General features: G+C 36.2%; 1 pseudogene; it reads left to right on the top strand.

Moving 5' to 3' along the window:
• The first annotated feature begins 28,688 nt into the window (after nt 1-28,688).
• On the top strand, nt 28,689-28,965 carry LOC104852779 (annotated as a pseudogene).
• Nucleotides 28,966-68,600: the final 39,635 nt, after the last annotated feature.

The raw sequence follows: 68,600 nt of genomic DNA, 5'->3' as shown, positions 1-68,600 counted from the left end.
TCTCTCTCTGCCTTCCTGCCTCCTGCTCGCCTCCCTACAGTAAAGATCTCCTGCTGGACCTCTCGGTGCGTGAGTGGCATAATTGGGCAAGGGGCACCCAAAGGGGGCTCGAGACCCCTTTCATATATATTTATACTACACAAGTGTTACAATATATACAAAATTAACTCTTGATTTTAATATTCCATTTTATCAGTAGAATTACAATATAAATTTAGATTTATCTGTGCTTGGTATTATCTGTCTTTTCTGCAAAATGAGAAAGGTCCATACAGTCAGAATTATGAAATGCGGTTACTAGTTGTTCAGACAATTCAGAAAGAAACATAGGACAAAAGACTACATGCATGATGGAAATGCATAAAAGTGATTCCAGCAGTCAAGCTGAGGAGTTGGACATAAACAAGTGGTCCCAAACACTCAGACTCCTGAGGTGTGGTGACACAGGTGTGTGTGACTGAGGTGTGTGTGATACAAAGTTGATCTACAAAATCAAATATTTTTTTAAAAGACATCTAAGTGACCCCTCTCCCTCCAAAACTTTGCATTAAAAAATGAAAGAAAGAAGTAACAGTGGGGTGTGGTGGTGCACGCCTGTGATCCCAGCACTTGGGAGGCTGAAGCAGGAGGATCAAAAAAGAAGCAACAATTAGGAGAGTTCTAAACCATTTTTAGAGGCATTCGGTGATAAAGGCTCCTATTGTCCAAACTGTGTGGGGCTCCTGAAATTCCTCCCTTTCATCTGGGCATCCCGTTGTAAAATCTAGTCTGTTAAAGAAAAAAAATGTGAGAGGAAGCAACAAACTTAGGAGAGTTCTAAACCATTTTTAGAGGCATTCGGTGATAAAGGCTCCTATTGTCCAAACTGTGTGGGGCTCCTGAAATTCCTCCCTTTCATCTGGGCATCCCGTTGTAAAATCTAGTCTGTTAAAGAAGCCCTGACCTTCACATCAGATCAGGTTTCTCGTCCTCCTCCATGCCCTAGGGGATGTTTGGTCACCCAGGCCCAACTGCATCAAGAATCTTCCTGCCACAGTTTAATCAGACCACTCTTATCCCCAGTGTTTGTTTTTTCTAGTGTTCTATGTGCAGACCCCTGCCTGATCCTTGGCCATAAATCCTCATTTCCTCCATTTCCCACACTTGCTAAGATTTGACCCTGTCCCTCTCCCCGCCTTCAGAACCTCTTATTTACTTGGCCTAGAATTATGTATCATATCAAATTTCTAATCAAGCTTTTAAGGTTGAAGAAAAAAATTCAAAGCAAAGTTTAAACATCTCAAAAATAGCTTTCTCAGGTAGTTTGCATAGAATATGCTTTCCCAAACGAAGTTGAGAAAGATGCAATTCAGGGAACAGTTGGGCCCACATAGAACAGCAAAACCAGGGGAGGTAAGCACAGATGAGTAAGCACAGATGAAGCTTGGGGAGGGCAGAAGGCACAAATGACCAAGGAATGTAGCTTTTGATATGATTAAATGTGCTTATATATACTTTTAAAAATCCTTAAAGGCCAATATAATAGCATAAGTGGCCTCTTTTACAGCAGTCAGCAGTCCTATGTCTGCAGAACTCTGAGTAGATGTCTTTGAACTCTTTCACAGGGAAAGATAAGAGAAAGTTATTTTTGACAGAAAGAATGCTATAAGGAATAACATACTTTCTGTATAAAATCAATCTTGGGTCAATATGGAGGGTGGTCCATATTTTTTGGAACAGAGAACTCAGTTTGGGTCAGGAAGGAACAGAATCAGGTGTATTGGTCAATGCTTGCTAGAGTCAAATGTAGAAGAATGAAAAATGTCTGTGGGTGAACTAGAGACAGGAGGAACCCAGCCACAGGCCTGGGTCCCACAGCGATGTCACCCAGGAGTCCAGCCAGAGGCCCAGAGCACACAGCAATGTCTCATGCCTGTCCGTATCTAGGATCTGCACTTAGAGTCCCAAAGGCCAATGGTGGAAGCTAGAAAGTCTGCAGGGTGAAGGAGCTGTGCCAGAAGACTGAGGGATCTGCCCTGGAGCCAGGAAGTGATGCTCAAATCAAAGACAAAGAACAGAGATCCGTGAAGAGAACAGCAGCCATCCCAGGCCACAGGGAGGACCCATTCTCTCTGAGGATGAGAGCAGAGGTTGAATCAGGAAAACCAGCTGCAACACAGTTTCTCCAGGGAAATCAGTATCATGCAATCTTCTGTTCTTTTATGCCATTCCAATAACAATCCTCAGGTGGGTCTTCCACTGCCAAAACCAAGCTAATTCACTTCAGCTGGATGTTTCCACTCAAGTTGACCATTAGTTAATCTCCCACAGGAGAGAAATTTGGAACCAAACTATATAGAATTGTAAACTTCTTTCTTAAAGTCAGAAAAAGATAATGATGTGACCAGAGTAGAACTTTCAAAATCCTAATGAAATGATGAAACTGATTATAACAAAAATTAACACTATGAATATGATGAATCTAATCATCTAAATATAAGTAAAGGTAGGAAACCATAGTGATACAAAAATAATGAAAAAGATTTTTTAAAATAGTAGATTCTAAGAGACAATTGAAATAAACTCTTGGGTTGATATAGTGAAGAGAAAGTCATCATATCAGTTAGGCTTCATCACTTTGACCCAATACCTGAAGAGAAAAAAGCTTAGAGGAAAAAGATTTAGTCTAGCTCAAGTTTCAAAGGTTTTGTTTCATGCTCGCCTAGTTTCCCAGGCAGAAACATCTTGGCGGAAGAAGGAACAGCTGAGGAAAGTCATTGGCCCAATGACAGTCAGGAATCAGAGATAGAGCCAGAGAGGAAAGCGGCAGGGATCTGTTATAGTCCCCAAAATCCATTACCTCTCAATACAGCCATTACATTGTGACTTCATCAATAAATTAATCTGCTGATGAGGTTAAAGCTTTCACTGTCCAATCATCTCTGAAAACACCCACAGACATATCCAGAAGTGTGCTTTACTAATTCCCTAAGCATTTATAAAGCCAGCCATGTTGACTATCAAGAGTAATCATAGTTATGAATAAAAGCTCAGAGTCTGGCCTGAACCTGTGATGTCCCTGTACTGCACCGCAGCCTCTGGAGAAAAGTGACTCCTTCCAAATCCAGAGGCCCAACCTACCAAAGCAGGAAGCTTATTTTTTTAAAAAAATATTTCATTCTTTTAATTAGAAGGGAAAGAAGAACTATGGGGATTAGTAAATTATCTTATGTTTTAATTCTAAAGGAAAGAAATCAGTAGGAAATTCCCATTAAACTATTTCTATTCATGTCACATAGTTTTAAGTTTATTTTGCCATTGAATTGGGAATCAGAGAAGATATTAGAGGACATTTCCAGTGACTCAATTATATAGATATGTGATTTCAATATTAGTTTAATAAAAATAAGTGTGTCATTTTTCTAATAGGCAGATTAAACAAAATTAACTACTTGATCACATGGAGTAAAAGCTAAGTTTCAACACTAAAAGGAACAGAGACATATTTAAGACATTTTCCCATAAATGAAGGTGCAAAGAAGATACAAATTTTAAAAATAAATAGAAAACAAAGTACATAGGGAATGTAGCACACACCTATAATGGTAGAAACCTAGTAAGCTGAGGCAGGGAAATACAATCTTGAGTTCAGTCTGGGTAATTTTGAGATTTATTGAGACCCTCTCCCAAAATAAAAAAGTTCAGGGCATGCAGCTTAATGCAAAGACCCTTTGAGGGAGAGGGAAACAGAGAGAGAAGGTAGGGAGGAAATGAGGGAAGGGTGAGGGAAGAAGGGAAGGACAAAGGAAAAAAGGAAGGGAGGGAGGGAGGGAAGGAAGAAAAAAGAGAGGGTGCAGAGAGAGAGACAGAGAGAGAGAAAGAAAACACAAAAAGCATAGAGAGGAAAGGGGCAATGCTGTGTTATAAACTTCTCTTCTATCTTCCAATGGTGACAACACCACTGTAATTTGGTGACATCCCAGGGCACACCATAATGTAGATACATTAAAAATGAGCACAGAGAATCTGAAGATATTATAATATTACTTAAATGCATGGAAGCCAGGATCCCTCAAGCCAGGATACTCAAAATGTATTCCTTCAAGAAGTTCTGGACTAGGAGTTCAATACAGGAAAACTTTCAGGCCCATCTTGCCAAACTTCTGTACAAAACATGCATAAATACTGGGACTAGTGAGAGTTCATGGTCTTGACTGCCTTCCAGGGTATCATTAAATCAGGTGTGCTAAACCTAGAAGCTGTTCCCCCACCTCAAAGCTTTAGGGACAGGAATAAGATGGCAAATACAGTTTTCACTTCTCCCACACCTAAATACAACAGTAAACTCAAGAATCCACCAATAGAGAACTAAGAAAGGCACAAAGGGATAACCTGGCTTGCAGCCCAATGTTGGAGGAACAACAGCAAAGCAAGGTGTGCTCTGATCCCTACCTGCCAGAAAATAGTGACCCAGGCTTCCATGTCCTGACCCCAACCTAGCACTGAAGGAAGCTCAGGTGGGCTTCTCCTTTCCAAATTAGACAGGATCCTTACCCATATCAGCAGGTAGCACCATTTCCAAGGGGCTCCATGAGGAGGCCTGATAACACAGAGCAAGTAGAACTTTACTGTTTCTTTTCTTAATGGCTGTCTCTCAGTTGTCCAGGCTGCCATATACTCTAAGAAGAGAATCACGGTTTGAACAATTGAGCTCCTGTGTGTGTGTGTGTGTGTGTGTGTGTGTGTGTGTGTGTGTGTGGTTTGCACAAGGTTGATGCCAAACCAAGATGTCGCTGTTCTCTACAAAATTTTCAACGTCCCTACTCCACCAACTGACACCAGTCAGTGCTGGCAAAGGATCCAGATAATTGGGGCAAGTTCATTTACCATGGCCAGCATCCCAGCGTTCTTGCACCAGCTTGTCACACCAGGTAGCCTGGCCAGGCAAATGCTGCATGCTCCTCTGGGAGCAACTGCTGGGACCCACTGCGAGCCCCAGCAGATTAGAGGAATTGAGCAAAGTAGCACATGACATTTCTGCAAATTAAAGTGACTCTGTAACACAGTGCATGGGAGACAAAAACAAAGTCTTGAGAGCAGTTGCAGAAAAGTGACATATTACTCATAGGGGAACATAGTGCTGATGACAGTAGAATTCTCATCTGAAATGACAGGTGGCAGAAGGAAGCAACACAGCATCATACATTTACCAAAAGAAAAAGGGATGGCACCTGAAAACTGTATGATTTTTGAAACTGTTTCTTAGGGATGTAGAGGAAAACAAATCATTCTCAGACAAAAGAAAATAGAATTTGTTACTAAAGACCCACAATTTAAAAATAGCTAAAGGAAATTCTTCAAACAGAAAGGACATGGTACCATGGAATTGGAGCCCATAAAAGGGAAGAAAGAAAAATGCAACAGAAGAAATGTCTCTCAAAATGAAAGTCAAAAATATTACCAGCTCTATAAAACTATAGACTCAAGCATCCAAAGCACTCAACAAGAATGTAAACAGGATAAGCACCAATAAAACCACAGTGAAGAACCTCATAAACTGCTAAATCATTGATGAAAAAATACTAAAAAGCAGCAGAGAAAAAGACACATTTCTACAAAGGAATGAAGATAAGAGTAAACGCAAAATTCTTTCCAAATGCAATGCAAGTGAGAAGCAATGGAATGAATTCTCAAAAGTGCCCAAAACAATAACTGCAAACATACCTTTCGATACTGCACAAAAATCTTTCAAAATGAAGACCATTTCAGATCAACAAAAGCTGACTGAATTTATTGCCCATAAGCCTGTACTACATGCAATATTAAGAATGTTTTCTACAAAAAAGGAAATGATACCAGATGCAAATTTGAATCTCTACAAAGGAATGAAATATTCTGGAAATAGTAAATATATAAGAAAATAAAAGAAACATACATAAAAACATATTTATTTAAAGCAAAATAAAATTATACTATATTGTTGACAAAAGTAATTGTAAGGTATGACAATGCACACAAAAGTGGGGAGAAAAAATACAGTGCACAACTGTATAGTCATACTGTGCAAAATACTATGTCATAAACCTTAGAAAAAAACACCTAAATTATAATGCAAAACAAAGTATAGCTCTTAAAAGTAGTGATTAAATTGGACTATTAAATTTTCTCACTCAAAAGAAGAAAATGGGAAAAGGCGAAAAACAGACTAATAATAATAATAAACTATATTAAGGCAATTGGTTTAAGCCCCCAAGAAAACATCAATTATTTTAAAAATGTAAATAGCCCCAAACAACCCTTCAAAAAGAAAGATTTATCAAGGGAATTAAAAAGCAAGACCCAGTTCCAAGTAGTCCAAAATATTTACGTTTATGACACTGATAATTTAAAAGTAAAAAATAGAAGTCATACCTTTCAATTATTAATCAGGAGAAACCTGGACTGGTTATATTAGTATTGGGCGAAGTAAACTTTAACACAAATTCGTCTCTCTGAAATGATCTGTATCTTCAGTGCAATAACCATCAGAATTTTAGCAGGATTTCTTATGGCAATTTACAAGTTTTCTAAAAAGTTGTTTGGGAAACCGAGGGAACTAGCACAGATAAAATAATTTTGAAAAAAGGATAACGAGATTAAAGGGTTCATACCAGCAGATTTCTAGAATCAGTGAACTTTGTGGATGTCAAGGCAGTGAGGAACTGGAGAGGGTGGATGAACAGATCAGAGGTCAGGAAACAGCTCTGTAAAAAGCCAGGCAGTGAATGTTGGAAGCATTCAGTCTCTGCCAAACTATTAAAGCTATATGGCTGTATTCCAATTAAAGTGTACTTAACTAATTGATGGGCTAGATTTGGCCTATGAGTACTAATATGCCAACTACTAGTAGAAATCAATAAAAGGAAATTGAAGGTTCTACACAAGTATCATTATCTGACTTTCAATAAAAGTAATTTAGGCCAGAGCATATTCCTTTAGGAAAAGGATACTAGAACAATTGGATATCCATCTGCAAAAGTAAACAATCAGCTTCATACTCATCTCAAACCATGAGCAAAATTTAGCTCAGATTAATCTTATAGCTAAATATAAAACTGAAAATCGTGTCTTGGAACAGGAAAAAAAATCTGCAAATTTGAGTTACATGAACAATTTGACATATAGCATCAATGTTAATATACATAAGTTTTTAAAAATTATAAATTGGAAAACATTAAATTTAAGAACTCAGTAGATGATAAGCAAAACATAAAAAGACAAACTACAGGTTGTGTGAAGATCATATTTTTATAAAGAATTTGAATTAAGACTATATGAGTTCAATGAACTCAATAAGAAAACCGTTTTTTTTAAAAAAAGCAAATGATTTCACTAAAGAAGGTAAAAGAATGACAAATAAGCAGGTAAAAAGATCCTTAACACCTTTCTTTTATCATTAAGAACCACAATGAACTATTATCACCCACATATAAGAAGAACTTTTTAAAAATTCACAAAACAGGTTTTGGTGTGGACACAGAGCAATGGGCTTTTATATATATAGCTGGTTGAATGAAAATGACTTAGCTACTTTGGAGAACATGTCAGTTTCTCACAAATTTTAATATATACTTACCTATATATGATACACTTAAATGTTAGCCAAATGCAATAAGAACCCATATTCACTCAAAAACTCTTGTGTGAACATTTATTTTGGATTTGTTAGTAATAGAAAAACTGGAACAAACCTAAATAATCCCCAAAATGTAGAATAAGAAAAACTGAGACTTAAATGTAATGAGTAAAAATGATATGATAATTGTATAAAAGGTATAATAACTGTGTTAACAAGAGAATAAAGGAAATTTGAAGTTGTCTGTCTTTTAATTTTCTTCTATACTTCTTGATTTTTGTTGCACAAAAAGTATATGTTGCACTAAAGTCAGAGTCATTCCTTCCTTTTTCTTTTCTTCTTTAAGTTTAGGTTTAGCCCTTAAATTTAGGGCTTGGTATAGTTTGTATGTTGAAATTCTCTCAAGTGCCCTGTCCACTGGGTGGTGCTCTTGGCGGGGTGGGACTGGTGGACCTTTTAGAGATACAGCCTGGTAGGTGGGCCTTAGGTCTGTGGGGATGTGTCCTCAAATGTGATTGTGGGACCTTAGTCTCTTTCTTGTCTTCTTTTGCTCTCTGGCTCATGAGGTGAGCAGTTTGTCACACTGCGCAGTCCTGCCAGGATATTCTGCCTTGCCAGAGGCCCAAAGGCTTGGGGCATTTGAATGTGGACTGGAAACTTCAGAAACATGAGCCAGAATAAACTTTTCTGATTATAAATTAATTATCTTGGATATTTTGTTATAGTAACGAAAAACTGATAAGCAGAAGGCCCGTCTAGAATGAATGCAGTATTTAATAGGCATAAGGAAGAGCTCTGGGTCCTTTATCAGAGGACTAGTTGTTTCAAAACTTCCTTGTTGACTAATGATTCTTTACCCCATTGGATTGCATTGGTTGCCTATTAAAACAATTTTTATTACTTGTCTATCTAATATATATATGTATAGGTGAACATGCACACATGTTCTGAATTTACTTCAAGATTCTTTATTCTTGATAGTCATGATAAAAACTCTCAGTGAACCAGGAAACTCTGAATATGAATTTTGATTTATGTGTCCTTTCACCAATATGCTATCTTTACTACTATAGATTTAGACTAAGTTTTGGTGTCATAGTACTATAATTTTTAAAAACTTTTCCAAGATTTTTGGCTATTCTAAATCCATTATATTTCAAAACACAGTTTCCACTTGGCCTAACAATTTCTGGAAAAAAAAATCTGCTGTGGCTTTCATTGGTATCAAGATTTCAATAACTGAGAAGGGAAAATAGTTGATACACTGACAGTATTGAGTCTTCCAAGGACCTGTTGAGATCTTTTCCTTAGTAGTGCTTTAAAATTTTTAGTAGAGAGACTGCATTTTTTTTCAAATGTATTCTTATTGGATGATTTTTATACTGTTTACCATGTATGTTTTAAAAATTTCATTCTCTAATTCTTTTTGGCCTATAGAAATACAATTGATTTTTATTTTGTCAATAAATTGCACTACAATATTAATTCACATGTCGCCTAATTATTTAATAGATTCCTTGAAATTTAGAAGATAAGATCATGCCTCCAAATGAAGAAAGTTTTATGTTTTCCTCCCCGTTCTTCATGTTTATTTTGCTTGTCATATTGTAATGACTTCCTGGACAATGTCTAATAGAAATGTCTACAATGTATATTCTTGCCTCGGTCCAGGTCTTAGGCTGAATGTTTGAAATGTTTCACCATCCCATACAATATTCATTCACAGGAGGGTTTCCTAGAATCTTTCCATTGCTCTGAAGATGTTTCCATACATTTCTAGTGTGTTCAAATTTGCCATAAGTGTTGATTGTTACTGTATTACAGGTATTGATAAAATGGATTTTTCCATTTAATTTGTAATGTGGTAAATTTATTTTTCATGTATAAAACCAACTTTGAATTCCTAGATAAACTTCATTTGTTCCTAGTTGTTACCATTTCTACATGTTTTAATTTCTATTTGCACTTGATGTTGAATTCTTATATGTATATGTTCAAGAGGATACAAGTCTGTAGCTTTCTTGTGACACATTTGCTTGGGCTTGGTATCAAGGTTACAGTGATTTTATAAAATAAGGTGGGCAGTTGTTCTTGCCTTCTGTTTTGAAGGAGTTTGTGTAGGACTTGTGTTTTTCTTAAATACGTAATAGCAACTTTTAAATTCATTGACTTTTTCCTGTAATATTTATACTCTTTATTTCACTGATATTATTTTTTCTTTTTCTAATTTGAAGCTTAATTAGCATTTATTCTATTAGCTTCTTAAAATGGAAGATTAGTTTGCTGATTTTGGAACTTTGTTCTTTTCTAATATAAGGATTCAGTTTCCTGATGACTTCTTAATCTCCACCATTTCATTGTGATATGTACTGCATTTTCTCACATACTTCTATATCTATGCAAGTTTGTTGTCTTTGTGTTCAGTTTCTACATGTGCATGTGATCTCTGTACCTTTCTTATTTTTCCTATAATTTCAGGTAATTGAAAATTTTTTCGTGTGTTCTCATTAACTCCACTGTTGATTCAATATGATTTTGAACTCCGTTCATGGAGATTGCTTATAGATTTTCAGCATCCCTCATTAATTTGTCACAGAATACATTCAAAAAATATTCTAGTCCTTCAAAGAATTTGGAGAACCTTGTGATAGATATTTTGAGTAATAACTCTCGCATACTTTTTCTCTCATATTGTCATTGTTATAGATGTTATAAATCTCATTTTCCTTACAATTATTGTTCATTTAGATTGACAATAGTTTGTAAAGAATTAAAAGATATTTAAAAGAGAAAATGATACTTATCTAATACCATTTCCATTCATTCTACACAAATTTATTTAGAATTTCTTATATGGAAGTTCTGCTTAAGGTATTGCTTTCAGATTTCTTTTCCTGTCAGAGGCATGTTTATTTTACTTTAAGTTTTGGAAAATGGTTTACTGGATAAAAGATTCTATGCTGACATACTGTCTAAAGTTATGTCAAAAATCCCTCCCTGAAAGTTCCATCTTCATTGCATCTGGATTTATTAACTAATCTGTGCCTTGCTTTTCTTGTGTACTTTTCTTTCCTTTTTTCATTTAATATCAACTACCTTGTAATTTAAGTAATTTCTCTTTCATCTGTGCTTCCCATGTCTTCCTCTTCCACCCATGCTCTAAAGAAGTGAATCACAAGTCCACCTCACCTCAGAAGATCTTGACAATTTTGCAATTTACTTCATTAAATTATATAGTTATTTCATCAATTTGGACTTAGAAATAAAGATTTGCTAGGTTATCTGGCCTGTCTTCTCTGACAAGAGGCACTAGCAATGTTTTTTGAACCTTTATACCCTCAGAGGAAACAGAAGATGCTTCTTCATTAACCAAGGCAGTAGCTGTGGCCGCGGCTTCAAGGAAGCCCTCCATAGGCCTCTAAGCATTGAAGCAACTCCAGCAACAGCAGCTTCAGAAATATCCACAAAGCCACAGACTCTGTGGTCAGTTCAATGATAGGCAGCCAGCAGCCCCTGGAGCAAATACTCCCTGGAGGTTCTGTAGTGAACAACTTCCTAGTCCATCCCTTCAGCCTAGGATTATTTCTTGCTTTCTCAAATTCCTGCTGTGCCAGCTATGTGCTAATACCCTCCTCCATCTGGCAACTTACTACTGCAATATTGGACCCCCACATGAGTATTTGTTTCTTAAAACACGATTCTGGAAGGAGTTGGCTATGTGAAATTATACAATGGGAAGTGACAATGACATCATCTCCAGAATACAAGGAGATCTCTTTGTCTAGGCTGTGCACTGATAAAATTGTCACTTAAAGTGTCTCCTACGGTCATCTGGGATGGGAGCCTAATGAGAATAAATCTTTGCTGCCTTTGACCATGAGGATGGGGATTTTCACCATATATCTAGGAGCATAGAGCCTCAGATTTGCAAGATGAGAAGGATTTTTGAGATTGGGCATCCAACGATATGAACATAAATAGCAATACTGAACTGTATGCTTAAAAATAGTTAAGATAATACATTTTATGTTAAGGATTAAATAAAAACTGTGGAATTCTGGCTGCACTCAGCTATTCTAAAGATTAGCAAAGAGAGAATAACAATCTCAGAGCTTTCAAATCAAGGTACAATTAGGAATTAGGGAATTGCTCTAAAAAGGCTAAAGGATACCTTATCAGCAGGGCTACATAACTTGAAATCATGCCCAGAATTTAATAATGTAAGTTGCATAATTATAGTGTTATTTGAATTTGAAGGATATCCAGGATTCTGATATAAAAATTACGGTATTGATTGAGATGAAATGAGTGTCTGAGAATGTGAAAAAGACATTTGAGTTATTTTGATGAATCTGAGACTTTCCCTTCTGAGATTTCCTTTTCTTCCTTTCCCCTGAGATTACCTTACTTCCTGCTGGGGGAAAGAGTTATCTGATTCTCAAGGGAATGGTGAATTCTCCAAAGTATCTCTACCATCATTTATATGCCAGAAACAAGATGGGATCATTTATCATTATGGGCACCATGGCTGGTACAACAATCAGAAGGCTCTGACCCAGGGGTCCTAGTAGAATAAAATTGCTTCTGGCATTCCTAGTGATGACATAAATGGTCATGGTCACCTTACAGAAATATTGTTTAATCTATGTAATCCAAAAAAAAATGTAAGGCTAAGGACCCAAAATCTGACTTGAGTACAAAATAAGAAGTTGCACCTTCTTTTACACATTACACAATATCATTTGAAAGAAGATCCCAGCTTTCCTTGGGGAAAACCTTGCTTCACTTACCATATGTATGCCTCATAAATTTTGTTTTGTGCCTTCCTTCTTTACCAAGGTGAAACAACCTTGCACAAAGAGAAAGGAAGATGCCTCAGTGTTCTGGAGATTACTATATACAGGCTCTAAAATCCAATCCAAATGCCTTAGAATCCAAATTTTCACTGTATTTCATTGCTCAGAGTAAGGATTTAAGGAACTCGGGAAATAATTAAGTTTGTTTCACATTTATCTCATAGTGAACTCAGGGAGTATATTAGTTTTGTCACTAATTATTGAACAAAGCTAAAAGAGATATTATCAACCACAGGGAGACTGCCCATTCAGCTTTCTGAGCCATGGAATGGATGTCATCACAGTAAAAAGGGCCAAGTAGAAGCCCTTGGAAATAACCCCATAGACCAAAATAGCAAACCAGTGTTACATGCAGGGGTGTGCCAGATATTAGTATCACAGTGAAATACTTGAACATTGCAGGAGTCATGACTTATATCAAATCAAAAATTTAAGATTAATTTAATGTAAAATATTTTCAGAAAATGACAAAATTTGAGAGAATTCTTGGAATTCTCCTAGTTTGTGATGACTCCAATTGCAGCTTCTTCCCTAGCTGTGTTCTTTATCCTTGAATAATTCAGTGCAAATTAAAATAGTGCATATACTATTTATCTGGCAGTTTTTTCTCTAAACCAGATGGTTCCATAGAGAAGCCTTGATGAGATTTCAAAAATCACCTCCTTTTTTTAGGTCAGCATCCAATGCGTAGGAAGTAGAATTGTCTTGATATGTCACAGAATGTCGTACTAGGCAATTGCAGTAAGGACATTATAAGGATTGAACCTGGTGAGCAAGAAGTATGAAGAGAAATTCATTAGGCATTTTAATAAGACAAACTTGTGCCAAGAGAGTACACCAGATCCTGAAAGACGTTTCACATGCAGGTAGTTCAGCCTTTTGTTGCAACTCATCTTGTTCATTACTGCCATTATTTTGATACCTATTTACAGAATCACATATGTTTCATATACTGGTTAATAAGGGAAACTGATCTGGAGCTGGTTTACTAATGATTCGTCATGGTATGCTGACTGTAGTATTATAGATCTCTTGTTGATGGTACAGAAAGGAAATTCTTGATGTAGAAAGAACTCATAATGACAAATGATATCAAATTGTCAAATTTCCTGGACTGAAAGATAGTCATGGTTATTGTTTTCATCAGTTTGGGCTTCTTTCACACACACACACACACACACACACACACACAACTAACATTCACTTCTGACAATTTTCCAAGCTAGAAGTCTAAGATCAAGGTGCTAGAAGATTCAAAGTCTGTTGAGGGCTACTTCCTGACTCAGTGCCTAACATAGCATTGTTGTCAACACATGGGAAAAGAAGGCTGTATTGCTCTCTGGGGTCTCTTTAGGAAGAGCAGTAGTCCCAATAACAAACATTGTGCCTTCATGGCCTAATCCCCCAGAGATCTCACCTTCTCATACCATCACTATGATGGTTTGGGTTTCAACATGAGTTTTGGGGCACACAAATATTCAGTGCATTGCACGTATGGATATGTACTGATGCATAGTTAATATAAGAGTTTTTTCAAATTAGTAGAAATGAAAAGTAAAAGATGGAAAATTACATGACTTTCAATCCTGGAGAAGAGACTTGTCAATGACCCCTCCAAGTGGGAGTAGTGTATGAAGCTCTTTGTGTAGAAACTCACTAAGGGGTGCCAACTGAAGAGAAGGCTCTCAAAAATCAGATAGACAATGTAATGACCTGTGAATGTCACCCATCCCCTTATCCAGCATACTGTTTACTAATCTTTAGTGGGAAAAATGATCGTGAATGATCATGTTAGCAGGGAAGAATAGCCTGTGGCCTCAACAGTAAATCTTTCACCAATCTTTTTCATTGTTTTTTTGTTTTGTTTTGTTTTGTTTTTAGTACTGGGGATCGAACTTGGGTCCTTGTGCTTGCAAGGCAGGCGGTGGAACCACTGAGCTAAATCCCCGGCCCATCACCAGTCTCTTAACTGGTTAAAACTTTACTGATCTTCCAACCTGCCAGTAGCTGAAGCCATCTGAGCTACATTATGGCACCATTCCTAGAAGGAAGATCCAGTCACCTATGACAGGTTGATGACAGTTGCACTCTTTCTTCCCTGTATTCTGTATTTCTTGTATTCTGCACTTACTCTTTCTTTTCTTTCCTGTATTCTGTCCTTACCAGAGTACAGTTTTCTAATACAATTTTGCCTTTCCTGCACAGTTTTGCTATCGTAGGCTCACACAACCATCCAAGTCTGAAGAATGCTGGGGACTCACTGTCATGGTATTCCCACAATATATTACAGCTACTCAGGATGATTTTTCCCAAGCAAAAGAAGTGCAGCAATGGGATAACACCCATGAATTCACTTATTTTGCCACATTCAGGAGCTGCTTGCCTTATGGAAGTTTGGAATGGCCTATTGAAGACTATGTTAAAGTTCCAGCTGGAAACCATACTGTGTTAAGTTTGGAATGTTGTATAAAAGATTTAATAGTACTTTTTGAACTAACAATCAATATGTGGTACTGAGTTAATTTGCAATGCTGCATAGCAAATGACTATACACTTGATAAGTAAACACAACATTTATTTATTACCACAGTTTTTTTAGGTAAGAACTCTGGCCACAACTTAACTGTTCTCCATAAGGTTGCAACCAAGGTGAGGGTTGAGTCTGGGATCTTATCTGAAACTCATGCTCATTGCTTTGTTGGCAGTGTTTCTTTACACCTGTAGTCCTCATGGTAATGTGCTTCTGTATGCCAACAAGTGAAAACAAATCCGCCCTCAAGACCTGTCCAAGTACCGTGACCTGATACATACAATTTAAAGGAGGAAAGGTTTAATTTGTCTCACATTTTGGGAGGATCCAGTCCATAGCTAGCTGGTGTCAAGTCAGAAACACCATGCTGAAAGGGAATGGTGGATGATTTGTGGCAGCCAGGAGAAAGAAAAGAAGAGCCAAGAAAAAGTATCCAACCTTCCAAGTCATGCCTCCAGATACCTACCTCCAATCAGGTTTACTTCCTTCAGCATATTCATATACTGAACTTATCAGTGGATGAATCTACTGGAGAAAATTGGGTCCCAACTACCCAATTGCCTTCCAAAAGCTCTACCTCTGCTCATATGAGACTTTGAGGGGGCATGTTAGATTTGAACTATAACACTTTATATAAAGGACCCATCCTCCAAAAAATCTAAGTTCACCCATGGATTTTTTTTTTTTTTTTTTTTTTTTTTTTTAATAGTTGAGACTGACCTGGCACTCACTATGTGGCCAAGGCTGGTCTCGAACCACCCATAGATTCTTGATTAACTTCAAATCTTTTATTAGGTACTTAAATTATGTAAGCAAAAGTTTTTTGCCTTCCTCATATAATATAACCTAATCATGGCTTTGGCATTGTTATAGTCACATGTCCATCCACACTCTTAAAGAGAAGGGCTATTTTAGATCTATGACTGTTAAGGTGTCATCTACTCTGGATGATGTGGAGTTTCTGTGTCCTGGAGAGGAAAGGATGTCTAGGCAGATTTCTGCTTGAGGCAGAGACTGTGGCTCCTAATCAGCATGGGGGAACAGACATTATGATTTTTGGAGATTTTTTACCAGCAACAAATTGTCAAAGACAGAAAATTGTAACCCTAGAGCCTGAAGAAGATAAAATGCAGAAAAAAATATATTTGGATACTCGACAGTAAAATTACCTAACAATTTTCTTTTTTAAATTAAAAGAAAACTGGTGATAGATATTAATGCCTGTTTGTCTCTATATATACCTATTTCTATATTCTTCTTAACTAAATAATTTTGCTCAATCTTTCACAAATAGTACTCAAGGAGACCTTTTCTAATATGCTATGTACCCCAAGTGGTTGAGCGGGACAAGTTTACCTCAGCAGACTCCCTCAGCTGACACCTGAATAGTTCTCAGTTGTGTAACTGAGCTTCTATATTCATTTCTCATGCATTCTATGAAAAGGTTTTATTTTATAGCATCAGGAAGATCTTGACAATAAGCTCCTTTTTTAATTTGAAACCTACTGATGAGAAATCCAAAATTAGTGGATTTTGTGTTACTTGTGTAGGATCTTGAATATATCATTGTTTTGTTTTTGCTTTTTAAGACATTATTCATTTAGATCAGATTTAGGCTTAAAACAAAACTGAAGGGAAGGTGCACAGATTTCCCCAGATTTCCCTTCTTCTCACATATGCCCAGGTATGTCCACTATCACGTCTCCTACCAGAGAAGTAGCTCTGTACAACCAATGAAACTACAGTGAGACACAGTGTCATCCAAAGTCTACAGTCTACATTCAGGCTCACTCTTGGTATTGAACACTCTATACATTTGGACTAATATGTAATGACACATATGCTCCATGAAGTAGCATACCCAGTAGTTTCACTCTCTTAAAGAGTATTTGTGCTCACCTTTAGTACATCAGTTTTAACGTCAATTAAAAACATTTTCCTCAGAAAGTACCAGGCTGGGAATGAACACATTGTATCCATTTGGGAGTCAACAAAAGAAGAACAGGCAATTGGTAACAGAATCAGATTGCTTTTAGATGGTTTGTTGCATAGTGTTGTCACATCTAACCACATTTGCTATTCCTGCAGCCTCATTTCTAAGCATGTATTTCTCTGACTTCCTAGCAAACACAAATGATCTCTGACTCAGAGAACTTACCCTATTCTAGCCTATTCACTACTAGGAAGGTCATGCCGTCATTCAGAAGAGTTACATTTTTCCAATTATCTCAAAAACAATGGCTCATCCCAGAAGAGCAATTTTGGGAGGAACAAAATAAATCAAGTAATGTGAATCAGTCCTAGAAGTAAGAAAATGGGAGAGTTTGATGCAACACCCAGCATCCTCTCAGTCTCCATTTGGATCTTTCTTTCCCATGCCCTTAAAGTCCCATTCGTACTTTTTTTTTTTTTTTTTTTTACAGATTTCATCATACGAAGGCATCAAAGAAATAAGACTTCCTCTCCAATCACCTGATGTCGTCCCTACCCAGTAGGCACCCAAAGGCAACATTTGTGATCAGAAACAAATGGTTTTATCAATCATGAGTGAAGCCAGAGCCAACAAAAGATACAGGGATTGTTTGCCATCTTGAGGTGACTGACTTTCCTATAATAACTCAACTATTTGTGAGGCAAATCCGTTTCCCAACATCTTCTCAAAGGGTACTTACTCACACAAAACAATCATGGTTTCCATGGAGAGACACACATTTATAATAAAAGTCCCAAGCCTCTACCTGAGTATTTAAACATTTTCCAGGTGGAAAGTGGCCATGACATGCATACAGTCCTTACATGACATTTCCAATCCTCCCTCAGGATATATTGTGCAAAAGAGGTTGGCTGGCTGACTTTTCTCCAACAGCTCCAAAGGAGCTCCATGAAATTCTTGTGAGCCTACAGGCTAGCTGTTACACTAATCAACCTAAGCTTTGGATCCTGCCAGCTGGCCAAGGCAGCCTGCTGGCATATGGGCAATGTTAAACTGGTTCAAATCCTTCTCAGGCTTAGAGGGATGCAGACCACTAAAGCTCCATAAATTAGAGGCTGATCACACTCATTTGATTTGGGCCTTCGCCAGCCCAGCATTCTGGTCTATCCCATCTCCAGTTGGTTTGACTTGGTACATTTTCTAAAAGCAAGGGCCGGGTATCCAGCCCTGCCAAGCTGAATGCCATTTCCATTTGGGATGGAAATTAGCAATTCAAATGTAATACTACTCTAAATCTTTCAGAATCATTTGTAAAGATAACCTTTCTGTAAAGCTAGGTGATTCTAACTATAGTTTCATGCTTATTGTAATATTCAATGAATGTTAATGGACTTTTTAAAATCTATAATACTTTATATTAATGGTAGATGGATGGTCTATTTTAGACCTAACTGGTGAACACACCGACTCTTAAGCTGAGTAAAATATGACCAAGATGATTCAAGTAAAGAAGTCAATTATCACAAGACTATCTCTCAAGACCCAAACTGTACAGATTAGATACTTGTTTCATGAAGCTGATGTCAATAAGCCTATATGTGTGTGTTTAGTAATCACATGAGCAGATGGATTCTCTAACATTAGCTTCCACAGTCCATGAAAGGAAGGCTAGGATTTCTGTAAAATTGCTTAGCCATTATGATCTTTAATTTAAAAGAAGAGCCTCAGACACCACTATCTCTAGAAATTTTTGGATCTAAATGAGCTGAAATACCAAAGAGTGTATTGACCATTCTTGTTCCAAGACTTGAAATCAATAAACTCTCCAAATCTAATAGTTTTAGTAAGAGAACTGTTCAATCATTCACTCACAGAAACAAGGGTGCATGTAGTTAGAGTCCAGAGTGAATTAAAAGAAATTAAATCAACACTGTTCATTTTGCTGAGGACTGCCTGCAAAAATGAGAGAAATGAATTCAAGGTTGAAGACAATATCCAAACTTACTTACTAAGACATTCTGCCTTCCTATAGAACTCTAGTGCATACCAATAAAATACAATCCATATTGAGTCTCCAATGTTTTATCCACATTTATACTACCATGACACTGACTGTGGTTAAGGGGGATACAGGATTACTGGAACACCAGCAATAAAAACTGAAAACTGAAACTTAAAACTTAGTACTATTTAAATTAGCACCAAAATACATGAATTGTCCAGTGAAAGGATTAATGATTTTCAGGATCTGGGAAGACAGGAGGATGAACAGGTAGCGAACAGAAAATTTAGAGCAGTACAACAGTAGATATATGCAGTTATACATTTATCAAAATCTACAGAATGCACAGCTCTAAGAATTCATCTCAAAGTAAACAATGAACTTTGGGTGGTAATAATGTGTCAGTGTAGGTCTGCCCTGTAACAAATGCTCCCTTCTCATGACAAAAGTTTATATTGAGATAGGTTGTGTCTATGTAAAGGTGACAGGTATATGGAAATTCTCTATATTTTCCACTCAGTCTTACTGAAAACTCAAAACTGTTCTACACAATGTATTTTTTTAAAAAATCTTTACACACTTATATGGGTAAGTTAAAATAAAATGAGAAAACAAATGAAGTTAAAATGTAGAAACAGAAAAAGAAAAATCAATCCATAGGTCAGTTAAATACTGGATTCCATTCTATAATCTTCCTTCAAAGGAAAACTGCAAAGACATAAAACGGATGAGTGGATGACAGAGAGAGTGGAGTCTAGAGAATTACTGACTATAAAGAGGCATAGAAAAATTTTAGAGTAATACAGTTGTTCAAATTTCTACTATTATGTTGTTACATGGCTGTGCACATTTACCAAAACTCAGTAAGAATGTGAATTTTTACCCTGTGTAAATAATATCATCTATTTTATTTGAGTGATAAAAGAAACATAAAGCAGAGACTGAAAATCATCATTAGAATGCAGATGTACTGCTATCTCTTTAGCTTCTAGTGGTTCCACTAACCTCATATGTATGAATGTAATAATGCACACAAGGAAGAGGTACTTCACTGAAATTTAGAACTTGAAGGTCTTAGTGATCAAACATCCCCATTCCTTATCATTGTAAGGCATACTGGGCTTATTCTGGGGTATGGATCAGCTAATGACCTGACTGTTCCAGTAGCCTCTCAGCTGCTCTCCTTCCTAGCTTTTTTGTCTCAGTCCAGCAGTTGGTAAGTTGTACCAACTGTGATAACATACTTCCTTTCCCCCAAACTTCCCAGTGCCTTTTCATCTGTATTGGAGCAAAAAATAGAGGCCATATATTTTTTAAAAATGGTCTTTCATTATTATGCCCCCTTTTGTTTGTCGGACTTCATTTCCTACAACTCTCCTTCACTCCTTCTATTACAGGGTTCTTGGACTTATTGCTGTGCCTCTGTCTCTTTAAATCTGATTCCTCTCCTAGAATACTCCACCCCTGACAATACCATGACTCTCTAGCTCTCAGTTTCTCTGGGTCTTGATTCAAATGTTGCCTAAGTTAGATAGTGCTATTAAAATTGTAACACTTCATTCTGCATCATTTCTATCTCCTTAGAATTTATCAGCTTCTATATACTGTATATTTTACATAATATATATTGCTAGATCCTGCCCCCCAAAATATAAGCCCCTTGGGAGGGGAACAATGAATAAGAGATTCTCCAATATAGCACAACCATGGTTTAATGAAAGGCTGTAACCCACTGGCAGCCAGTTTCCCCACCACACCCGCACAGTATTAACTCTCAAATAAATAGTGAATGCATTTTGTTCTCATTTTGTATTCATTTCTATCATGGAAATTGTGCTGGATCTACCCTGATGCTATCTCACAGATGACTAGTTTATGGGGCTGCAGGTTTCTGCACACTGAGAAGCCACAGTTGAATCTCACCAACAATAGTGATAATCTGCCAGAGGTCCTGGGCTTCATACTGACTGAGTGAAATATTAGGTGTCTCCTTTGGGGATGGGTTAGAACACTCCTCTTGGGAAGGTAACTGCAGATATCCCATGCTAAGAAAAAGAAACCCCAAATTCAAATACCTCTTCCCATAGTGCAGAGTCCTTACGGGAAAGTATTTGCACCAGCCAAAAGTGACCTTTCCCAACTCCTTCTGCACATCCAGGGAGTACCATATGCATGGTCACTGCCAAAGAAGCAGAAGTGTGTGGATCCCCAGCAAGCCAAGGCTTGAAAAGTTGGTATGCACATTATTTATTCTCCTTCCCCTTTATTGGCCAGTGACCAGGCCCCAGATGATAGTAAATCTGCAAGCTTTGAGCAGCTTTCAATTCTAAATCACTGAAATCTGGCTGGGACCATCAACCTACAATTATACAAGGGCAGACAAATGCTTATTGTGATTTGCACTAAAATGTGGGGACTTATTTGTTGTAGCTACTTTTATTATTCTAATAGCCTCTCTCCTACTGATACTCTCCCAAGTTGTTTTATCATTGCCTGTGTTAACATCCCCTAAATATCACCCCAGTGTACACACACACACACACACACACACACACATGTGCATTTGCCTCTAAAGACTGTCAAGTTACTTTTAATGAACATTAAGATCTGCTCCAAGTTGATTTTCTCTGGCAACAGATATATAGAAGATGCACAGTATTCTTTGATTGATGATGATGAAGATGAAGGAGAATGATGCTCAGCTCCCACTTAAAGCATGTCTTAGCTGAGACTGTTATAAAAATAACAAACCCAAGATACCTAATAAATAGCATTTAGCTGTTACTGTTCTAACAGCTGGAGATCCAAGGTCAGGGTGCCAACATGGACTATTCTGAACTCATTCTAGGTTACAGACCACTGACTACGCATGTCCTCACATGGTGAAACAAGGATGGAAGACCTATTTGAGTCATTTATCAGAGCACTGCTATCGTTTGTTTATCGGGACTCTCCTCATGATCTAAACACTCTTAAAGGCTCTGCTTCTTAATGCCATTGTCTGAGGGTTAGGATGTCAACATAGGGTTTGGGGAAAAATAAATTGCTATTCAGACCGTAATAACGATGGTGGAGGTGATGATGATTTGTCTTATGACAGTGACTGACACCTGTTTTAATCAACACGTATACATTAGTATTCAAAGTTACTGCAAAGTGCTCTGTGAAGAATAAAAGAAAATCTGAGATCCAGGGAGCGATAGGAAACCCTGGAGGAGGAGCAGGAATCAGCCAGTGGTGGGTCTGCGTGTCTGAATTGAAGGCTCAGATTTGACATTAAGCACTTACATGCTTCAGGTTCCTTGATATGGCTTGTGTCTAGGTGTCCCTGCAAAATCCTCATGCAGCCATAGGTTGGGATTTTCAGAGGTGGCTGGATCTAAAGTGTAATGCTGGGATTAAGTGTGTGATGCCTGGCTTGATTCAAATGCGGTACTAGAATTAAGGGTGCCCACTCCGTGTGTATTACCCTCCCTAATGAGGGTCTCCTGGATAGGATATAAGGGACAGAAAGAGAGTAGCTTGCTGCTGTCATCACTTGCTGCCTTGCTACTTCACTGCTTTTCTGTTTTTTCCTCTGCCATGCCCCTCTGCCAAGCTACCCTGCCTTGTAGCCAGCCAAGTGTGAACTGAAAGGTCTACAAACTCTGAGCTACAATAAATTTTTCCCCCCTTTACTTTGGGTGTCAGGTCTTTTGCCTCAGCAATGAGAAAAGTAATTAACACATTCCTCTACTGCAATGTTTACACCCAGAGATGTCTTCCCTAGCCATCACCCTGTGTAAATATCTTTGAAAGAAAGTTTGTCTTCTTCCCGTTGTAATTCCTTTTCATTCCTGTCTTCTCCACTAAGGTGTAAACTTCCGCACTGCAGAGATTTTATCCCACTGATTTAACAAATATTCTTGTGATCAAGTAGATCCTCTGTACCAGGCTAGGCACTCAATAAACGATTGTTGAATAAACAAATGGTGATGTGTTTATGGCAAGTTTCTGGCTCCAAAGCATCTTCCTAGACCTAGGTGTCCCTAAAAGCATTCACTCAAGTGGGAAGTAATCCCACCAACCTTAAAGCTGGGATCTTATTTCCCAACATTGAGAGGACAGCTCTATAATTTACATGGGCATTTTCAAATTTTTCTAGTTAATTTCTCTATACAGAGAAGCAATTATATTGAGTGAATGCCATCCTGCCTTGCCAGAATAAGCAGACCTTAGCCATCCTTCCCTCAAGCCTGGAGGGCATGGTAGATATCATGGCATAAAGATCTACCTGCATAGTTTCTCAGAGTTGGGAAGCACATCATTTAGCACAGTAATAATGAGGTTTTAATAAAACTTTGTATGCCTACCCTCAGGAGATTCACTCATTACATCCAAGGTACTTCCATCCCACCAAAAGGCATTGGCATCATAAGTTCCTCTTTTAGAATGAGGAAAAGTACTCCTGCTTTGTAATGCTCTTTGGACTAGAAATGAATGTATTATCCTAACACTAATGCACCATTTCCCACATCCTTTTCTGAGTCAAGATGATTATTTAGTAAACAATGAATTGATTAAGGAATTTAAGGAGAATAAATCTCAGACACTGACCGGAGAAGTAAAAAAATAAATAAATAAATAACAGATCTTGTCTTTTTCTCTAGAATATTTAGTCAAGTGTGTTAAATCTGAATCCCCTTTGGAAGGCAAAATGTACATTATCTGACTCTTACAAATAAAATAAATAAAACTATTTGAGAGTCCATCTGGAATTCATAGGTAAAGAACCTGTCTCCATTGAAAGAAACTGTCTGGGAATCTGTTGCTAAAAACCCTCCAGGCCTTGGGTAGGGCAGGGAACCTCAGCAGCACAAATTCTACAGGGTATCTAACTAACTATAACTCAAGCAACCCCTGCTTAATTTTAGCACAGCAGCAGTGATACAGATTTTAGAAGAAAATCTTTAATATTATGAGACTATCACTTTGCTTTTTATCTGTTAATTCACAGGTCATAAAGCTTGGGTAAAATAATTCATTATAACCAAATTTCTGAGAGATTGATCTATAAACCAAAATATCAATGTATCTGTCAATAATATAAGTTACAGCTTAAGAAATAGGAGATATCTGTTGGATAATTAATAGACTTCTTTCTTAGAATTCAAACCTTTCAAAAATTTTATTTACAAACCACATTTTTAATTTTACTTAATTTATTTAATGTAATATATTCTTAAGTAATTTCTCTAGGAATTAAAACCATAGAAATTATCTGGCATGTTTTTGTGACATGAAGCTAACAATTGTCAAAGTCAATGGCAGCATTAATTAATCATAGTGCTTACTAATCCCCATAAAGCTACTAGATGCATTGGTAAATACAGGCAACCAATGCAGCCAATGGAATAAAAACAAATAAAAATCAGTTTATAGTTAATAAAAGTTTTCTAAATGCCTTGGTCAATATAAATGTCTCTCTTGAAAAAAATCATTTCTGGATTTATGAAATTTCTATAAAAATGATTTCTTTTTAAACAGCACACACAGAACACCCCGTATTTCTAACAAATGCATGCAATTCTTCTAGTCATGTCCTGTGTGTTGGCAAATTAGTCAAGAAAATGTACTTAAATGGATGCACATTGAGATGATATTCTTAAGTGGAATAAATACAGCACACTGTAAATACCGAATAGTTTCTCTGATGTGAGAAACTGAAAGTGTAAATAAGGATCAAAAGGTATAATAGATAATGTGAAATAGAAAAAAGTATGCAACAGGGAAGGGGAAATGTGAGGGGTAGGGGAAAGGAAAGAAGGGAATGGAATTAATATGAGATAAGGAAAAAATGGAAACAAAATCTTTGTAAATAGGGAGGGGTGGAGGGGTTGAAGAGAGGGTGAGGGAACGGGGAAAATATGAACCAAGATATATCATGTAGAGGTACAAATTCCCAATGATGAATGTCACATTGTACACCTAAAGTGCACCAATAAAATTAATTTTAAAAAGACAGAAAATGCTACAAGTTTATTTGAAAAGATGAAAGTCATTTGCCTCCAGTGCCATTATCAATTAAAGTTGCAATGCTGATAGGCACAGATCTTGGCACTAAATTCATCTGTCTAACAATAGGAGATCTGCTTTTGCTTAGCTGTAAGCATGTAAATATAGATTTTTCTTCATAAATTGTGTTTCCACTGTGATATTTGAAAATGAAAGTCATTTGCCTCCAGTGCCATTATCAATTAAAGTTGCAATGCTGATAGGCACAGATCTTGGCACTAAATTCATCTGTCTAACAATAGGAGATCTGCTTTTGCTTAGCTGTAAGCATGTAAATATAGATTTTTCTTCATAAATTGTGTTTCCACTGTGAAATCTGACGTTGGATTTTCAATGCAGAACAATTTAAAGATGTTATAAGCAGAAGTGGATTTGATATATCTGAAAGCATAAAAACAGGTTATTTTAAAGGTAGTTCAGTGCCTATCTGAAGCTAATGTATCTCAGTATTCTCTTTGCCCAGGTCATAGAGACAGTCTATAGAAAGACCTGGGAGATTTTCCAAAAGACAAAACATTTAGATTATAGTAGAATAAAAATACTGATAACATGGATTTACTGAAAATCATATCAGTCATCATTTTATGTCACTGCTACAAGCTAAGCACAATTTTGGTCTAGAATAGATATTGTTAGATGATAGTACACATGCAGTATTGTATGTTTTTATTGTTCTTATGTCACACAGGAAGAAACAGAAGCTTGGGGTGGCTTATAACGTACTCCACTGGCAAAGTTAGAAAAGTCAGAATTTATCCCTCATTTATGAACTGGAGATACACTGCTCTCTTTAATTCCTCCACTGTCTGACCCTTTCAAAATAAAGGAATAGGCCAGGTGTGGTGGCACACACCTGTAATCCCAGCACTCAGGAGGCTGAGGCAGGAGGATTGCTGTGAGTTCGAGACCAGTCTGGGCTACATAGTGAGTTCCAGGTCAGTCTCAACTACATGTGAGACCCTGTCTCAGAAATTAAAAATATATACTAAAGGAAGAAAATTAACAAAATTGAACATACTACGTAAGATATAAATTACTGTGAGTGGTAGAAATGAACTTTCCAGGGTCTCTTGAGTAGTACAAAACAATCAAGATGAGAGGTAGTGACTGACCACGGCAGTGGATTTCTGCTTTTCAGTGGGCCAATTTCAGTGGGCCACCATTATGAAGTGGGGACAAACACTGAAAATTATGCATGTCACTTAATCTCAAACTTCAAGTTGGTGAGAGTTTTTTCATTGTGTCCTTGTAGACCAGGATGTGAGTAGCATGTGAGCAAGTGAAGTTTATCTTGTATTTACAGCCATTCCCCATAGCTGGTACAACCACTTGATCCTTTCCTCCTGTCAGATCAGCAGCTGCATTATATTCTCATAGGAGCATGAACCCTACTATGAATTGCATGTTCGAGGGATCTAGAGTTAGATCTATTGGAATCTAATGCCTGATGACTTGAGGTGGAGCTGAAGCAGTGTTGCCAGCACTGGGGAGTGGTTGCAAATGCAGATTAATATTAGAGAGGTCTGATTGCACAGAGACCACAATAAATAGAGTGATTTCAGACTAATAAAAACCTATCCATGAGGGGCAATTAAGCTTCATCTAGTGGCAGGCTTTATAGTGGCAAGAAACTTGATGTGCTTTATTTGTATAGCTCAATTCTGACACTTAATTTCAGCATGTGCATGGTCTTCCCATTTTTTCATTTACTATTTCTGTCTTTAACTCTTTCCCACACTGTGCATTTGTCTTAGCCACAGTTTTAGTAAGCCCACAAGTTAACCCTAATGAAAAGGAATAAAAATCTAATATTAATAGTGATATTCCTTGATAAGGGGGAATGACCCAAAAATAGGATATCAAAAGACTAAGACTGTCAGCCAAGAAAGCTGTATTTGAAAGAATATACCAAGGGCTGGGGATTTAAGCCCTTGAGGCAGTGGCACCATGCCTTCCGCACAAGTGCAAGCTCCTCAATGCCAGGTACAAAAAAAAAAATAAATGAAAATACCAAGAGTCTTCTTAAATTGTGGGTCATTGCCAAAAATAGTTTACATTTTTCAAGCCTACTTTGTATAATATATTGTGACCAGCTAGCCAACAAAGCAATGAAACCTTCAAAATTGTTTGACATCATGGACACCAAGTAGAGCCATTTATTTTAGAAAAATAGTATGGGCAGCACATTTTAGTGACAAAGAATGCTCTATGAACTTAATATGTCATTTTAGGAGAGGGTGACAACTGTGTTCAAATAGGCAGATAAATTAACTGCATTTGAAGTCCGACTAGAATTCTAGGGCAACAAATGAACATTAGTATCTTTGACATATTTCAAACAGCAGCAATTTTGAAAGAAAAAGGTGTATGATCATCTATCTCAGCTTTCAAAGAGTTTGGGTATTATTTCAAATAAGAAAAGACAACAAAGCAGGGAAGGAATTGCTCTGTGACACATTTTTAATATGCCAAGAGAGTTGTAATTGTTCTTGCCAGAAGAGGATCAAGTGCTGGAGATTACAAATGACTGTGACCTTAACAGTATGTTTCAGACAATTTCAAATCACCATATGTATTCTGGATTTAAGTCAAGGTGGAATATCCTGAGAATGGAAAAAGAGCCTTAAAAGCCTGCTTCCATTTCCAACATTCCATCTTTATGAAGCAGGGTTTTCTACAGTGATGGCAACCAGAAGGAGAACATGGAAAGCACTGTACATAAACTACACTGTTACTCTCTTCTATGACACCCAGATGGAACCTCTAGGCACAGGAAAAGAAGCTTAGAGCTTTCTCTAATTCTGCATGATGGTGATTTCTATAATTACTTCATTATATTTTACACTGTAGCAATCATAGAAATAAAGTGTACAATAAAGGTAAGGCACTTGAATCATTTGAAAGCTAGCACCCTTGCCCCAGTCCATGGATAATATGTCTTTCACCAAGCCAGTCCCCAGTGCCAAAAAGTTGGGAACTGCTAATGTAAACCATTCAAAAAGAACTAACAATTGATAACATGTACAGACAATTGAATTTTGATGGAGGGTAATGTAAAATGAATGATAGACTAAAGTATAAAGATTAAGTCTATAGAATATATAGAAGAAAATAGTGAGGAATTTATGTGAGTATATAAAGATTTATTAGGTGTGACACCAGTAACGAAAGTCTATACAACTAAAAAACAAGTTGGATTGAATTCAAATATAAAACTTCTATTATTCATAGACAGTGTGAAGAAAATGAAAATTCAAGCCACAGACACACATAAAATGTTTGTAAATACATCAATATGATAAAATGTTATCTAGAATGTGTACATATAGAATTCTTACTACACAATAATAAGATAAATTCCCAATGAAGACTAGCAAGATATTTGAAGCACTTAACCTGAACTGCATATAAAAATAGTTCACACATCTGGGAAAAACACTTGACATCTTCATTCATCAAGAAAATGCAAATTAGGACCTCAGTGAGATAGCACAACACACAAGCCAGAATAGTCAAAATTGGAAAGACTTGACAAGTTAGTTTTGGTGAGGCAGATAGCACAACTGGAGCTCTTACACACAGCTTGTGAGAGTGTAAAATGATATAAGACAGGGAGCAGTGGGAACAAAAGATGAGAAAGACCAACAGACCGACCAAAGCCGTGCTCCACTGCACCTAGCATCCAGCACCTGCTTTCCACTGCTGCTGCCGGTGCCACGATGTCCCAAAGAAAGGCTGAAGGGGATGCCAAAGGTGATAAAGCCAAGTTGAAGGATGAACCACAGAGAAGGTCTGCAAGGCTGTCTGCTAACCCAGCTCCTGCAAAGTCAGAGCTCAAGCCTCCCTGCAAAGAAGGGAGAGAAGGTACCCAAAGGGGAAAGGGGGAAAGCTGATGTCGGCAAGGATGGAAATAACCCTGCAGAAAATGGAGATGTCAAGACAGACCAGGCATTAAGAACTGAAGGTGCTAGAGATGCCAAGTGTGTGCATTTTTGATAACTGTGTACTTCTGGTGACTGTACAGTTTGAAATGCTATTTTTAATCAAGTTTTATGAAAATGCATATTTTTGCTTTACTTTTTTAAAAGCTATGCTGTTAGCACACAGCATTCATTGTTTTTTGGGAAGGATCTTATGTCATTAGTATGGTTTTTCCAAAGTTGGATTGATGTGGCGAAAGCACCTTTACCAGCTAGTTTTAAGAGGCCTCCTCTTGGCTCCCAGGAGAAGGAAAACTTCTAGTTCATTTTTTTTTTTTTTGGCCCTCCTTTGCTCTGCCATCAGTATAGAATTAACTCCCTTAAGCCCAGAGACCTACTGAGACCTGACTCCCAAAAATGGATGTTACCAGTGTATGAAGCATTCTGGATTTGCTAGTGATGTTGCGATGCTGTCCCATAAAAGAAATGATTTACTTTTGTAGATTGTGGATCTTCAGATTGATAATTCTACCACTTTCATTTCATTTTCTAAAAGTCAGTGTCGGCTTGTGAAAAGTTGTTAAACAACCTGCTAAATGTAAAGTGTCAACTTTCACTCCAAATTTTCAGAGCATCCAGTGAAAACTTCATTGGATTTTATAGTGGCTTTCTGATTTTTTCTGATTTTTATAGTGCCTTCCAAGAAGGCAGTTTGAAAGTTATTGTAAACTATTTACAATTGTGTGACTATTTCCTGCCTGAAATACCATGATTCTTTATGAAAAGTAATTTTAATAAAGCTGAATACAGTTTGGCTTGGAAAAAAAATGATATAAGTTAAGAGTAGTGGAACACTTCTTAAAAATCCTAGCCCTCTGGGAGGCTGAGTCAAAATAATTGCAAGTTCAAGCCCCGCCTAGGGAACTTAGGAACTTAGTGCAACCCTGTGTCCAAAACAAACAAACAAACAAAAAATCAAAAAGTCTAAGAATATAGTTCAGTACAAAGGCCTGGCTTCAATTTCAGCTAACTAAAGAAAAAAGACATTGCAAACATTTTAGAAAGCTTTGTGACAGTTCTTTATCAAGTCCTCTGATTCAATCATTCCTCTCCTAAATATTTAACAAAGAAAAATAAAATGTATGCTTTCACAAAGACTTTGAAATAAGTATTTATAATAGATTTTCTTATATATCCATAAGAACAAAACCCCTGTCCATAGTCAGGTGAATGGATTAACAATGTATGGCATATCCACATATGTAACAGTTCTCAACACCCAATAACATGAATGAATATCAAAGCCTTACACTTTGTGAAATCCAAATATAAAATAAGATATGCTGCAATTATATTTGTATGAATTGGCAGAATAAGCAAAACTAATTTGGTTCAGAGAAAGAACACATGTCAGTGTCTGCTACCAATCAGAGGTAGAAAGGGAATGGAGAGCAAAGCAATACAAACATTTTAGGAACAGAAACACTCTATCCCTTGACTGTACTTATCCTTACTCTGATTAATATATTTTCCAAAGTCATCAAGCTGTATCACTAAAATGGATGTGGTTCCTTGAATATAAACTAAAACCATAATAAATTCTAAGGATTACTGCAGTTATAATTTCTCTTATCAGGTTATCAAAAATTAAAAAGCTTGATTACACAATTTTCTGGGATTTCAGGAAAACAGACACTTCCATACACTGATAGCTGAAATGAAAATTGGTTCATGAAATATTTAGCAAATTCACTTAGTGTTGATCTTATGACTTAACAATTCTAATTCTAAAAACATCTGACAACACACCTCAACATATATATGAAGAAAGGTTTTTGCTACATCGTTGTTTGTAATAGCAGATATTACAAACAACAAAATTCTCATACACAAAAGCTGAAAAAATTATAGACCTTCAGCAGGGCATACTATGCAGGTTTAAAAGATAATAAAAACATCTGTAGGAACTTCCTTGAAAGATTTTTCCAAGATATATTTCAGAGTAAAAGTAAAGCATAGATTAGTGTATTTTGTGACTTTCTGTATTAGGAGAACAATGAAAATAAATATATATTCACTTACACATAAGGAAATATAGGATGTATAAACAAAATAACAAATAAGAAGTAGGCCCAGCAAAGTATAGAAGGGATGGAAACTGACATCTATTATACTCTTTTGCACAGTGTAATTATAAATTTACCATATGCAAAAAAATAAAGTCAAATATGATCCTAAATCAAAAACATAAATAAACCTCCTTGTTACATTCCAAATAGAGGTTATGACCACCCTGAGTAGGGGAAAGAGCTGACCCATGAAACTTGTAGACACTTTATTATATATCTTTAGGCTGAACAGAAAAAGTACATGAAAACAAATACTGGTTTCTACTTATAAGAAATTTATTTTCTTTTGCAGAGGAATGAGGTGAGAATTCTGATACTATCATCTTTCAGTTTTAAGATTGGGCAAATAATTAAATAGATTTCAGGGTTGACAGTATGGCTGAGAGGTAGAGCACATGCTTGCTATTGATTTGGTCATCAGCTCACAAAACACAAAAATACCTAGATCAAAGAGATAGATATGGATATAGATAGGTAGGGAATAAATAAAGCCAGAATTTTCAGAGTCAGGTTGAATGAAAAAAGAAAACTGATGGATTGGACTTGGAGGAATCAATATGAATGCAAGATTAGCTAGGTAAACACAATTATAAGTATAAATATTAATATGAACATGTACGATAGATAGATAGATAGATAGATAGATAGATAGATAGATAGATAGATAGATGTAGAGATATGTTTCATGACTAATCCATTTAAAGGAACCATAACCAAAGCCATGCAACAATGATGAAAACCTTAGTACTCAAATCTCAGTTTTCAAATACCATTCTCTACTTAAAGAAATCAGGGCTTTTAGATAAAATACAGATTCCAGCCTGATGCTAGAAATGACAAAATGAGAGTAGAACATATTGTTATATGAAAACAAGAGTGTTCAAGAATTAGTCCATTTGAAGTGGCTTTTACTGCTAAACCACATACTAAATTTCTATTCAATGTTTTTCTGGAGATTCTAGCTAGTGTAAAAAAGCAATAAAAGTAAAAATATTCAACATATTGAAAAGAATGTTTGGTAAGAAGTATTTATTACCCTGCCTGAAGAGCCTGCCATCACCATCCAGGAGACCAGCCTGGCATATGGCCTGAGCCACTACCCCAGGAGGCCACCACTGCTGGGGTCCAGACCTGGAGTGACAGCAGAAAGGCCACCATTCTGAGCCCAGGAAGATGACTCAGCGGTGAACAGCAGAGAGAGCCCCTCCTAGGCTTGTTGAGAATTGAAGCTCACTAAGAGCAAAGAGAATCACTCCAATAAGAAGTTAGTAGACCACAGTGGCAGGTGAATCATTGGGGTCAGCATCTCCTGTTACAATCTGGACTCCCTTGGGAGGAAGAGCAGGTCAAATGTGGAACAGAATCATGCAGAGTTCAAACCTGAAGTTCTGGAAGCTCAATTCCAGCTTTCTAGCCAAAAAACCAGCCTGAATTTCAGTAGACTACTCCACAGATATCTGTATGTAGTCCATATTGTCCACAGGTGATGGCAGAGACTTGCCTTGAAAGAAACATTCTTTTCTTTTCTTTGTCTCCTTCCTCTTCTTCCTCCTCTTCCTCTTCCTCCTCCTCTTCTTCTTCCCTTTTCTCCTATTCCTCTTTCTCCACCACCTCCTTCTTCATTGCTTGACTTTCTTGTTCCTGCTTTTCCCACTTTGTATTTTCTCAATTGTTTCCATGTTTATGATTGTGAGCTCTGTTTCGAGTTTCCCTGTTGCTGTTAATTAGTTTTACTCTTGTTTTTGTTCTTTTGCTCTCTTTTTCTTCTTCCCTCACCAGTTTCCCAAAGTTTGCATGATATGCCTATATTCTCTATCCTTACCACTTACCATTCCCTCTCCTTCTAGTTCTCTATCCACCCCCTAACTCCTTCTGAGTCTTCTTCCCAGAGGATAAATTAACTATTTTGAAAAGAGTATTTACTGCAAACATATTTATCGTTGGTTCTAGATTCTGATATATAGCCACAAGTCTAGTTCATGGGGCTAAAGGTGACAGATTAATAATTACCACAATTTGTGAATTTCTAAGTTGTGTTTGATGCCTTTGTTGATGCTAATTTTACTATTCTGAATAAGGTGATATGATTGTTCTAGTTAGTGATTCTTCCAGATATACCAAAACTGAAATTTTCTTTTTTTTTCTCTCCATCTTTACCAAAACTAAGGATCACTACAGACTCAAAGATCAACCCAGGAACTAAATAAAAAATGTCAACAACAAAAAAATAAAAATCGGAAAACACTTAACAAGATGCAAACCCAGACTGCCAACTCACTAAAGACAAATCTAGGAGGCAATGAGGTGAAAAAACCCAAAAGTCAAAGACCTAGTCTCCCTGAAATGAAAATAAGGGAAATAATGAAATGAATGAAGCAAGCTCTAGAAAAATTCAAAGGAAAAATAATTTCCCAGACAACTATAGAGTTGGAGACCAAAATGCAAGACATGCTTATAGATTCTAAAACAGAAACAGACAAAAAAGTAGAGGAACTCAGGAACATGATAAAAAACATAAAGAAATAAATAAATATGAGATTAACTCAAACAGACATCCAGATTAAAAACTCTACTGAAAGTACATAAGGTGAAGACAGAATATCAAATATAGAAGCCAGGAATGCAGTTAGCAACTATGGAAAAAGAGACTTCTTAAAAATAGCAAGGGAGAGCCAGGAGGGCCTGCTTGGGCCCCGACCTCAGGCTGGCTAACCCCACCCTCACGTCCTGGACTTCTGCCATCACTCCAGCACCAGGAAGGTAGCCATGTGGGCACCCCAGAACCCCCCTCCCCCCACACTCTTACATATCCCGATTGTGCCAATCTTTGGAGCCACTCTGCAGAGGCAGAGGTGGTCATAAAGGATATTTTTCTGAGTTCCCAACTTTGAACATCTTTAAAGAAATGGCATGGGAAACCTGTAGTAGAACTGTGTGGAGTTCAACTGTTCAGGAGATCGGGGAACTCAGTCTGGGCCTGCAGGCCTAGATCAGTCTGCCTCATGGGGTTCTGCCATCAGCTAGCTGAGATCAGGGGTCCTGCGTCTCAGTTCTGTCTGAGACTCCATCCTAAATGGTAAATATACTATATTGAAAAGTTTGTTAACTGCAGACATGCTTTGGACTGCTTCTTGAATTCAGTTTAATTCACATAGTTTAAGGATGGTGGACTAGTGACTATCACAGGTGGTCAGTTTCCAAGTTGTGCTTGATCATATTGTGCTGCTGATTGTAACAGTTGGGATAAAGGATTGTGGTTAATTTGATGAGCTGTTTTCTGATGTTATGAAGATAAGAATGTCTATGGGCTGTCAGAGACCCAGAAGCTAGGGTGCAACTATATCAGGAAGATTTGGGTAATAACCAGAGATTAAACCAAGGACAGCCCAACAACAAAAATAAAAATGAGAAAACACTTAAGCAAGACACAAAGACAGACTTCCAGTTCACCAATGGCAAACAGTAAGGCAAACAAGGATGAAAAGGTTGATAGTAAACAACCAGGACATCCTGAACCCACAGCACAGGAAGTAACAAAACAGAACAATTAGGCTCTAGAAAAATTCAAAACAGAAATGATTGCTCAGATAACCATAGAAATGGTGAGCAAAATGAAAGTCATGATTCGAGAATCTAGAACAGAGACTGACAAAAAAACAGATAAGCTCAGGATGATGATAGAAGCCATGAAGGCCCAGCATAAGAAAGAAACGGAAACAATAAATGCCCAACATAGGAAAGAAATGGAATCCACAAAACAGATTCAAACAGATATCCAGGAGATTAAACACTCCATTGAAAGTGTATGCAACAGAATAAAAGAATGCAAAGATAGAATATCAGATATAGAAGATAGGATTGCAGTCAATGCCCATGAAAAGAGAGGTCTCTTAAAAGCAGTAGGGAATCATGAGAAATTGATCCAACAACTCCTAGATGATGCAAAGAAGAATAACATAAGATAGGAATCCACGAAGTAGCAGAAGAAAATACAAATGACTTAAAAAATCTGTTTACAGAATTAATGACAGAAAACTTTCCAAAAAGAGGGGGGAATTTGACATTGACATTCAGATAACTGAAGCATATAGGACCCCAACTAGCCACAATAAAAAAAATCTACACCTAGACATATAATAATCAAGATCCCAGAAACCCAACAGAAGAACAAAATACTACAAGCAGTAAGAGAAAAGAAACAAATCACATGCAAAGGAAAGCCCATCAGAATCACAGAAGACTTTTCAACACAAACCCACAGGTCAAGGAGAGACTGGAGTGAGGTACTTCAAGTACTAAAAGAAAACAACCTCCAACCTAGACTGATGCATCTTGCAAAACTCTCTTTCAAAATGGATGGAGAAATAAGATAATTCCATGACAAAGAATACCTGAGAAACTACATGAATACGAAACCAGCACTCCAAGCAATTCTAAAGAATATCCTAGAAAAAAACAATGAAGGTCATAACACCATGAGGCCCAACAGAGCAAATCAAATAGGCAAGGCAAGAAATTAAAAAGAGAAGGTGAAAAAGTAAAAAGAGTCAACAAAAAGCCAATAACATGACAATAATAAGTCATACATATTAGTTATAACCATCAATGTCAATTGCCTCAACTCCCCAATCAAGAGAAATAGACTGGCACAATCGATTAAGAAGCAAGCTCCAACAATATATTGTACACAACAAACATGCCTAGTGCAAAAAGAAGCCCATAGACTGAAAGTGAAAGGATGAAAAACAATTCTCCATGTGATGGGAGCCCAGAAAAAAGCAGGGTTAGCAATCTTACTTGCAGACAAAGTAAATTTCAAACCAAAACTCATTAAGAGAGACAAAGAAGGCCACTACATCCTTGTAAAGGGAACAATTTAAGAGAAAGAGATGACAGTCATAAACATATATGCACCAAATATTAATTCCCTCAACTATATAAAAGAAATATTAATTAACATGAAAAACCAAAAAAGCACTAATACAATTGTAGTGGGGGATCTTATTACCTCACTTTCACAAATAGACAGATCATCTAGGCAAGAAAAAAAAAAATCAACAATGAAATACTAGAACTGAACCAAGCTTTGAAAACATGGACTTAATAGATGTCTATAGAGTGCTCCACCCCACAAAATCAGAATATACATTATTTTCAGCTGCACATGGGTCATTCTCCAAGATAGATCACATACTAGCTCACAGAACAGGTTTGAATAAATGCAAAAGAATTGAAGTTATTCCCTGTATATTATCAGATCATAGTGCAATCAAGCTGGAGATGAATAGCACAAGAAACCATAGGAACTTCACAAACACATGGAAATTGAATAACACTCTCCTGAGCAATCAATGGATCACAGATGAAATTAAAGAAGAAATCAGACAGTTTTTACACATAAATGAAAATGCTAATATAACATACAGGAATCTATGGGACACAATGTAAGCAGTTCTATGGGGGAAAATTCACAGTACTGAATGCCCACACTAGGAAAAGACAGTGAGCTCAAATAAACAATCTAATGATGAACCTTAGACTCCTAGAAAAACAAGAGCAAGAAAAAACCCAAAACTTGAACAAAAGATGAAATTATTAAGGAAAGAACAGAAATCAAAGCAATGGAAACTAAGAAAACAATACAAAAATGAATGAATCAAAGAGTTGTTTTTTTGAAAGAATAAATAAAATTGATAAACCCTTAGCTAACCTTATCAAAAAAAGTAAAGAAAAGGCTGAGATCCGTGCAAGTAGGAATGAAAAAGGTGAAGTCACAACAGATCCACCAGAATCCAGAGGATAATCAATACCTACTTTGAGAACTTATACTTTAACAAAATGGAAAACACAGAAGAAATGGGCAGATTTCTAGATATTTATGAATTACCAAAGTTGAACAAAGAAGATAAAAACATTTTAAACACCCAAATTACAATCAGTGAAATTGAAAATGTAATTTAAAATTTACCAACAAAGAAAAGCCCAGGTCCTGATGGATTCACAGCTGAATTTTTCAAGACATTTAGAGAAGAACTACTGTCATTACTCTTCAAACTTTTCAATGAAATTGAAAGGGAAGCAATACTTCCAAACTCATTCCTGGAAGCTAGTATCACTTTGATTCCCAAACCAGGGAAAGACGCAACTAAAAAACAGAACTATAGTCCAATCTCATTAATGAAAATACATGCAAAAATCCTTAATAAGATACTGGCAAATAGAACAGAGGATCATCAAGAAGATCAAACATCCTGAACAAGTTGGATGTTTATTCTAGGGATGCAAGGATGGTTCAACATACGTATGTCAATAAAGATAATACACTATATTAAAAGAGTCAATGACAAAAATTGTATGATCCTCTCGATAGGCACAGAAAAAGCATTTGACAAAATTCAACATCCATTCATGGCAAAAACCCTTCAAAAAATTTGAATAGAGGGTCTATATCTCAATTTAATAAAGGCTATCTATGAAAAACCAACATCCAACATCATATTAAATGGCCAAAAACTGAAAACTTTCACGTTAAAATCAGGAACAAGACAAGGGTGCCCACTATCACCACTCCTCTTTGACATAGTTCTGGAAACATTAGCCACACCAATTAGACAAGAGAAAGAAATTAAAGCAATAAAGGTAGGAGAGGAAGATGTTAAACTGTCATTAATTGCTGACTATATGATACTCTACATTGAAGATCCAAAAAACTCTACCAAAAGACTTCTAGACTTAATCAACACTTTTAGCAGAGTACCTGGATACAAGCTCAACACCCAGAAATCAATGGCCTTCTTATACAAAAATAACAGAATCACAGAGAGAAATTAAGGAAACAAATCCTTTCACAATAGCATCCAAAAAAAAAAAAAAAGAAGTATCTAGAAATCAGCCTAACAACAGAAGCAAAAGAATGCTACACTAAAAACTACAACACTCTATAAAAAGAGATTGAAGAGGATATAAGAAAATGGAAAGATATCTCCTGCTCCTGGGTAGGAAGAATCAACATAGTGAAATTGACATACTACCAAAATACAGATTCAATGCAATGCCAATTGAAATTCCAACACTATATTTCACAGAAGTAGAAAAAAGAATCCAAAAATGCATTTGGAACCATAAGAGACCTAGAATAGCAAAAGCCATCCTAGGCAAAAGAGACATGGCAGCATGTATAATATTTCCCAACTGGAAACTATACTACAAAGACACTGTGATAAAAACAGCATGATACTGGCAAAGAAACAGACCTTAGGATCAGTGGAACAGACTGGAAAACACAAAACAACTCCAGATGTACTGAGCTACCTCATCTTTGACAAAGGAGATGACCATCCCCACTGGAGGAAAGATAGCCTTTTGATAAATGGTGTTGGAAAAACTGGATCTCAACCTGCCACAGATTAAAACTAGACCCTTACTTTCATCATGCACTAAAGTAAAATCCAAGTGGATTAAATGTCTAAATATTAAAACAGAAACACTGAACTTGCTGAAAGATCAATTAGGCAGAACTCTTGAAGACATTGGCATAGGAAAACACTTTATGAACAAATCCTCAGTAGCATGGTAACTAGCAGAAAGAATCAATAACTGGAATCTCATCTTATTAAAAAGCTTCTTCACTGCAAAAGAGACCATCAACAGAACTAAGAGACAACCTACAATGTGGGAAAACATTTTTACCAGCTGCTTCTCAGACCAAGGACTACTATCTAGAATATATAAAGAACTCAAAACAATAAGTCCCCACAAATATAAAGACCCAATTCAAAGATGGGCATCTGAAATGAACAAACATTTCTCAGATAAAGAAGTAAAAGCATCAAGTAAATATATGAAAAAATGTTCCATATCACTGGTCATTCGAGAGATGCAGATGAAGACAACACTGAGATTCTACCTCACCCCACAAAGAATGGCTGCTATCAAGAAAACAACCAATAACAAATGTTGGTGATGTTGTGGGAAGAAAGGAACCCTTCTCCATTGTTGTTGGGAGTGCAGACTGGTGCAACCACTATGGAAATCAATATAGAGATACCTCAAAGAACTGGAACTAGAGGTTGCATTTGACCCAGCCAACCCTCTGCTGGGTATCTTTCCAAAAGAATTAAAGGAATCATACCACAGTGATATATGCCCACCCATGTTTATAGTGGCACATTTTGTAATAGCTAAATCTTGGAAACAGCCCTTTTGCCATCAGTTGGAAATTGGATAAAGAAGATGTGGTTTTTCTATAAAACAGAATACTACTCAGCCAAAAAGAATGAGACATTAGATTCATTCATAGGAAAATGGATACATATTGAGGATATACTCCTAAGTGAAATAAATAAGTCACACATGTATAAATAACGAATAGTTTCTCTGATGTGAAAAGCTATAATAGTACATAAGATCCTAATGAGGTAATTGACCATGTGAAATACGGAGAAAAGTTCTAAAGGTGTAGGGAAAATGGGAAAGGTAGGGGAAATGTAATAAGGGAAAAGAAAAAAAATGACAAAATGAAAAAATGGAAATAAAGTTTTTGCAAATCATGAGTAGAGGTGAGGTTGAAGCGATGGCACAGACAAGGGGAAAAAAATGAGAACCAAGACCTGTCATGTAAAGGTATAAGATCCCAATAATGAATGTAATTGTACTGTATACCTAAAATGTACCAATAAACCCAATAAAAGAAAAAAATAGCAAGGAACCATGATAAATCAATCCAGCAGCTGCTAGATGATGCAAAGAATAACATGATTGATCAGAGTCAATGAAAACACAGGAGATAGTGAAAGTGACATAAAAAATCGTTAACAGAGATACTGTTAGAAAACTTCCCAAACAGGGTAGAAGGCATTGACATGTGATTAACTGAGGCATATAGGACTCCAACTAACCATGATTAAAAAAAATCTGTACCTAGGCATATAATAGTCAAGATTCTACAAATCCAACAGAAAAAGAAAATATTAAAAGCAATTAGAGAAAAGAAACAAGTTACATACAAAAGAAAGCTCATCAGAATTGCAGCAGATTTTTCTCAACACAAAGTCTCAATTCAAAAAGAGCCTGGAGTGAAGTATTTCAAGCTCTAAAAGAAAACAACCTCCAACCCAGAATAACGTATACTGAAAAACTATCTTTAAATATTGATGGAGAAATAAGATACTCTGAAGACAAAAAAAAAAAAAAGCCTGAGGAATTACATGAATACCAATACCAAGCCATCATTCTAAACAATTCTAAACAATATCCTAGAAAAACACAATGAGAACAAAAAGAAATAAAAAGATGAAAATTACAACTCCTTAACCCCAATAGAATGAAACCAACAGGGAAGGCAAGAAATTAAATGAAAGGGGAAAAAAAGACAATAAAAAGAAACTATCATGACAATGATTATACAATCCATACCAGTTATAATCATCAGTGTAAATGGTCTCAATTTACCAAGCAAAAGAAATAGACTCACTGAACAAATCAAGAGGCAAGATACAGCAATATGCTGCATACATGAAACACATTTAATTCAAAAGAAAATTCATAGACCGTAGGTTAAAAGACAGAAAATAATATTCCATGTGACAGGGATCCAGAAGAAAGCAGAGGTAGCTATCCTATTTGCAGACAAAGTAGGGTTCAAACTAAGAGTAATTAAGAGAAACAAAGAAGATCACTATGTCCTTGTAAAGGGAACAATCCAAGAGGAAGAGATGACAATCATAAATGTATATGCGCCAAATATAGGTGCATCCAACTATATAAAACAAATATTAATAGACATTAAAATCTAATAAACAGTAATTCAGTAGTAGTGGGGGACTTCAAAACACTATCACAAATAGACAGATTAACTGGACAAAAAATCAACAACAAAATACTAGAACTGAACCAAACTTTTGAGTGAATGGACTTGATAGATATGTACAAAGTGTGCCACCCCACAAAATCAGAACACAATTCTTTTCAGCTACACAAAGATCATTATCTAAAATAGACAACATGCTATCTCATAGAACATACTTAAGTAAATGCCAAAGAACTGTAGTGATATCCTTCATATTGTCAGATCACAGTGTAATAAAATTGGAGACCAATAGTAAAAGAAACCACAGAAGCTCCATAAATATGTGAAAATTGAATAACATGCTTCTGAAAAACTGATGGGTCACAGAGGAAATTAAAGAAGTTAGACACTTCTACTATCTAATGATAATGCCAGTTCAACATACCAGAATTTATGGGACACAATGAAAGCAGTCATATGAGGGAAATTCATAGCAGTGAATGCTCATATTAGGAAAACAGAGCAAACTCAAATAAACAACCTGATTCTGAACCTGAAGCTTCTAGAAAAAGAAGAGCGCAACAAACTTAAAACTCATATGAGGGAGAAAACTATAAAAATCAGAGCAGAAATTGATGCAGTGGAAACTAAGAGAATGATACAAAAAAAAATCAATGGAGCAAAGAATTGTTCTCTGAAAGAATAAAGAAAATTGACAAACTCTTAGCCAGTCTTATCCAAAAAAGAAAGAAAAGGCCCAAATCCATGCAATTAGGAATGAAAAGGGTGAAATTACAGTGGAACCAGCAGAAATCCAGAGGACTGTCACTACCTACTTTGAAACCTGTGCTCTAGTAAGTTAAAAAACACAGAAGAAACAGACAGATTTCTAGATACATATGAATTACCAAAAATGCAGCAAGACCTAAAAGTCTAAATGATCCAATATCAATCATGAGATTGAAAATATAATTAAAAACATACAAACAAAGAAAATCCCTGGCCCTGATGTAATGACTGTTGAATTCTACAAGACATTTAGAGAGGAACTACTTCTGCTACAGTTTAAAATCTTCAGTGAAATTGAAAGGGAAGCAATACTTCCAAATTTATTCCCGGAAGCAAGCACAACCTTCATGCCAAAAGCAGTGAAAGACCCAGCCAAAAAAAGAGAACTATAGGCCAGTCTCCCCAATGAACATAGATACAAAAATTCTCAATGAAATACTAGCAAACAGAATGCAGAAGATCAATAAGATTATACACTCTGACCAAGTAGGATTTACTCCAAGTATGCAGCAATGGTTAGACATAAATAAATCAATAAATTCAATATACTGTATTAACAGAGCCAAGGAATAAAATGATATGATCATCTCAATAGATGCAGAAAAAGTGCTTGACAAAATCCAACACCAATTCATGATAAAAAATACCTACAGAAAATTGGAATAGATGCTCTTTATCTCAACCTGATAAAAACCATCTATGAAAAACTCATAGTTATCATCATACTAAATGGTCAAAAACTGAAATACTTCATACTAAAATCAGGAACAGGACAAAGATGTCCACTATCACCACTTCTGTTTAATATAGTTCTGAAAACACTAGCCAGAGCAACTAAAGAGAAATAAATAAAAGGAATAAAGATAGTGAATAAAGAAATTAAATAGTTATTTTTTACAGATGTCAGGAAACTCTATATAGAAGACCGAAGAACTTCACCAAAAGTCTTCTAGTCTTAATAGCCAAATTCAGTAGAGTAGCTGGTTACAAGGTCAACACTGAAAAATCAATAGCATTCCCATATAGGACAAATAGAACAACTGAGAAAGGAACTGAGAAACAACTCTTCAGAACAGCACAAGAGAGAGTGGGGGGGTGTCTAGGAATCAATCTATGAAAGGAATTAAAAGACCTCTACTCTGAAAACTACAGCACTCAAAAAAAGATTGATGAGGATATCAGAAAATGGAAAGGCATCCCTTGTTTTTGTATAGAAGAACCAATACAGTTAAAATGACCATATCTCCAAAACTGCTATATAGATTCAATGCAATCCCAATTGAAATTCCAATAGCATACTTCAACAGAATTTAAGAAAACACTCCAAAAATTTATTTGGAACAAGAAGAGAACTAGAATACCAAAGTCAATTCTAGGCAACAGAGACAAAGTAGGGGGCATCACAATCCCCCAAATAACTATACTATAAAGCTACTGTGATAAAAAATAGCACATCACGGGCAAAGAAACAGACCTGAGGACCGGTGGAACAGATTAAAAGATGCAGAAACAACTCCAGACACACTAAGCCACAACATCTTCAACAAAGGAGCCAAACACCCTCCCAGGAGGAAAGAGCCTCTTTAATAAATGGTGCTGGGAAAACTGGGTTTCAACTTGCCCAAGATTAAAACTAGACTCACCATGCACTAAACTAAAATCAAAATGGATTAAAGATCTAAATATTAAAACAGAAACACTAAGCCAGATGGAAGAGAGGTTAAGTAAAACTATTGAAGACACTGGCATAGGAAAAGACTTCATGAACTAAACTCACTCACTCATGCGCAAATACAAACAATCAGCAACTGGGGCCTCATCTTACTAGAAAGTTCTTGCAAAGCAGGAGAAACCACCAATAGTGTGAAAAGACAACCCACAATGTGGGAAAAAAGAAGAGACAAATCATAAGATGAGAAATACTTTTGCAAATGGTTCCTTAGACAAAGGTCTGTGTTATGGTTTGGGTCTAGATGTTCCCCCAAAGGCTCATGTGGACATAGTCTGGATCTAGAGAGTGTGAAGGTGGAATCAATTCATGGTGCAATGCTAGGCTCAAGGGCACTAGGATTAAAAGTATGAGTGCTACCCACCTTAAGTAGTCTGGGGCCTTTTGTGTACCATGTTGTTTCTGCTCTGCATGCCTGTTTTTCTTCCCTGCCCTGGAGTTGGCCAATTATGAACTGAAACCTCTATGAACTATAAGCAAAATGAACACCTTTCCCTTTAACTTTGGTTGTCTTGTACTTTGTCTCAGCAATGAGAGAAAAGTAGCTAACAGAGCTCTACTATCTAGAATATATAAAGAACGTTTAAAAAATCAGACCTCCCAAATTTAAGGACCCAATCCAAAAAAAGGGCATCTGAAATAGACATTTCTCAGATGAGGTAGAAACAGCAAATAAATATATAAAATGATGTTCAACATCACTGGTCATTCAAGAGATTCAAAGGAAAACAATGCTGAGATTCCGTCTCACTCTAGAAAGAATGGCTGTTATCAAGATATCAATCAATAGCAAATGTTGGTGGGGTTGTGGAGAATAAGGAACACTTTTCCACTGTTGGTGGGAATGCAGACTGTTCAGCCACTGGGGAAATCAGTAGCTCCCTCAACAAACTAAGATTAGTAGTCCTATTTGAGACAGCTATTTCCCTGCTGGCTACCTTCCCAAAAGAACTAAAAGCACCATACTACAGGGATATATGCACACCCATATTTATAATGGCACAGTTTGTAATAGCTAAGTCTTAGAAACAGCCCAAATGCCCATCAACTGGTGACTGGATAAAGAAGATGTGTTTTTTAAATATAAAATGAAGTATTATTCAGCCATAAAGTATGATAGAGAAATTTATAGCTAAAAGGATACATATTGAGGCCGTACTCTTAAAATGAAATAAATCAGACACACATATTTAAATACCATATGGTTTTCCTGGTGTGAGAAACTGAAAATGTAAAAGAGATATGTATAATAGATAATGTGAAATAAGAAGAAAATGACAAAGCGAAAAGTGAAGTAGGGAAGGTGGGAGTAGGGGAAAGGAAATACTTGTAAGAAAAAGTATGAGAAAAGAAGGAAAAAATAGAAGCAAAACTTTTTGTAAATAGGGAGGGGTAGAGGGGTGAAAGGGACAGAGGGGGATGGGAAAAATAAGAACTAAGATACATCATGTACAGGTACAAATTCCCACTTATGAATGTGATTATAATGTATACCTAAAATGTTCCAATAAAGTTAATTAGAAAAGAATAATCATAGCAGCTTTATAAATTATTGTAAAATCTGGGCAAAATCCAGTTGTCTACCAATAGCAGGCTGAGTAAAACAATGCTGTTATTAAGTGATGTAAACTATTTAAATACATAAATGAATCTCAGAGTATCACACAAAGAGAATCAGGACCCTAAGGATTACACATTGAAGAGTTCTATGCTCTTCCATCACTTAAGGCCAGGAAACATTGTGGAAAACATATCACTGAGAAATTTCATCCCTGGACAGACATCTCAGCATTCACTTACTCACTGTAAGATGGTTATCACCTCAAGAGGCAATCTACCCTACCGTAGCTTATGCCTCCTCCTTAATCAAAACATGGTTATCAAAAATATTCATGTGAAGCTTTTGGACAGCAAAAATTAATGGATGGTGGCAAAAATCAGAACACTAGTTGCCTTTGGAAAGATTGATGGAAAAAGGCCACAGTGAACTGGAATAATGAAAATACTGTATAACTTGGTATAGATATTGGTTGCACGGGTATATACTTGTCAAAACTTATATAATTGCATGTTTAAGAGTTGTGCATTTCACTGTATGGAAATGTACTCCCCAAAGTTTAAAAAGAATTATAGACAAAAATTGAAGCCTGGTTGTAGTATGAGTTATAGGAATGGGCTCTAAAACAGCTTTGTAAGCACGTCAAGCTTAAACAGTGCGTTACTCTGTTAAGGACTAAAACACGAAATTACAGAATCAAAATGCTACGACAAGAACAATGAGACCTGACGTCATGCACTCAAGAGGAACACAGTGGCCTACCACAGGACCTCAGCTCTGCAACTCAACTGTCTACTGCTCTGCTGTTCCTAGCAATGGACAGAGACAGCGGTGACCTTAAAATTGAGCCTGATCTCACTAAGACCAACAGGAGTATTTCATCCAGTAAGCAGACTCTTTGAGCCTTTGTTATTCATTTGTGCCGGCCTCAGAAATAGCCGAATGCCTCCCTATTTCTGGACATTTGCTTTGTAGTTAAATAGGATAATGAGACAGACACACACAAAAAGATAAGAGGTATTTTTATGTGTCACTCAAATTAAATACATATTAAAACATATAAAGTGAGAATCTCCCCAAGACCACCAGGACCTGTTATAACTACCCTAACGAGGTGGGTTTGAGCAGTTTGGAGATGAGAACAATGGATTTTTTTCATTAAATTGAAGAAAAGTACTACAGTAAGGACTTTGAAATAGAGCAAAATGGTAAGATTATTAAAGTCATGGTGGAAACAGGCTGACTGACAACTGAAGATTAAAGTACATCGATTCATAATTAGAAGGCAGTAAAACATTCCTGGGCTAGTTTATTTCAGTGTAGCAAGTACCTTGGGGAAAATGAAACGTATCAGTTCAATAAAAGTAGATATAATGTAGACAGAAACAAAATTTGAACACTTATTTTGGCAAGAAACTGGGATCTTTGGGACCTGAGGTTTTGTTTTGTCTTCATCAATGTGCTCTTTAACCTGTGACTTGACCTTTTTGTCCTTTCATTTTCCAAGTTGAAAAATGAAGTAATAAATGCTCTTGCAATATTTTCCATAATATAGACAAGTTCTGAGGATGAATTCAATCAATACAATATTTGCCAAGTTTAGCATTAAATAAAAAAAATGCTAGTTAATAATACACAGACATAAATAACCCTAACCTTGTTTGTTTTTTTTGTTTTTTTTTTTAAAAAACCTAACTTTTTTTTTTTTTTTTTTTTTTTTTTTTTTTTAATCACATGAGAAATGAAGGAAGCAAAGAATGAAGAATTATCTGCAGGGGATGAAATCAAACGTTTCACAGAATTGTGTTTATAATATGAATCTTAAAATATAAGAGAGAAAAAAATCCCTTCCACTTTAGATAGTTGCTCAAGTACCTTAATTCTTCACTAAGAATAAGAACACGGCATTTATTGTCAAGCGACATCATGTCAGCTGAATGCTTTACTGCAATGCACTCACATCATTCCAACAAAAGAATGTAAAAGCACAATGGTGACAATAATGTGTTGTTTCTTGTGATGCTTCTTTGTGTCAGACTGGTCCTCATTATTTTGGTAGATTGAGGTTTTTGTACCTCTGGTTTTTCCTTATATTTTGGGGGGCTTAGCTTATAAACAGGTAAGAAAGTTTCTTGTTCTACTATTAGGAAAGAAAGTAGATCTGAGCCAGCAAATGAAACAGACTCAACACATTGCTGGGTTCATTGTGTGATCATGGCCTCAAAAGTCCAATAAATATTTGGAGAATTTCTGGTGAGGATCTTAAAATTATTATATTCAAAGCACAGATTGGAAGTGGCTACAACATACATTTGGGAAGTTTCATTCTGTATTGTACTGATTATTATCTTGGCAACTTTAGTTATCTAGTTTACTGGCAACGGGATCTCTTCACACAAAGTTGGCTAGGTTAAACACACACACACACACACACACACACACACACACAAACAGTTCCATATATAAACATTAAAACATCTACCTAAGTTACAAACTTACGAGAAAATGACATAGTACCATTGTAGGAAAAAAGTGTCTCTGGTCCTCTTTACGCCTTCCCTAGGTTGTCAATAACACACTGCTCACAAGCATCATGCTTTTTTCTTTCCTTCTTTTCCATTGTGGGGTTGGCACTAATTCATGCAACTATGTAAATTATTTTATAACCTCCAGGCCAGCAGCACACAGGATATCAATCAACAGCCATCCTTACTGAGTCTTAAAGCCACCTGGCCCAAAGGAAAAGTAGCCAGAATCTTTCACAAATGAGAATAAGCTATTTGTTGCTGAGGAAACTATGTTCACTAGTTAGAAACAACTATTGGCAGAGGTGAGTAGCTATTGGTCTAGGAAACAGCTGTTTCCCCAGAAGGAAGCCATTCGATGTGCAAGAATAAGACATGGTGGCACAGAGGGAAGAGAAACAAAAATAAGGCAGAGACTTGATCATAAAACCTTTCAGAATACTTTCCCTGGCTGTCTAATGCACCCTATGAGTTCTCTTAAGTAGAAGGGCCAGAGGCTGGGAAAAAAGTTCATTTAACACTTCCTGTAACTGCAATATAAAGAAACAGAAGGAAATAAACCAATAAAAATAAAACCTTGTCCTTGGCTTCCTTTCTGTTTATCTCTTGGTTTGGATAGTAGGACATATATATTAAAATGTCAATGGGAAAAAAGGCATAGGAATGTCCAAGTTGTTATTGACATAGTCTAATGATCCTACATTTTGATGATGGCATCATTACCCCAACATAATATCACATGTATTTATTCTTGTCTAAAAATTATGTTATGTGGGATAAAGTGTGCTGAGCATATCAAAAATTAATGATACTAGTTAAACAGTTAAGCATACTGTTACTGTAATCCACTGTATTATTCACTTTCCAGTCACTAAGACACAATACTCAACACCCACAAATTTTAAAAGGAGAGAATAATTTGGCTTACAATTTCCAGTGGACTCAGTTTAAATTTGGCTGGATATCCAAGGAAGAGATTCACGGTAGAAGGGCATGCCAGGGGAAAGACACCCAATCCCTTGGCAGCCAGAAAGCAGGGAGATAAAGAAACCTGGGATAAGAGTGCATCCTTCAAGCACACACACACACACACACACACACACACACACACACACACACACACACAGAGTGAGAGAGAGAGAGAGAGACCCATATTCAACCAGGGCCCAATACCTAAAAGAGCACTCACCATGAATTTATTAGTGGATTAGTATTAGTCCATTAGTCCACTGATGGGTATGGTCCTCCCAAATCGAATCATCACCCTAACATATGAGAACTTGGGTGGATATTTTAGATATAAGCCATAACATTCCACTTCTGGACTCCAAAATATTCATGCTCATCTCTTTATGTAAGATGCATTAGCCCTCTCTAAGAATCACCATTTCTTAACAGTTCCAGTAATGCTGAAAAGTCTAGGTATCCCCTGAAACTCAAGGCAAACTCTTGACCTGTGAGCGCCTGCTAAAATTTTTTTAAAAAAGAAAATTAAATATTTCCAACAACCAGTGACACAATGGAAAATTTCATTCTGAAAGGGAGAAATAGGAGAATAGAAAAAAATCCACCCACACTAGGCCAAGCACTAAATACCATAGCTCTTTGTCCAGCACTGGTCCAGAGTATAGTGAGATATGAAATCCAAAGCGCTTAGGCAGCTTCACTTATAAGGCCTTGCTAGTTGCAGTCCCAATATGGCCTCACTTTTAGGCTAGCTCCACTTGCTTACCTGTGATTTTTCTCAGGTGACATTCCATGTTCCTGACATCATTTACTTCCTGGGGGCTCTACTGCACCATTGACTTCACTCTCTCAGCTTCTCATGCTGTCCTGTTGGGTGCACAGTGCCTAGCCTCCCTGGCTTTCCTGTGAAACCTGGGTGGAATTTTCCATGGCAAAATAACTCTTGCATTTGCATACTTATGAAACAAGCATTATGTGAATTATACCAAGGTCTTCTACCAGCTTAATCATGAGCCCTTTGATCATGGCAGCTAGTCTCAGAGTTCTTGGTTGACCGAACACAGTGAAATAAATACTGGAGTACCAAATCCCAACACAGCCCTTCTCAAGCATGAGGAGTTGTTCCCAGGATTCTTTCCTCAAATGAAAGATTTACACTTTTTTCAGACCCAAACCTATAAATCACTGGGTCTTGCTGATTCCTAAGATGCTTTCAAGTCATTTTTCCTATTGTACGTAGAGAAAGTACTTGGGTTCTTTCCAGTAATAATATTTCCAGTAACCATTCTGTTCTTTACCTCAACTGTGCAGACATTTTATTTCTAATGAAAATGAAATGAAAACTTTCACATTAGCTTCTTGCTTCTAATTCTCATTATAGATTAGAGTAAAAACAGGTATGAGTACTAATGTCACAGCCTAAACATTGAACAACTTTGAAATTTCCTCCACCAGTGGCCAGATTAATTACTCCGTCACTCTTTTTTTTCTCTCATTGAGTTTATTGGTACATTTTAGGTATACAGTGCAGTTACATTCATCATTGGGACCTTGTGCTTTACATGACAGGTCTTGGTTCTCATTTTTCCCCTTGTCCCTGTCCCCACTTCACCTGCTCCAGCCCTCCCCATTTACAAACACTTTATTTTCATTTTCTCATATTTTTTTCTTTTCTCTTATTAGCTTTCCCCTACCCTTCCCACTTTCTCTAAACCTTTAGCCCTTTTCTTCCTATTTCACATTGTCAATTATCTCATTAGGATTTTATGTACTATTATAGTTTTTCATGTGAAAAACTCCATCACTCTTAATCCCAATCTCCCACAAAGCCTGGAACATAAACAAACTGAAGACATATCATCTGACTCCAGTGTAACCTCATTTACATTTGAAATGCCTTGACCTTGGCCTTTATTGTGCACGTTTCTCATAAGTGTTTTGCTCTTGTAAGCTCCAACTAGAATTTTCCACTAATCTCAGTTTAGAGAATATAAGGGTTTCTCTAGCTGGCAACACCAAACCTGTCCAAATTCTTCCCACAACAAGTTCCAAGGAGTTCTAAACCACATGGTCAGGTACATTCATAGCAATTGTCCTGCTCTTTCTTTTCCGCTCTTGCTTACATTAAAAATGTCTTTTTTATTTTATAAAATAAAATTTCATAACAAAATAATAAAAGGATAACAATAGTTAAAACACTGTGTATGATTATCTTCAAAGTACTTAGAGTACAAGATTTAAACAGAAAGATTCTCTTACAGAGGGGAAGTGGGAGGGGTAGGAGATGGGAAAGGAAAGAAGGGAAATGAATGAATATGAGAAAAGGAAAAAAATGGAAACAAAGTCTTTGCTTATAGGGAGGGTAGAGGGGTTGAAAATAAGGCAGGGGGATGGGGGAGAAAACAAGAACCAAGATATATCATGTAAAGGTACAAATTTCCAATGATGAATGTCATCATACTGTATAGCTAAAATCTATCAATAAAATTAATGAATAAAAAATAACACAAATCTTTTTCAATGAGCTATGAGAAATTAGTAGTATAAGTGAGAAAATAGCAAATACACTAAAATAATTTTTAAACAGTGAAATAGGTAATTGGGGGAATTATTTTAACTTCTAACTACTATTAATCTATCTTCTAATTTGCTCTTTATTTCTATATATAAGTTCGGGGTTTCTCATGTAGAAGAATCCATATGATATTCAATCTTATATGTCTAAGTTATTTCACTTAATATTATATTCTCAAGTTGCATTCATTTATTATAGACAGCTAAGTTAGATAAACATTGATACATAGTCAGAAAGGGATTGAGTCCTCAAGGAAGTCAGCACACACAAAAAAATATAAACATCGGAATTATGGCTGGAAGCAAATCTCAAGAGCACCAACCTTTAGGATAGAAAAGCAGCAGCCAGGCTGCATGCCTCCCCTCTTCAGAGATAAAAAACAACTTGACACTATATTGTAATCAGCACCATCTGGTCCAGTAGCCCCAGACAGGCATCAGATGCGTAGGTGGACTATCAGAATATTTGATCCATAGTCCCCTCTCTTTCCAAGAATTCTTTTGATCTTTCCATATGCCCTTGCTATGTGACTATTTCTTTATTTAATCAATATTAGCTAAGTAATTATAGTACAAAGGTGCCTCGGTTCATGAATTTAATTCATTGTATGATTCTGGAAAAGATGGCTATATTTCTGAGGGAAAGATGGCCACAGTTGTGTTCGTTACCCAATGTGGAGTTCACAAACAAAGAAAAATTTTTTCCAAGTGCTTCTGTTTGAGAGCCAAATTGTTCATAAACAAAACTGGTGTGAACCAAGTTACCCCTGCAACCCTATAGTTTGATTGTTGCTTGACCCATGTTAGACCTGCATAGTGAATTCGCTGTGTAAATTACTCCTGACAAAGGGCCTTATTGGTCTTTCACTCAGGATTGCTCCTGCAAATCTAGGAGCTATTCTCTTTATTTTCAATGAAACTCTTCTAACTTCCTCTTTTGATTCACAAATTTATTCCTCAATGTTGAAAGAACACAAACTTGGCTCATTTGACATGTAAAATGGAAGGAATTTATATTTTTCTTATATCAATTTACCTATGAATGCCTCAACTACTGGCAGAGTAATATTCCATTGTGTATAAATATAGTCATATTTTCCTTATCCATTCATCCCTTGATGGATATACACAGTTTCCAAAATCTAGCTATTATACATTGTGCTGCTACAAACATGAATATGCATGTATCCCTGTGATGTGATAAATTCAAGTCTTCCGGGAAGATACCTAGAAGGAGAATAGCTTTTGGGCAATTGAAATTTCTAGTTTTAGTTTTCTGAAGAATCTCCACACTGATTTCCCTAGTGCTTGTACTAGTTTTCATGCCCACCAACAATGTAGAAAAGTTCATTTTCCTACATAACTTCACCAGAATTTTATTAGGTTTTATTATTAGATTTTTTGATGATTGCCATTCTTTCTGGGGTAAAATAATATCTCGATGTAATTTTAATTAGGATTTGTTTTAGTGGCTCATGATGTGGAACATTTTTTCATGTACTTATTAGCCATTTGAACTTCTTCTTTTGAGTATTGTCCAGTCATTTTCATATATATATAAACATTCATCAAATGGAATTTTTACCTATACATGATATATCTTGCTTCTTCTTTTGGGGGGGTATCTAGTTTTTTTCTTTTTTGAATTCTTTATATATTCTATATATTATTTCTGTGTCCAAGAAATAGCTGGCAAAAATTTTTCCCATCTGTAGACTGTCTCTTTATTCAGTTGCTTGTCTCTTTTGCTTGCTGTACATAAGATTTTTTAATTTGATATGATTCCATTTGTTGACTGCTAGGAGTATTACCTGTACAACCAGTGTTCTGTTAAGAAAGTCCCTGCCTGGGCCTATGACTTGAAGAGTTTTATCTTCCAGATGATTGTTTCTGTTTTCACATTTAGATTTTCAATTCATTTTTAATTAAGTTTATTTATACATTTTAGATATACATAATGATAACATTCACCATATGGAATTTGCACCTGTACATGATGTATCTTGGTTCTTCTTTTTTACCATTCCCATCCCTTCCCTTCAATCCTTCTCCCCCTCCTTATTTACAAAAGTTTGTTTCCACTTTTTCCTTCTTTTCTTTTTTTTTCTTTTCCCTTCCTTCCTTTCTCCCTCCCCCTCCCTAGTTTCCCTTCTCAATTGAACATTTTCTTCCTATTTCACAATATCTATTATACATTTTGATCCTTATTTGCACTTTCACTTTCTCATATCAGAGATACAGTGCAATATTTACACCTATGTCTGATTTACTTCACTTAAGAGTATGGTCTCAAGGTGCATGCATTTATAAATGTCTCAAGTTTATCATTCTTTACGGTTGACTAGTACACCATTGTATAAAAATGTAATCTTATTTGTCTGTTCATGGGTTGACTGGCATTTAGGCTGTTTCCAAAATTTAGCTATTATACACCATGCACTATAAACATGCAAATGGATATATTGCTGTGGCATGATTCTTTTAATTCTTTCAGGAACATACCCAGAAGGGAAATGGCTGAATCAAGTGATGAATGTAACTGTACTGTATAACTAAAAAGTACCAATAAAATCAATGAGAAAAACAAAGATTTCTATCTATTCTCTCTTCCAGCAGATTTAGTGTTTCTGTTTTAATATTTGTATATTTGATCCATTTATATTTTTGTTTAGTACAAGGAGAGACATTAGTTTAGTTTTAATTTTCAGCATGTGGAAATACAGTTTTTCAGTCAATGTTTATCAAAGAGGCTTTCTTCCAGTCAATGTGATTGGCCCCTTTGTCTAAGAGAATTTGACTGAGGGTGCTTGGAGTTGTTTCTGCATCTTCTTATCGGTTCCATTGATTCTGGGATCTATATCATTTGTTTCTTTGTTTGTTTTGCCAGTAGTAGTTTTTTTTATTTTGTTTATCAGAGTAGCTTTGATTTTAGCTTAGGCCGTGGTGAGACACATGGGTCTAGACTCAGGCTTCTGCGTGTGGATATCGAATTTTGCCAGTATCACTTATTATATAAGCTGTCTTTCCTCCAGTATGTGTTTTGGGCCCCTTTGTCAAAGATCAAATATCTATATGTGCCTGGTGTTATTTCTGCTTCTATTCTGTATCATTGATTCCCATGCCCATTTTTGTATGGGTCTCACACTGTTTTTGTGCATGCTGTTTTAATCACTGTACCTTCAATGTATAACTTCAAGATTGGGATTGTGATGCCACTGCCTTTGCATTTTTAACAGGATGACATTACTATTCTGGGTCTCTTCTTGTACCATATGATTTTTGGGACTCTTTTCTCTAGATCTATGAGAAATGAAATTGATATTTTTATTAGATTTGCATTAAACCTATATATAAGTTTATATATAGCCATTTTGATTGTATTAATTATGCCTATGGAGGAACAGAAGACATGTTTCCATTTACCATTGTCCTCTTCTAACTCTTTCAGAGTGATGTAATTTTCATTGTTGTGGTCTTTTACTTCCTTGGCTAGGTTAATTCCTAAGTATTTAATTTTGTTCTTGAAGCTACAGCGAACAGTATCGTTTTCCTAATATATTTTCTACTGAGTTCATTATAGTGTATGGGAATGCTATTCATTTTTGTGTGTTTATTTTGTATTCTTCAATATTGCTGAATTTGGTTATTAGTTCTAGAGTCTTTTGGTGGAGTTTTGTTTTGGAAGAGTATTATAAGTAAAGAAGCATGCCATCTGCAAATAATGATATTTCTACTTCATTCTTTACTATATCCTTTTATTTATCATTTTATTTATTTATGTTTCATAATTTCTCTGTCTAGTGTCTCAAGGACTACGTTAAACAGGAGTGATAATAATGGACATCCTTGTCTTATCCCTTAAAGTAAAAGCTTTCAGTTCTTCCCCATTTAATATGGTATTGGCAGTAGGTTTTATATTTATTATTTATTTTGACACAATCTTGCTATATAGTTCAGGCTTGCATCAACTCACTGTGTAGCACACACTGTCCTCAAACTCACTAAAATCCTCCTGCCTCAACCTTCCAAGTGCTGGGATTATAGGCATACACTATAATATTCCACAGTAGGTTGGGTTTAAATGGATTTTATAAAATTGACATAAATTTCTTCTACAGGAATTTTATTTGGGGTTTTTATCAAGAATGGATGTTTGATTTTGTCAAATGCTTTTTTGTGACTATTGAGATCATCGTGATTCTTGTCATTGCTTCTGTTTATGTGATGAATTACATTTATTGATTTGTGCATGTTGAACCATCCTTGCATCTCTGTAATGATCCCAATTTGGTTTGTGATGCATTTTTGTGACAATTTGTTGAATTCAGTTTGCCAGTATCTTGTTCCTTTTTTTTTATCCACGTCCATTAGAGAGATTGGTGCGTAGTACTCTTTTTTTAGATCCTTTTGTTTTTCAGGGATCAGGATAATATTAGCTTCAAAAAATAATTTTGGAAGTACTTCTTCTCTCTTGATATCATTAAAGAGTTTGGGATGTGTTGATGTCTGATATTCCATGAAATTCTTCTAGAATTCAGTGATGAATCCTTAGGATATAGTCTTATCTTAGTTGTTAATGTATTATTGTTTTAATTTCCTTGCCTGTTAGGAGATTGTTCAAGGTTTTTAAGTTTTCTTTTTTTTTATTAATTTGTATCTACAAATCTTTCCATTTTTTCTGAGATCTAAGCTTTTTGGCATATATGATTTTGAAGTAATTGCTAATAATTTTCTGGATTTGGGTGGTGTCCATCATAATTTCACCTTTTTCTTTTCCAATTGATTTGATTTGTATCTTTTCTTTCATTTTTGGTAAGATTTTCATGGATTTTTCTATTTTGTCTTTTCTTTCAATGAACCACATTTTCAGTCCATTGATTCTTCATTTTTTTATTTTATTGATTTCTACTGTAATCTGTATAATTTCTGTCCATGTACAATCTCTGGATTTGGATTGTTCTTGTGTTTTTGGACCTTGAGATGAAACATTTTGGTTGTTTATTTGGACTCACTCTGTTTTTCTGATGTGGCGCATTCACAGCTATACACATGCTTCATAGGACAGATTTCATCATGTCCCATAATTTCTGATATGTTGTACTGGAATTATCATTTAATTATAGGAACTGCCTAATTTCTTCCTTAACCCATTTATGCTAGAGTGTAATATTTTTAAATTTTTCTTGAAATTTATATATGTTATGTGGAAAAATTCAAGGAACAACAATTTGAAGAGAAAATAATTCATTGTTTTCTATTGTAATAGGCATCCTGAAAATGTAACATTAGGCATTGAAGGATTAATTTCCTCTGTGCCCTATTGATTATTCTAGAGTATGTTGTTTGATAGCCATATTTAGGCATAGTTCCTGTGGTTTCTTTTGCAGTTGATCTTTATTTTAAATTGCATTGTGAGCTGATAATATATAATAGAATTTCAATTCTTTTGCATTTATTTAGGCATGGCTTATTAGTTATCATGTGGTCTATCTTGGAGAAAACACCACATGTTACCAAAAAGAATGTATATATATATATATACACACACACACACATTTGTTCAAAGGCTGGGTTCAACTCTTATTTTCCTGTACTGGGGATCAAACTCAGGACCTTATACTTGTGAGAAAGGTGCAGCACCATTGAGCTAAATTCCCATCCCTGTTGATGTTTTTGTTTAGTTGATCTATGTGTGATAGTGCATTATTGAGGTCCCTAATTATAATTGTGTTGATGTTCATCTGATCACTTATGTCTATTAATGTTTGCTTTATGAATTTTAGTGCACAATGGTTTGGTGCATATGTTTGTAACAGTTATCTCTTCCTGTTTAATAGTTCCTTTAACCAATATGCAACGTCCTTCTTTGTCTTTTTTGATCAACTTTGGCTTGATGTCCAATTTTTCTGAAAACAGGAAGGTTACAAGTTGATTTCATGTTCTTTTTGTATAGAAAACTGTTTTATTTTTTTGCCTATACATTTTTTTCTGTTATATGTGTTTCTTGTTACAGCATACTGTTGGGTTTTGTTTCTTGCTACATTCTCCTAATCTATATCTTTTGATTGATAAATTGAGTCAATTTATTTTGATTGTTATAAAGGAAAGGCATTAATTATTTTCTGTCATTTTATTATTTTCATGATGCTTTTGGTTTATTTCCCTTTTACTTAACTGCTATCCCTACCCAATGCATCCATTCTATTGGGCTTTTCTGCATGTTAGCACCATTGTCTCCTCATGTCTTAGTTACTTTTTCATATTGCTGAAACAAAATACTCAACACCCAAAATTAAGGGAGAAAAAGTTTATTTAGCTCGCAGTTTGTAGTGGTTTCAGTTTATAGTTGGCTGGCTCCAATGCAGGGTAGTATACCAGAGGGGAATTTCAGAGGAGAAAGTTCATGGCAGGCAGAAGGCAGAAGTCACAAGCAGCAAGTCCAAGCAACAGTAGCAGCTTATTTCTGCCCCTGTTATAGTTTATCGAGGTTACTGGTCTTAGGATGGCTGCTAAACCAATCAGTGGACTCACACCCTTAATCCCAGAATCACACACTCTAGATCTAACCACTTCTGAAAAAGCTTCACCTATGACTACATGAGGCCTGGCGGGGGGCATCTAGACACAGCCATAACACCTGGAATGTTCTTGAGAATTTTTTGGAGTGTTTGTTTGGTAGGCATGGATTTCTTTAGATGCTCTTTATTATGAAGACATCTTGTTTCTCCATCATTTTGAAAGATAGATTTGCAGAATATAATATATTGGGTTGGAAATTGTTTATTTTAGATCTTAAAACACTTCATTCATTCCAAGATCTCCTTGTCTTTGAGAAGTGTGATAATTCTAATGGGTTTTTATTTATAAGTGACTTATTGTCCTTCTTTAACCACTTTTAAGATTCTTTTCTTGTGTTGTATTTCTAGCATTTTCATTATTATGTGGCACAGTGGATTTTTTTTGGGGGGGATTATGGCTATTTGAGGTTCTATATGCCTCACTTGTTTGTGTATTAAATTATTTTTCCATGCCTGGAAAGTTTTCTGCTATTACTTCTGGAAACAGCTTTCGTGTCCTTTGTGTTGTCTTCTCATTTTTCATTAATTCCAAGTAGTCTCCTGAGTCATCTGGCTGTCCCTGAATCCATTTTTCATCCTCTCTTATTTTTTGAAGATATATCTCATTAATTGATCATTGATCACAATCCTCTCTGCTAGATCTAACAATCTGTCTTCACACTGGTATTTTCTCTTGCCCATACTTTCTCTTGGATTTCTGTTTGAAACTTTTTAATGGATTCTCCTCTTTTTCTGTGTTATACATTCATATTCATCTCTTTCTTTAGCACTACTAGATTCTTATTAGTGTCTTCTATGGAATTGTTGATCATTTCTTTCATTAGAGCCTATCTGATTAGTTATATCTTCTTTAAATTTGCCAAGCACCTTATTTAATTATTTTACTTCTGTTGATACCCTTTCAAATGATTCTGCTACATGGCTTATAATTGTCTTCCTCCTTGATACCCCCTGAACTGGTTTTGGGGGAATTAGGAGTTTTTGGAGGAATTGCCTTGTCTCTGTTTTTCTATTGTCTCATGTTTCTATTCTTGTCTCATGTTTCTATTTTTTTGTTTGTCATTTTTTTTGTGTGTGTTGGGTTTATGGATTTTTTGGTCCAATGTCTTGTTCTTCCTGAATGAGCTACAGTATTGTTTATGATTCCTAAGTAATCCAGATACTAGCAGAGGAAACCACTTAACAGCAACAACCATGTCAACTTAGCTCCAGCAGTAAAGTCAGAGACAAAATCGAATCAAATACTGACAAACCACAAGAACCACTTAAGTACTTAACCAAATGAAAGAGGTTTATGACTTTAGTACAGATATCTAGGCCACCCAGATATTGACACATTGCAATTCATCCCACTAATTTGAGCTGCATGAAAGCAGTTGAGTAAGATCTCAAGTATATCAGTGTACTAAACACCATCTCCTTCAGGTTCAATCCCTCTGATGATTGTACCCACCAAACCTGACCCCTACCACAGTATGCACAATGCTGTGATGCTCCTGGCCTGAGCCCAAGACTTCCAGGGAATCTCAGGTGATCCACTCTTTCTCCAAATCTGTTAAACACTAACCCCGTTAGCAGAGGGGTGATTGTTTTAAAGATGGCTTAGCCTCACTTCATGATCTTTGCCTGAATTTCTTATATTGCTTATGTGGGGCTGTGCTTTGAATACTGGAGTAGTGTGGACTAATTTCATGTCCCCTACATACTAATAAGAATGCAACATTATAAAATATTAAGAAGTATAGCTCACTGATAAAATAAGACTCTAAATATTTTTACAACCTTAGTATGAAATTTCTAGTTTATATACTATTAGTGATGCAGTGAGCTTTGGCAATGATTAAATTTGATTTTTTTATTCACAGCACCATAAAGTAGTTTTAGGAATTGCTTACATCCATACCTATTTAGTTCAAAAATAGAATTTTAAATTGGGGCTTGGGACTTCTGCAAGACTTACATTCTGCTTCTCTGCACCATTAGGAAGACAACTTCTTTCCTCTTTATTTTATAACCAGCATTATAAAGAACCCAGGCTGAGCAGCAGCAGGCTAAAGGTTTTGTGTCCAAACCTCACTAGAGTTACTGAAGGCCAAAAGCATATGACCTAAGTTTTAGGAAATATCATTTAACACCCAAAGACATTTATCCCACAGAAAATTAGTCATCAGTCTTGTAAAACTTCCAAAAACCAGCAAAGACACTGTCAATTGCCATGGTGATTACAGAGATATTCTGGTAGATGTGGGAACAGAACTGTCCTCAGAAGCAGGTGATTTTTTTCACTCCCACTTAGTGGGCTTCTTTCTGCTGCATGATTTCACATCTATAACATCAATCTAACCATACAAGTTATCTGAAAACTCAATTTTTACATCTTTTCTTGGGACTTTATCTCCTCTAATGACTGTCATTTATTTAAATACCAGAAAAATCAAGATTATATACCTTCTCCCTTGAATCAATGAGAATGTTAAACTGATAACCAAAGAAAAAGGACATATGCCATGTGTGGTGGCCCATTCCTGTAATCCCAGCACTCATGAGGCTGAGACAAGAGGATCACTGTGAGTTTGAGACCAAGATGGGCTACATAGTGAGTTCCAGGTCAGTCTCAACTACATGTGAGACCCTGTCTCAAAAATTAAAAATATATACTAAAGGAAGAAAATTAACAAAATTGACCATACTAAGTAAGATGTGCCAGCATTTCTAGCCTGTCTGCTGCCTTGATTGCCTAAGTCTTTGCATGTAAAGCCACATACTTGTGGCACCAACTCATGCTTCCCTTGGAACACACCTCCTCTGGGAGAGTCTATTCAATTATACACTTTGGCACTGCTACTGCCCTTTTACGACTTTTATCTGTCCCTCTTCTTGCCGGTTTAGTACTCTGTCTTTTCCCTATCTAAAGCAAGTCATTTTCTGCATTTTATGAGTCTCAAGCATGGAATTTTCATTCATAATTAATTTGAGCACAATCCTTGCTTGGTGCAGGGAAAGATCCATGTTCCTTTCAGATAGACTTAAGAGAATGAAGGGATGAGTGGGAACAAACTTTCACATTGTTTTACAACCTGAATGCATTGGGTTAACATTTTTCTAGAAGAAAGCTTAAAAGGAACGAGCATGGTACCATCTTGGTCTCAGCCTTTGCTTCTGACTTAAAATCGCAATGCAGTTCTCACAGATTTTTTGATAGAACCTTGTTCCCTGCTGGCTTCTCCTCCCATACTCCACTCATTATTTATTTGTACTCCAGAGCTTTCTACCATAAAAGAACACAATAATTTCGTATTTTACCCTAGATGCAGAAGAAAATAAAAATTTGCTTTGTCATTCTTTGTCTTTTCTTTTGAGCTTGCAAGGAAATTGTACTGCAGCTCCATTGACTATTGTGCTTTCCTTGCCAGACCCTCTGCTTCCTGCTCCAAGTTTAAGGCTCCTTCTGAGCACATAGTAAGTCTTAAAGTGGAAGAGGATCTCAAATATTAGTTATACTACTTTTAAATATTTTCTCTAAATAAATGTGTACTGGGCACATGAGCTAGGTACTCAATAACATTTCTTAATAGGTGGATTTTAAGTATAAGATATAGATTTCAAGTAGGACTATTTCCATCCTAAATAAAAGCATCTCAGGTTAGTTACTTCAGGTCAAATATTTTCTGGCATAATTTTATATTTTATGAGAATATTCTAATTAGCTCTTTTCTAAATAATGAGCTATCCCCAGACTTAGGATTAGAATAAGAACTCTGATCATTTCTCAGGACTATGGATGCACAGGGTGTGTGGAAGGTGGGGCCAGCCAGAGGGTGCGGGACACTCTTGCTCAGGTCTCCTTACTAGCAGCTGGCTGGGAGGACCCTTCATGCTTGGCTGACTGGCTCACTTCTGCTCCATGGAGTTTCTCCTCTCCTTCATGAGGCCAGGTTTTCTCTGCAATGAATGAAGCAGGCAGCATGAGAAGGCAGGATCTGAAGCACAAATGTGTTTCAAATCTCTGCCTTTGTTGGGTTGGCTCTTGTCCTAAAGTTATGAGGTGTGATCCCAATACACAGTGAGTGTTTACATTTCAAAAAATTATTAGAGTAAAAGACATATTGCCATTAATATCCCTCTAAATGTTCCCTCTTGTTCAAACACACTTGTCTATTTCTGAAGCAGTTCTGGGAGTTCACTTTCATGAGTGCCTTTGAGGGTGTGATAAAGAATAAAGTAAAAAAGAAAAAAAGGAAGAAACTACATCTCAAAGAGCTACCTGCTGAGCTGCTATGAGCTGAATTGTACTTTGGCAAAATACATAAGTTGAAGTTCAAATAAAAGAAAGAAAGAAAGAAAATAAGAAAGAAAGAATAAAGTGAATGCTGCAGAGTGCCATCCAGTGAAAAAGCAGGTACACAGAAGCAATAGTTTGTCCTCACCCATCTTATTCACAGGATGTGGCACTGCATTACTTCTGGCTCTTCTAAAAAAGCCAAAATGACCGTAGGTTGACATTTTGAATAAATTGAAGACATCCACGAAGCCATGACAGTACAATGAAAGACACTTAGGAAAAATTAAAAAAAAAAAAAACTTTCAAGAACTCCTTCAGAAAGTGGCAAAGTGGCAAGAATCACGGGGTATGTCTGTTCAAAATGAAGGGAAGTATTTTGAGGGAGGTTAATGGCAATAGACCTTCTACTATAATAAAAATTTGAAAAATTTGAAAGTGCACCATATTTTTCAAAGCTGCCTTATAGGCACCTGGGCAGGCCCAGACTCTGTGAGTAAGCAGCACAGTGAGCAGCGTGCAGCTGCCAGAACACAAGAGTGATGCAGCAGAATTTTCATTCTATCACAGGTACACAGGACAAAATACTGGACATCTTTAAAAAATTATGCTTCATGTTTATGCAGTAGCATTTGTTGCAATAGAGGAGGGGGGAGTGGGTGAAGGGAGGGCAGGGGTATGGGGAGAAAATAAGAACCAAGATCTGTTAGGTAAAGATACAAGATCCCAGTGATTAATGTAATTGTACTGTATACTTTAAAAGTACCAATAAACTGAATGAGAACAAATGATAATAATAATAAAAATTAATAGTCTAGGGGCCAGGGATTTAGCTCAGTGGTTCCTCCACCTGCCTCACAACTACAAGGTCCTGAGTGCAATCCCTGGTACATGAACCAAGATCTGTTAGGTAAAGATACAAGATCCCAGTGATTAATGTAATTGTACTGTATACTTTAAAAGTACCAATAAACTGAATGAGAACAAATGATAATAATAATAAAAATTAATAGTCTAGGGGCCAGGGATTTAGCTCAGTGGTTCCTCCACCTGCCTCACAACTACAAGGTCCTGAGTGCAATCCCTGGTACATATATAAGGGTAGGTGTTGGCCACAGGAGAGAAGTCATGGGTGTGTGATTAAGCCCTCAATGAAAGAAGAAATCCAGACCTGAGTCTCTACATATTAGAAGGCCTGCTTGCACATAGAGGGTGATTTGGAGAATCTATCATCAACAGGAGACTGAAAGAAAAGAAAGTACACAGCAAAAAGAGGAATGGGAAGGTTGGGCAATAGACAGATGGGGTAGTGATGCCTAAGGATGGTGTCAGTGTAAGCAAGGTCGGATTAGCAGCCAACAAGTGCGTAGTAGTCCCAGAGCCCATTAGTGAGATTTGAGTAGAGTGCCCTAAGAGATGTTTGCTGGATTGATTGGCCTTCTTCACATATACTAGTTCAAATAAAGAAGACTGAATTGGAATATTTGTTTTCCAGGACTCACAGCTGTGGCTCCCAAGAAAGTGCACTGTGGAATCTCTTAGAGTAAGCCATGGTTGTTGTTTCTTACTTTCATTTTCCAAAATTACTCCAATCTTCCTTCTTCTGAGGACAGGCTCTTTATTTTCAAATTCAAAAATCAACAGAAAGCATGTGAACACAGAGTCCTGACAAACTTGACTCCTGTGTACTGACCTCAGTGTGGGGTAAAGGGAAAGGGAAATAATAATAGTCTCTTCCTACAAACATTATTGTTTTAAGGATTGGATTATTAATTTGCTCAGTGTAAGAACCAAGGAAGAGAAGTATGGGGGACAGAAAATAAATTCATAAAATTGTGAGAATTGACTAAATTACAGAGCTGAAAGTGATGACTCTGTTTTATTCCCTTCCTGATTTCATTTTCTAGCCTGTACTCTGTCATTAGCACACAATTGCTTCCTCTTGATCTGTCATCTATTCTCTATTACTTTCTTTTAAAACAAGCTTTTCACCTATGTACTATATAAATATATGTAATGAAAACATCATGTTGTATGAAATAAATACATATAGCTTGTATTTGTCAATTATAGATTTAAAAATCTGGACAACTTTAATTAAAAGATAAAAGCAAGCTATTTTATCACAGACTAACAAAAATTGGAAGAACTTCAGAGAGCATCTAACAGAGCATCATATTTTGTAGATGAGAAAACAAACTTCAAATGACATTACATAAATTGCCAAAGTCACATAGGAAGGACATAGTCAAAATTAAATCCCTCCATACTAATTTCCAGTACAAGGCTCCCCTCAAATGCAGTGAAACTATTCTATCAATTTTTAAATGTTTTATAATTATATCTGATAATTCAAAAGTTCCATTTATCTTTAAGACTTTAAAATAAACTGTTGTCTATTCAGCACAAAGAAAAGCATTTGATTTTTCCAATTTTATTTCCAATTTATTTGGCCATTCATTCAGTAATGAATTTATTTCATTTCATTTGGAAATGAAAGTCATGGTAGATAATTTTCTTTGACCAAAGTACAGTGTACATGTGAATAATTTGGGGAGAAGAGGAAGAAATAATGTGTTTGCAAGAGAGAAATAAAAGCTTATAAATACGAAATAAATAAAGGACAAAGTGCCTAATGTCATGGAACTTAAAATATTTTCAGAGAAACAGGACAATTAGAAAGCAATTTATCCAAATTTCTTATAGCAAACTGAATGTATGGGCTTGAGGATGATGAAAGGTCAGGAATAAGTCTAAATAATACCATTCCAGAGAGCAATATGGAAACCACAGTTAAAAAGCCATGCATCCAGTTGGTGGCAGCCATACAAAAATTAATCACAGACAGATTTCAGTGAAACTCATCAATCCAACTCCCTCTAACATCACGCATCATCCTTGTAGGCTTTGAATACAATTTGGACAGAAGAACAAGCCATAGATCTTACTTTATGCAAGTTCATGTGGTCTCCATCCTTCCATTTCCTGGGCTTAATACCATTAGTGTTATTTGACCCCATTACTCTCTGTGCTTTGGCTCTTATTCCTCATTCTCCAAGTAAAGTATTTGTCCCATAAGTCTCCCGCATCTCAACATTTTTCCTGTCTGTTTATGTCATTCCCACTGGACTGTTCTAAAGCTGCATCAGTTGTATTCCTATAAATAGTTTTGACTGTTTCTTGACCTTGTAGGACATAGAAAGCCGTCTTATTTCACTTCCTATATTCTCCCTTCTTCCCTCAGCCTTCTTTTTGATATTCATTAACACTTCTCCCCTTCTCTCCCAGCTCTCTGCTGCATCTAATGTAGCTAGTTTAATTCTTTTCTCTTCTAACCTTTTTTTGCCTCACTGCTTCCCATCCCATAGGCAAACAGACCTCAATTTTACCCTGGATTTATTGGCTAATACAAATTGTTTACATTTTCAGGGAACATGATAAATTGTATGTATGTATGTATGTATGTATGTATATATATATATATATGATATATATATGACATATGTATGCATACAATTTTATATAACAAGATTATTAAATTAAGATAATTACATCTACCACCTCATCTACAGTTTTGTAGCAAGAGCTGTCTAATCTCTTTAAGAAATCTATTTAATATTTGTCTAATTTCTCATCAGTTGCCAAATATGCAAGTCACGATCATTAATGGCAGACATAGTGACGTTCAATCCATCTCCAGAGTTCACCCCACCTGCTGAGCTGAAATTCTGTGCCCAGCTCTTCACGTTCTTCTCCCACTCTCAGCACCTTGTAAGCCAGCTTCTACGCCCTGCTTCTGAGTCTGACTTCTTTAGATTCCACATGTAAGTGAAATCGTGGATATTTGTCTTTTTTGTGCCTAGCTTATTGTACTTAGAATAATGTCTCCTAGGTTTGTCTGTATTGTCACAGGTAATGGGATTCTCTTCTACTTTAGGGTGGAATAGTGTTCCACTGTGTACACATATACCATTTCCTTTATCCATTCATCCAACTGTGGCCATCTGGATATTTTCCTTATCCTGGCTATTGTTATCAAAGCTGTAATGAGCACAAGAATACAGATTCCTCTTTGCCGTACTCATTTCATTTACTTTGACTATTTATCCAGTAGTGGAGTTGCTGGATTATATGGTTGTTATTAATTTTTTGAGGAATCACCGTACTATTTTCTATAATGGCTGCGTTAATTTACTTTCATTAACTGTGTACAAGGGTTTTCTACTCTCCAACATCCTTCCTAACACTTATTATCATTTTTATAATAGCTATTCCAGCAGCACTGTAGCTTTGATTTGCAGTCCCTGATTAATAATGTAATGCACCTCCCAAAGAACTTAGGCAACACTCCACATGTACTTTAAATCTGGAAAATGAAAAATAGACATTTTTAAACTGTATTGGCTAGAGAAAAATGTTCATTGGTATAAGACATTTTCATACCTAAAGCACTTTATTACAAGATGTTAACTACTCAAATTATTTTACATTCAAGTCATTACCCAAATCTACAATCTGAAATAATTACATATATATATATATATATAAAGCATGTAATATAGATGGCAGAGGACACAAGATTTATCATCAACAGTGTGTAACATTCTCAGTCTATGTTAGGTACTCATTCCTTTTCAAAATTATATCATTATTTGTTCCTCTCACCTCATATTTAGATAAAACAAGAGCACTGATAATACACAGATTTACAGTAAAACATACGACTCTAGCAATGCTATGATTGTTGTTCACTCTCCCCAGTAATGACCGGTATTTCTCTCTTTTCTGTGCTATCATTTATAGTCTCTCCTTGCTCGTTAAATTAGCAAATTTTTGCAGCTTTTCTCAATTTTTATTTTTTATTAGTACATGTTTGCAGTATATAATGATTATGTTCCTCATGAAGAGTCGGTTCGTGTGCATAGTTCATTAAGTCTTTTTTCATCCCTCCCTCCATCTGTTGCTTTCCCTTCTACTTGCAAAATATCTCCCTATTTTCTATTATCTGTCTTTTATTTTGCTCTTTATTTATATAAGAAACCTAAACTATGAATTTGGCAACTATTATATCAACAATGCTGCACTGATTATTTCTGACCTTCCCTAATTTTCGCATCTATATGCTTTTACATTGTCTCTGTACTATTCTTTTTTAAAAAATTCTATATCATCTGCACCAGACTCTCTTCATCTTTGCTTTCTCATTTGTTGCTTGTAACATTGTCCTTCTTTTAATAATTGAGCATTGCCTTCATGCATTTTATAATTTTTCTTGCCGGGGATTTAGCTCAGTGGTTCTGTCCCCTGCCTTGCAAGCACAAGGACCTGAGTTCGACCCCCGGTACCAAAAAATAATAATAATAATAAAATAAATAAAATATATAATTTTTCTTTCTCATTTACTTCTTGCAGTTTTTGTAGAAATTGTCTAAATGTTTTCCTCTCTAAGCAGTGTGGCCTCTCATGGATAATTTTGGGTGTCAACTACACTGGATTGAGGGAAGCTAGAAAATCAGCCAAGCAGATGTGTATGAGAGGCTGTGAATGCTTTTCCAGAGAAGACTGAAGTGAGATCAATGAACTGAGTGTGGAAAACCCATGTGGAAGGTGGACAGCAGCATCCCATGGACTTGTCTCAAGATGGAGTGAAGAAGACTGGAGAAGAGAGAATCTCACACCTGTACACTCACCACTCTTCTCAAGTGGGAGTGATTTTCCACTCTGTAACCCATGGGTATCAGATTCCAGGTTTTCCAGCCTCCAAACATGAACTTTCACTGGTGGCTTTCTAGGGATTTCCAGGCCTTTGGCCTCAGAATAGAGCTTCAACATTGGCCTTTTTCTCACTCTGAGGTTTCTGGTTTCTCAGAGCAGTTTGCTGTTATTGCTAGCTCTTAGGCCTGTGAATGACCATTGTGGTATCCGACTCCCCAGCCACTAATTATAAAAGTCAATCATCAAAACATCCTCTTATTATATCATATTGATCCTTTTTCTCTATAAGACCTTTCTATAACACATAACAAGCCTGAATATAACTCCCCTATTCAGTAGGAAATAATGATCTTAATTGAGCAGGTGACATGACTCACCAGTAGAATGTTGACTCTCACTAGTGCTGCTGATGGTACTTACATCTTCACATAACTCCACACTGCTCTACAGCAGAACCACCTTTTAACTGTCTCAATTGAAGCATTTCCTAAGTGTTAGGGTGAAAAATAATACGGGCCATATTATGCACATATAGCCACTCCCCAAGATGATTGAAAGCTGCATTTTCTACAAGCATATACTCAAAAAAATAATTAAGATTTTTAATTAAAAGAAAACAAAGATACAAATACGTAATCTATTTAGGGAGTACAGAAAAGAAAAACATTAAGGTACAAATTCCAAGTCCCCACAATTTACCCATCATCTATCTTCTCTGAGGCTCAGTGTGATGATTTATAAAGCAAGCCAGTGCGGACTGCCCTGGAGGACCTTGAATACAGCCCTGCTGGGCCATGTGCAGTAAGTAGACTTTTAATTTGTTACCCTTGGCTGTCATGGCTCTTCAACAGAAGTAAGTTTATATCTCAATGAATCTGTAGTTAGAATCATTCCAACAAGAAAGTTTGGGGGCTTATTGACAAGTACATTTTATTTTGTAAATGTTAAATTTGTAAAATTCTTAAATGCTAAATATGAAAACCTGAAGATGGAAGTGAAGTTTTAGAAGGTGTTGTTAATGTTTCCACTCCTGGCCACTTAAAGAGTCCACATCTTGAAGGCATTAAAAGAAGGAGAACCTT

This window comes from Fukomys damarensis, unplaced genomic scaffold, assembly GCF_012274545.1.
Source record: "Fukomys damarensis isolate Sample0158 unplaced genomic scaffold, DMR_v1.0_HiC HiC_scaffold_14, whole genome shotgun sequence".
Classification (NCBI taxonomy): domain Eukaryota; kingdom Metazoa; phylum Chordata; class Mammalia; order Rodentia; family Bathyergidae; genus Fukomys; species Fukomys damarensis.
Note: the sequence above shows the minus strand (reverse complement) of the source record. Positions and strands in the feature narration are given on the sequence as shown.